The sequence below is a fragment of the Crinia signifera genome, chromosome 3, assembly GCF_055691185.1.
Source record: "Crinia signifera chromosome 3, ASM5569118v1, whole genome shotgun sequence".
Lineage (NCBI taxonomy): Eukaryota > Metazoa > Chordata > Amphibia > Anura > Myobatrachidae > Crinia > Crinia signifera.
The window spans coordinates 180,679,177-180,751,265 of record NC_139219.1 but is presented as its reverse complement, the minus strand read 5'-3'; the positions used below and the strand labels follow the sequence as shown (position 1 = coordinate 180,751,265).

The 72,089-nt window shown below is 42.8% G+C and overlaps 1 protein-coding gene across 3 annotated transcripts; it reads right to left on the bottom strand.

Moving 5' to 3' along the window:
- Positions 1-15,604: 15,604 nt before the first annotated feature.
- On the bottom strand, positions 15,605-59,126 carry GPR63 (G protein-coupled receptor 63). 3 transcript variants are annotated; one of them, XM_083177017.1, is made up of 3 exons: positions 58,758-59,126; positions 57,855-57,973; positions 15,605-21,801 (listed from the first exon to the last, which is right to left on the bottom strand). In XM_083177017.1, the coding sequence occupies exon 3, from the start codon at positions 21,667-21,669 to the stop codon at positions 20,410-20,412; it is 1,260 nt and encodes a 419-aa protein (XP_083033143.1). In that variant the 5' UTR covers positions 21,670-21,801; positions 57,855-57,973; positions 58,758-59,126; the 3' UTR covers positions 15,605-20,409. The 3 variants fall into 3 exon arrangements, with proteins under 3 accessions (XP_083033143.1, XP_083033142.1, XP_083033144.1); XM_083177016.1 differs by lacking the exon at positions 57,855-57,973; XM_083177018.1 differs by lacking the exons at positions 57,855-57,973; positions 58,758-59,126 and adding an exon at positions 49,206-49,571.
- Between the last annotated feature and the right edge of the window lie 12,963 nt (positions 59,127-72,089).

Here is a 72,089-nt window from a genome sequence, read left to right as displayed (position 1 = left end):
CAGCAGACGTGTGTTTGGTCTTGACAAAGGCCCCTGTTGAGGGCCGAAACGTCGACTTCCTTGATGTCCCGATGATTTGACGAATAAAAACTTATTTGCTTTTGCACAATCTCAGTGCTGGTGAGTGCCTACTTCTCTCTAAAATACTATTATTGGGATGGATAATCCTCTAAAGTGGAGCACCACCCTGTGTCTTCTCTAATGGACTGAGTGCGGCTCCAATGTATGTATATATATATATATAAAATGTTTAATTGTGTGTGAAGGTATATATGTATGTTTATATGTGTGTGTAGGTACAGTATATGGGACACATCTGAATGACTGGTGTTGGGATGTCAGCGGTCAGAATACTGACACCAGCATCCCAAAAGAGGGAATCCCTCCCTCTGCCTCCTTTATCCTCCCTTCCTGCAGCCTAACCCTAGACCCCTCCCCAGCAGCCTTACCCTCCCAAATAGGGCCTTACTCTTCCAGCTAGTGCCTAACCATCCTCACTAGGTAGAGGTGGGGGCCCCACAGATATATCAGTGTATGGGGCCCCAAGATTTCTAATGCTAGCCCTGGGTAGGGACCCACAGATATCAGTGTATGGGGCCCCAAGATGTCTAATGCCAGTCCGGACCGCCTGACATCACAATATCACATTGACCTGCCGACACGTAAAGTCTCTCATATTATTTGATAGGATAACAAATATTTGGACACACAAAATGGTTTCATCCACTGTATGAGGGCAGTCAGTTTACTTTAAATGTGACACAGGTATTTAGCTCACTCCCAAAAGACCTACTGTAGAACCTCATTCAGATTTGTTCACATTGCCAATGTTCATGTAGCTGAGCATTTATCAGTAGACTGCACACATGCCAAGGTACTCTATCAATGCAAGCAGCAGCAGCAGAAATACTGTATAGTGCTATGGATTGTTTGAGGAGGGTCCCAAACCAGTATCTTGCCTAGGGTCAAATAAATCAGCCTCTGGCACTTTGTGTTTGTATATTTTCCCTGTACTTGCTTGGATTTCCTCTGGGTACAACTGTTCCCTCCCACACTCCAAAAATATATTGGTAGACTAATTGGTTGCAAGCAAAAGTGATCCCTAGTGTGCATGTACAGTACATGGTCAGACTAGATGGGCTGTCTTATTTGCCATCATATTCTATGTTACTATGACCTTGCTGATCCATTTTGCTAGTATGAATGTACTGTATATTATACATTATTTAATGATAAAATATCGTGTTATAGTATCAGTAATAAATTCCATATGTATAGGCCAAACAAATAATTTTACTGAAGACAAAATGTAAAAATAAATAAATAAATGCCAGTTAAAAAAAAAAAAAAAAACCTGAGTTTAAGCTGAAATTTACACCAATTCTACAAGAATGACTTCAGTACTGTAATAACTGCATTTGATACAATGGAACTGTATGTGTGTGCTGCAAACTCTTGCATACAGTATCTGGAACCTGGAATATCATCTGTCAAAGATAACGAGGGTATTCAATCCCTGGCGCTATTTCCGAAAGGGAAAATAGCGCCTGCCGCCTATTCAATGCTGTTGTTTCCGACAGCAATGAAGGCGTATTTCAACAAAACAGCTCTGAATTTAAAACCAGTCGGATCTGTTTTGTCGGAAATGGCCGTGGACTGTAGTATTCATGACTGTTTTCACTGACACGCCCCTTTTTGACACTTGACAGGCAGAACAATGATTTTTGCCTGTTGAAAAAATTACGAGCAAAAATGGGCCAGGGTTCTGACAGTCAAAATCCAAGATTGAATACCCCCCAAACCCCGTTAGTATGGGGACCATGTGAGGACACAAGCTATCCCTGTCAGAGTGACAAAAAGAAGATACTGTACTTCACAACCCTTCCTACACTAAACAATACGTTACAGCATCCCCGCTACATTCTCTCTGTGACATTACTCAGCTAGTACCAGCCCTACAACACATTTTGAGGTTTTCTATCCAACATGCAGGCCGGATAAGAATGTTCATATTGGCAAAGTATAAAACATTGTGATTTATATACATGTTTACGACCGCAATAGAAGCATTGAAGTAAAATCTCAGCTTTAGGAAGGTGTTAAATCTAACACATCCTAAATAGGATTATCTTTACTTTCACACCAACACAAATTCAAACAAGGCTAAATATACATCCATATTACACTACCATACATCTTCAGAAAATAAGATCCATTTAGAATTCAATTTTGCCATTATATAAAACACATAACCATGGGAACATATTCTTTTCTAGATTTAGAAAACGGATAGCAATTAGAATTTTACCTTGTACAGGACTATTTTTCTTCCACTAAAAGAATACAAAAAAAGAAGCATACCAAGTGGGTGATTCTGGTTTGCTCACTAAGCGGCAAGATCCAACTGACCCCCCCGATTCCCCTCGGCACCATGTGAGGGGAAGTGTAACAAAGACACATCCGCTCACATGCCTCCTCTGCAGGAGAAGTCTTTCGATGGTTGCAGACCATCCAATGATTTTTCTTGCCTTCGCAAATAGCAGTCAGTGGAAACTGAATGTTATTGGCATGCGGCTGGCCTTGTGACATCAGCCGACCACTCCACCAGGCATCATCCCGCCCGCGTACCCATGGGAAAGACCAACTTTTCATGGGGACACCCATAAAATGCTGGGCATTCCTATGGGCAACCCCCATCCTCCCCACCACCGTCTGCCCTGATGTATGTGAATGACTCGCCGGCTACGCAACTCGCCAAAGCCATTTCGCAAAGGAGGCCTGCACATGCGCATACTTGACCATGCACACAGCCACGAACATTTGCCCCGTTACGAATGAGGACTTCAATGGAACACAAGGCAGTAACATAAAAATGTGCTAAACCTACAGAATTGCAAAATGTCAGGTAGATCCAGTGACGATTGGATGCTCCCGAATGTAGGTTAACTTTTGGAGACTTGATTTAAAAGAAAAGCACTAAATATGCACATATTGTACATCGCAAGACTATCAGTCTTTATCTTGTGCAAATGCAATTTCTCAGTTTTATTTTTTGACTTCAGATTATATGAAAATATGATTATATCAGAGGGTAAACAATAATGTTCTAGTCAGTGGATGGTTAAACAGCTTACACCTATAAGCCACCATACAGTATACACTGGGCAATATAGTAAAAATATCATTCAGAAGGGGCCTTCTGAGCAATATATTTTACTATATCGCCTAGGGTGTCCACTGCATATCGCTAACAATGTGCTTACCCACGCATTGTAAATGACCATGTTCAGACAAGGAATGCCCTCTTTAAAGATGGTTATGCTGCAGCATGGCGTCGTTCCCCACCGGCAACGCCAATCGTCAATACACTTGCTGATGCTGGCACCCCACCACCTACAATTTTGGTGTCGGCGAGGATGGGCTAATGTGTATTGGGTTTTAGGCTAGGTACACACAGAGAAAAGATCAGGCCAATATGTTGTTTGCAGTTAATCTGAACAGCATGTCCATTTTCAGCCGTATTGCACGTCAACCTGTTATAACTGGTTGATGCAAACTTGAGAGTAGTGACTGCCTCTGGACTTGCTTCAGTCTATCAATGACCCTTGTGCACCACACCAAACCTATAACAACCACGGTTTCCCTTAAGGCTAGATGCACTTACCAGTACTAGATGCCTCCAGGACATATGATGCTGATGGTAGTACAGTTCGGGTCTCCCTTATCACTGTATTCCGAAAACAGTGGGGGTTTTTTCCCCGCCCCTTTTTCATACTTCCCACAAAGTCCACGGCGGCCTCCGGGATACTCTTCAGCTGCATCTCCAGTCCAAGGGGTGCATTGCGTAAGTGTGCACTGCTGAGGTCACTGGCACACTCGTGCAATGCACCCCTGGGACCAGAGATGCCGCTGAAGAGGATCCCAGAGGCTGCCATGGAACACCATGGACATCGTGGCACCACCAGGGGACCAGGTAAGTATGATAATAAAAAAAAACCACAAAATCCGAAAAAGTCCCTTATCCAAATGTTAGTGGTCCCGAGCATTTCAGATAAGGGATACTCAACCTGTACAAGCTCAACCCCAAGTGACCGAAATCAATGCCGGCTGGAAGGAGGTACCTACCTACAAGGAGGCTGGAGGAGGACTATAAAAAAAGGGTGGAAACTAGAAAGGGTATTGTAAGATAACAACAGAGAGGAGGCAGTGGCTGAGAGGCTGGAGAGAGATAATGAACAGCAACAGACAATAAAAGGTAGACATGGACTGATGGAGATGGGTAGAGCAGAGAACACAGTAGGCAAAATAATGGAGAAACTAGAACTAGTACCAGAACTGGAAAGAGGAAAACAAAAAGGAAATAGACTTGTAATAACAGGAGAATACTGAATACGGTACTTATATGTTAGTTGGGCACCCACTAAGCTATTTGTTTAGTTTTACGCGTCCCCTCGCGGGACACGCCACGCTTTGGGCTCACCACACTATATAAATTCAACTCCATGCCGACATGGATAGTGGGGGTATGAGCGTACTAACTATAGTGGGCGCCCAACTAACATAGAAGTACCCTGAATACATTACAAGAGAACAGACAGGGTAACTGACAAACACAAAAGAAGGCAAATGGAAAACAGAGCTTGAGAAACACTGAGGACAGGCAAGAAACAGCTAAAACAAATACTGAGGCTGACTGGACACGGAGCTGGAATATATACAGAGGCAAACTAGGAACAAATAGACTAATACAAACAAGGGTTTTTGGATCCGCACAGACTCAACTCATTGATTATAATATTTTACAGCAATTCATCTATAAGACCAATATATCGGACTACTTCTCACGATTTTTGTAGTCTGGGATTGGTGGTGCGCCCAACACATTCAGTATTGTGACTGAATAAGAAGGGGTTTGTTTGCTAAGGGCAAACTAAAAGACAAATGTGCCTTTTTGGGCGCATTCTTTGTATATCAATTACTTAAAATGGTTATTCATTTAAGACATCACTTTTATTGGACTCTACACATAAAAAATTCAGAGGCAATTTGTAGCTATTTGGTTAAACGGTCAAATCCGTAGTACACCTCTACTGTCAGAAAATGAAAATACAATGTAATTATTCGAGTAGACTCGGATTTGGGTTAGACTTGGCACCTCTCTATGGAAATTTTCTTCTCATATTATCGTTTGCTAGCTGCCTTAGTCTGTCCCAAGTAGAACCGGTCTATAAATTGCACATACTCTTTTATTTTATTGTTGTTTATGCATCATATTACATCTTTCTAAAAAAAAAGTTTGTCACATGTTTTATGTATTTTTATAAAAAAATTCACACCTAGAAGTATCTAGATTCCCGGGTGAAAAAAGTGCTCCCACAGCCGGCGGCTCCTGTGTATCTGCTGTTTGTCACCTCGCCTATGTTACCCACCGGCTATTCACCAGAAGTCACCTATCTGGTTACTAGGCCGGCCCTTATTGGCACTGTTGGAATCCGGCCCTGGTGTAAGGGTATATGGGTAACCTCACGGCGATGGTGTCAAATGAGAGTACCAGGTTGGTTGTGTACGGGGGCTAGGGTACAAGTCACTTCTGCTTTCCAATCCAACTCAGTGTTCTCCCTGGTGCTTTCCAGTATTGCAGGGGTAACACCAAGGACTGGATGGATGAGAGAGTGATAGAAAGGGTGGATACCAGTTGCAGAGTGTCAGACCACCAGACATTCAGACTTCTGCTTTCAGGGATCTGTTTCTTATATTGATGTTATTTGATAAGTGTCTATGCTTCCCCGTGTGTTCATGTTTATTAATTACTGCCAGCCTTGAGCAGAGTTTCATTGTCAGAAGGGCATTTCTATGAACCAGCGTTCAGACGCCTATGTTTAAACAATGTATCAGAGAGATTTATTATACAATAGAGTGATGTTATGAATGGAGCATTAACGATGTCAGAGTGATATATAGAGGGAATTTGGCGATTTTGATCGCACATGGGAATTTATGAACAAACGTGGGTTGACTCACCTGTCTTTTTTTTTCATTCGAGTTCTAGTAATATATGGGACGTATTCCAACAGTGCCAATAAGGGCCGGCCTAGTAACCAGATAGGTGACTTCTGGTGAATAGCCGGTGGGTAACATAGGGGAGGTGACAAACAGCAGATACACAGGAGCCGCCGGCTGTGGGAGCACTTTTTTCACGCGGGAATCTAGATACTTCTAGGTGTGAATTTTTTAACAAAAATACATAAAACATGTGACAATTTTTTTTTTTATAAAGATGTAATATGATGCATATACAACAATAAAATAAAAGAGTATGTGCAATTTATAGACCGGTTCTACTTGGGACAGACTAAGGCAGCTAGCAAACGATAATATGAGAAGAAAATTTCCATAGAGAGGTGCCAAGTCTAACCCAAATCTGAGTCTACTCGAATAATTACATTGTATCTTCATTTTCATTTTCTGACAGTAGAGGTGTACTACGGATTTGACCGTATAACCAAATAGCTACAAATTGCCTCTGAATTTTTTATGTGTAGAGTCCAATAAAAGTGATGTCTTAAATGAATAACCATTTCAAGTAATTGATATATAAAAGAGTGCGCCCGAAAAGGCACATTTGTCTTTTAGTTTGCCCTTAGCAAACAAACCCCTTCTTATTCAGTAACAAATAGACTAAAGCAGAGAGCTGAGTGTCAAGGGCTCACGCCCCAACTAAGAGCTATGACCAGCACTGGGAGAGAGGCAGACCAGGAAGATATAGGGAGCATGGACCAATCAGATAGCTGGAAAAACACAAGTATCCTGTAACACAAATTAACTGCAGCTGAGTAACCAAATCCATGGTAATGGGCTAATGATATGACATGTTTGTGCAAACACACAGAAGCAAGGCTGCAGTTACATAGACCTGCCAGAGGTGTCTGTAACTGTTGCCTGGCAACAGCCAGGACAGAATCCTGACAGAAGATGTAACACAACCAAATTGGTGTATGCTAACGAAGGACAAAACAGTGATCTTTCCGTCCTTTATTAGATCATTAGGATGTGTACCCGGGATCCAATATGTCAGCCCCTGGGTACACATCGCACAGTATGTACCCAACTTTAGACAATTAGAGGTTAGATGCAATGCTGTGCACAAAGTATCTTCTGCTCATTCTCTAATAGTAAAATGATCTGTACATTACTTCATGGATAACAATCCTTATGTTATTTTTAATAAATATTGCATTCATGCCAATATTCTCTACTTATACAGACTGAATGCTTCTGTAGGTTACAGAAAAGTAACAGAATCTGTTGCTTAGTAATCAGTTTTGCTGAGATTAAACACAGCTTCAAAAAGCACAAACAGATCTCGTTTAATAGCTCCCTTCAAGATAATGAAGTCCTCTGAGAATGCTGATTAGGGAAGCGAAAAAAAAAAACAAAAAAACATAAGCATTTCCTTAACACTTTAGATAAAATTTAACTCTGTAATATTGCATTTGTACTTATACATACTAAATTTAGAGCTACCAAAGGGACTATTACTATTAATATGCGTGAAATTACAGTTTTAAGGCTTGTCCTAAATGATCCAATTAAAGTTCCTAATTGCACATGTTCTACCAACTGAAAAAGTTAGTACCCAATATGTAATTATTGGATCAATTAACAATATTAGGATGATCAGACTGTTTTTTGCTCTAGCATACTGTATAAGCATGAGCAGTCTTAGGCAAATGCCAGTAAAATGATCCCAGCAGCCAGAAATGCCCAGCTTTGATAACTGAAATCGATCAGGCTTGCCAGAATCAATTGGTAAAACATCTCTATATTGTGCAGTGTGGACATTCATGTTAATCAGTCCATATTTCCTATTTGCCTCATTCTACTTGTGGGTGGGCAAAATAAAAATTTGCCAGAGAATCAGCATGAATCAAACACAACAAGACTGTTTAAAAAACAATGGAAAGAAAATGATGATGTAGACGGTGAGGGGATATAATCGACATGTGCCCTGTACAGTACCTACCGGAAATGGATAGGTGGACATAAACAACTGGTAAATGCAGTTGTTCCCTGACGTATCTTTTGTACAAAGGATAGGAAACCTAGCTTACGGATAGAACCTGTTAACTGGCAAAGAGGTGTACAATTATGTAGATGGGCAAATATATGGCTTTAGATCAATTACGGCACACAACCAAATTTTTAAATCAATATCAGAACATAAGTCACACACTGGAGGAACTGTACTCTTCATTTAAGTCCTGCTGAATGAAGGTTCCATATATTCTACAGTTGTCCTGGTGGTAAGACTGCATGCTTAGCTTGGCCCTTGGTGGCAGGAGTTGTTCTCATTACTTACCATAGTTACCTTCATCCAATGGGAGATAAGCCAATAGAGAACGGTCTTTATTAGGATTTTGACATTTTTCATTGGTAAATAAAACCTTTAAAAAAAATACAGCATTATATTTAGCATTACTGATATATAGCATGTGTGGATCCTTTCTGAGGGATATGGAGTGAATTGACATCTTTTGAATTAAACACAGATAAGCCACATTACTACTAATATTTGGTAATTTGGTAAGAGGCCATAGACATATTTAATAGTTCACCCTTGGTGGTTTTTAATGGCTTTGTACAAAAGACACTCCTTTCTCCATGGAACTACAAGAATCACTGGCGCAAGTAGTGCATTTTAACAGCATGGTCTAAGAAACACATTGATTTGTCCTATGAATTGTGGGTGTAGGGACAGTTTAAAAACATTGAATAGAAAATCTAGCACACATACCTATATATTTATTTATTTTACACACTCACATATATACATACTGTATATACTAGATTTCTGCAGATATTTTTTTTGGCTATATTACATAGATAATTAGGCATATTTACCTTGAGCTGAACTGCCCAGGTTAAGAAAGTAGTTTCTTAACTTCAATGAAGTGTTTACCAGATGAAAAGGGTCATTCTGAAGATACCACTTTCAATGCTAACTCTTGATATAACCATAACTCAAGGTACTAAAGAGGCCTAGGTGGTGAGATACCTGAAATATAAAATATGCCTTGTTAAAAAAAGCCACTGAGGCTTTGAAACGTTGGCTACATATGCCTGAGTGTGGACTCATTGCCTTGTTGTGCCACCTCAGTTTTTAATATATATATATATATATATATATATATATATATATATATATATATATATATATAATCAAATGTATGTGCACTACTTAATGTGATTGACCACTTAAGCCACATCCACTGAATAGATGCAGAATTTAATGCCCACTTTCCAACTAGTCAGTAAGTTACTGTCCTGCTGGAGTTGCCACACAAATCTCAGATCACCGTGCACAATGTCAATGGTGTTCTTTACCCGTCCCTATATTAAAGCAGAATCTATGTGCACAAATCAATTTGGTCATCAAAATTGGATTGAAGAATTCAGTGTGGAAAAACTTGAATGGTCTGCAGTGTCATAACCTCACAGTTGAAACACCTTGAGGAATTGGAATACGGACTGCAAACGTCTACCTCACTGATACGCTTTGGCTAAATGGATATAGTTCAGCAACATACTGTATAAAAATCTAGTGGATAGTTGTTAAAGCAGAAAGGGAGAAATCTCCATATTAGTGCCTAAAGTTTTGGAATTACATATTGAGCAATCACATACATTAGTTAATGGTCATGATGTCCACATGCATTTGTGAAATGCACATCGGGAAATATATGTAATGCTCACATAACTAAAATACAGTAGCTTTAGAATGAATTAGGAGTGTTTGTGCTTCTTGTAAATAATGGCATATACACATTTAATACTTTATCTAAACTTTAGATTTTTTTTATTTAACAGCTTAAGCATGCATTGGGTTAGCATATACAATCTGCTACTACTTGGTTGGGAAACAATGGACTTTGATAATAGCTATTAAACACATTGAGAGCATGCTGCACGGTGTAAAAGCCAACACTTGGATCCTATGATCATGATGCCAAACTTAAATCAGCAGTCGATTAATTAGCTGTCGCTTATTTGTGCAGACTAATAGACTGTTTGCATCTTTCATCTCGCGCTGTGACTGTATGCAACTTACTGACTGTGCCAAATGATTACACTTGTTTGATCCCATGTGGCCTGAGCCAATAGGGGATTCCCATTATACCATCAGTAACTGCCTGTTGCCGACTCCACCCACTGTGCAGTCGACAGGTATTTTGTCCCCACCATCAGGCTCAATGAAACAGATCCTGCTGTGTATGCATAGACAAGCTGCAGCCACACCTCCTCGCAGTGGGTGGAGCTTGGAGACTGTGCTCAAACCGGGACAGCCAAAAAATTACATTTGGTTGAGCGCAATTCTTCTGGTGGCAAGTAGAGACAGCTGTCTTGAACGCAAGAGATTTATTGGTTACATAGGTTTTTGTTTTTTTTTAAACCATGTAACCAATTCTCTTATGTCAGACTTTATTTATTCAGAATGTATTTACTATGTTTTCACTACTTTTGGATGTGCACACCTTAGAAATACACAAAAATTCCTAATTCATTGCCCAACCTATCTAGATGTATATATCAACATATTAAAGAAAAAGGGGTTTAAAATATTCACATTTTTATACTTATGTTAAGATTAAAATTACACATGTAAATGCTTAAAAAAAAGGACAACGCAATTTTGTTTCGTAAATGTATATTTATACAGAAATATACAATGATCTAAAACATGCAATATTTACATGAATATCAACCCAAAAATTCATTAATGGCAGCAGCTTCATTTTGCTCATCGGATACATGAGCTCTTAAAGTTTAGTAGTGAAACAAAAAATACATTCATTCCCTAGCTCACACTCAAAATGTATAATAAATAAATACATAAGGTAACACGGTGATTTATTTTTTCAAATATATACCTTAGAATAAAATATAAGCTGTAAACAACATCATTACTAAAAAGTAAAGTTTTTTCCCCACACATTATAAAACACAATTTAGTTTCCCATTGTTCTTTGACATAATAAAGGGTAATTACTGCAAGATAAATGCATTTGCAAAAAAAAAAATATATTTTATAACTGAACACAAAAGTGGATGAACTGAATATACTGCAACCAAAAAATAAAAATAAAATTTAGCACTGGAAAGTAATTACAATGCACGACACCTATGAAGAGAGACTATTGGCTCCTGTTACTGTGCAGTTTTTACTTTTGTGCGGCTGTAGTTGAAGACAAATTGCTCAAAGACTCAGACATTTGGCCTAAGAACTATCTCTACATATAAGGACACAGTGTGCTCATTTGTACAACCTCTCCTGCTGGAAAGAAAAATATACATTTTATGGACATTTATTAATAACTGCAAAGGACAAAACATGATGTTGCCAAGAGCAACATCAAACAATAAGGGGGATATTCAATCTCCCGCAGCCATCTCCCGACGGGGGAGATGGCTGCAGGGCCCTATTCAATGCGGTCTTCCCCGACAGCAATGAACAGGGAATCTTGGCAGAAAGACTCCTTCACAAGCAGTCGAGCTCGTTCTGCCGAGAACGTCCGGGACGTGCTCCCGGCTGCAGCTCGCGGCTACGCCTCCTTATCCCGCGGCAGGCAGCACATTGAATCCCGCCTGCAAATTCTCGGTCGAGCAGAACAGCAGTGACCTAACATTGAATACCCCCCTAAACCTTTGCTTTATAAAGCATGGCAGAATTTGACTACATATTGCAGGCAACATCACCCTTTTCCTTTACATATGGTTTCATTCTATAATTGGGTCACATTATGGGGCAGTTTATTTTGAGCAATGCTGTGAATGGAACAGCGGCACATTGCAACATTATTTGTGTTACCTTTCAAACCGTATGCTGGACATACATGCTATGATTATCTGGACATTTTGCCCAAGATCAAAAAAAAAATAATGATAGTGTGCATGCGGCTGATCTGATCATATTGGTTGAACATGCCAGAACATCCAGCAGCGTAAGTTCTACCGAGGCCAACAAACAGGCATTTCCCATTCCTTACATGTAAATGAAGGTGGTAATGACTCCTCCTTGACACAAAGCGCCACGGTCAGGTGACATGCACTGTCAAATCTCACAGCGTATGTCCCAGTTATCTTCAGTGTCAAATAAAGAGTCTTTCGGTTTCATGGATAGAATGGAATTTTTTTTTCAAACTGAAGTGATTTAGAAAGTGGTTTTAAAAGTAAAAATATATATTTTTTGCATTAACTTTATTTACCTTCAAATATTATACATCAGTTGTTAACAGAACTGTATTTTAGAAAACTCCCCTTATAGGTAGAGACTAAGTGAAGCAATTGGCCAAAGGGATCATAAGAAATTAGTAGACTAATGTAGTTTACCCTCTGACACAGGTATCATGTCGATAGGTTGAATCAATAAGTCAACACCATATAAATCAACATTAACAAGGTCATCATGACAATGGTCAACATGAGGTTTTTTTTTTTACTATTTCATACTTTACCATCCATGTAGGCACCGATAGGATACAGCAAAGTTCCCAAAACATTGCAAGGGTTGAAATGATAAAAGAATTAAAAAAAAATGGGGCAAACTAGATAGGCTGTGATCCTTATTTGCCATCAAATTCTACGGTTCTTTGGAGAGCAAACGTGGAATACCGACTACATGGACCCCAAGTTAGTTTACAGCTTTCGTTTGCTATTCTTCGGGCACTTTACCTTTCCCAATCTGTGTCCACGTAGATGGGGATAAAAAATAAATAAAAAAAAACCCCACAAAAACCATGTCGACCATAACCCTCCATCAATGGAGAGGGTGAAAATCAGATGTTCAGAAGTGAGACCATAAAGAATGCAGTGGCAAAGGACCGTTAACCTTATTAATCTTTCAGTTATTTGAATTGCATATCTTGTTTTACTAGAACACTCCTGCACCTGCAGCTTTTTCTATTTGTGAAATGAATAGCTTTTCAAGAGCACCACATGAACAAGGTATGACCATATAAAAAGTGACAGTTCCTTAATACATACCTCCCAACTGTCCTGATTACAGAGGAACAGTCTCTCGATTTGGAAACTGTCCCTCCTGTGGGTGTCAATGTCCTGCAGATATGGGGGGCAGTTGGGTAGAGCCGGAGATCACAGCTGTGCTGCTCTGACAGACGGTGATCACTGAAAAGATGCAGCGCCAAGTGCATGGCATTTCTTCAGTGCAGGGAGGGGGCCAGGGGCTACTACTTAGTCCCTGCATGCCCCCGAAAATAATAAAAATGGGGGTTGCAAAGCTAGGCCATGCCCCCTCTACCCATCAGTGATGCTAGGCCACACCCACCGTTTAGGCTGCATCCCTTTTCTGGACGGCCGGGGCTACAGCATGACAGATCTCTCATTTAAATTAGAGGAGTTGGGAGGTATGCTTAATATACTGTAACCAACATATCCTAGGCAGTAATAGGACAATAACTTCACTCTACTACTAGTTGCTGGATCACATTGCAGAGTGCAGCATCACTTCAGCATATAGGCAATTACAGCAACCCATCTTTTAACACTTTCAACACATATTAGAGGATGTTGTGCAAACCAGTATAACCATAACTCACTAGGTGTGTGTGCTTCCCCTAAAAAAAAAAAAAGTAATGCATTACTATGTTGCCTATTAAATACATATACAGGGGCTTGCTAAAGTATTTGATATGTAAAGTCAATGGTAATGGGTCCTAAACACTGGGGAGATTCAATGCTAGATCACGCTGCAGAGATATGCCGCTGAGGGATCGGTAAGGGCCAGTGTTCTCCATGAGAGCACCGGCCCTGACACCTGCCATTATACATTTATCAAACCTACTGGATAATAATCGCATGGGCAATAGCTCTGCACTGGGTCGTGCATTGTTATTGCTATTCCCCTACACACAGAGCGATGTAGGGGCATTCCTAAGCAATCTAGTGAGATCGCTTAGAAAATGCCCGGAAAATGCTAATTGTGTAGGCCCCATACGAGTTAACAGAAATATGATATACATGCGTGACTCATTATATAGGTTATATTAATTTGCTTGTTTGGAGGCAGCGTGTGAAATATATATATATATATATATATATATATATATATATATATATATATATATATATATATACATACATATACACACACATACATACATATATACACACACACACACACACACACACACACATATATACTATATCTTCAGCACTTTTTTCTGTAAATGAACATTTCGGTTTCAAAAGTTCCGGGCGACATACTGTATACATTTTGCAAATCAAATGGCTTATGAGAGCAAATGTGATGAAAGTTGATGCTGGGGAACATTAATTGAAGCTACTGCTCCTAAAAGCCATACTGTAAATTGATTTAACAATTATTTTTCACTGTAAATTAATTCCTAGTTGAAAATTACATATCCTGAGATAACTGGCTTTAGTTCTTGCAAATCAAAAATATACACTGGACTGATAAAGTGAGCAGTGTAATCAAGTAAGCTAGCTTGTTTGCAAGGAGTCGGTCAACCACAGTTCATATAAAAAAGGTCTATAAAATACAAATTAATTTCCAGTGAAACAGAAAGTATATCTATGTATGCTGTAAAACACAGCACAGGGAGTACATTGCTGTAAAACACAGCACAGGGAGTACATTGCTGTATATGAACATTATAGAGTAGAATTGATAGAACTAGGTTTGATGTGTGTAGTTGAGCCGGTTTTGTGTTAGTGTCTTTCTTATTAAGGCATATCTCTCTTCTGACCGTGGCCTGCAGGTCAGAAGAGAGATATGCCTTAATAAGAAAGACACAATAACACAAAACCGGCTCAACTACACACATCAAACCTAGTTCTATCAATTCTACTCTATAATGTTCATATACAGCAATGTACTCCCTTAATGTACTATAGTCACGGTCTCATGCTCTTCTGACAGTTTTAAGTCCTAAGTAAATATGGCATTAATTCACTAGAATTCTAAATTATTTTTTTATTCAACATACAAACTATTGGTCAAAAAATAAAATTACAATCAGGGAACAAACTTAAAAATAGTTCTTTGGACAAATAGCTTTTATAATTCCCATATGTATTAGGCTACACACTAACTGGCATCAAATTGATGCAGTTCACATGCATTTTTAACTCAAGTTAACTTGTTAATGTTATGTACTGCAAGTCCAGTTTTTTTATTTTACGCATACATACGATCAACATATTTATGTGCCTCTAAATTGTTAATTCTATTTCACGGCATCTGGTGTGCGTCATTGCCTCTGTTAACATAGTGGAGTATAGTTTGTAACTATTTCCTTGAAAAAGAAAAAACTTCTTGGTTTCTTCACAGATGCATGTCTAAAAAGTAGATTGAAGCATATCAAGCGAACACATACCCAAAAAGGAATTTCTATGCATTTTACCTGCATTAAAAATAATATTGCACACAGCAGTGTGTACGTAACCTAAAGGGGTGGCAGTAAGTGCAGATGAATTGTTTTAATTGGCAAGAGCTACAGGTATTTTGTACTAATGATAAAAGATACCAGTGTTACACAACACAAATTATAAATGAGAAGATGGACAGTTTAAAGTTGCAAAACAAGTTTATTAGAACCCCAATATGTAACCAATTTTTAAAAAATATTTCTGTAAATGTGCCATAGGTTCACAGAGTAAATCACAACTAAACAGAGGTTGATAGGTGGCAGTAATAAATCCACAAGGTATCTAAAGCCCTGAACACACTATGGGGGTTATTCTAGTCCATTCTTTCTGACAAAATCCTTCTTAGATGGACAAAACCATGTGCACTGCGGGTGGGGCAGATGTAACTTGTGCAGAGAGAATTAGATTTGGGTGGGGTTTTTCTTCAAAGTGAGATCTATATTGAAGTGTAAAATCATGCAGTCAGTATTTACCCTGCACAGAAACAAAATAGCTCACCCAAATCTAACTCTCTCTGCACATGTTACATCTGCCCCCCTGCAGTGCACATGTTACATCTGCCCCCCTGCAGTGCACATGGTTTTGTCCATCTAAGAAGGATTTTGTCAGAAAGAATGAACTAGAATAAACCCCTATGTGACAAAGGCAGACAACAATATCGTTAAAAATGTCCCTGGCTACAGAATGAACGATATAGTGCATACACAAAATATTTCAAAAGATAAAAAATTTTGCTTTCCCATTGACATCTTGTTTTATAAAAAATGTATCTATTGTTAGTACACACTGAACAATACCCAACTAGTTATAAATGACGTAGGCAAACTTATTGCATGTGCAGACAAGAAAAGGAATTGATAACGACCTGCAGGAGCGCACATTATTGTTCTTATACACTGAACAGTATGCACAATAAGATCGGTAACAATATCGTCTATTTTTAATCTGCCATTTGATTGCTGAAGGACTCCCAGATTTTAAAGAAAATTTACAGTAAATACCATTGATAAACTAGCACAGAATTTAAAAGTACAGTTTATTTTCAACTGGGTTTGAACATAATATCATTTCTAGGCATCTAGCAGCCTTCAGTTCCCGAATTGTTCTTGGTTGATGTTTTTAGACCAAAGCTTTCAGATGGCCTTGTTTAGCTGTGTAGAGGTCTTTCATGAAGCTAAATGAGGATTGTTTTCAGCTCAGTAACAAATAGTCTGCTGGTTATCATAACCAGACAAATTAAAGTGAGCTTTGTCAAGAAACTGCTGTGATGACGGAAATAACACCAATTTCCAAGTGATGCAAAACTTCAGTAAATGATAACAAATATGTATCACAGAGGCCTCCATCTGGACAATATATTCAAAGCCAAATGAAAATAAATTCTGTATTCCATGCGCTTTTAGATTATAAACAAAAAAAATGTTTTTAGTGAACCTTTCAATTCTTGGGAGGGTTTTTTTTTACTCACCCTGTACCTTTTTTACTGCTAATTACTGACCTTTTATGGACATGCTGATGGAAAAAGCCCATATGTAGAATTTAGAACGGACATAGGAATTTAGGTTAGTCGCATGTAAATGTTAATTTTATTTATTCTACGAACCTGTGGCACATTACAGAAATTTTCATTGTGGTTCTAAAATATTTTTGGATTACTGCATTACACTGTCCATCACTGTCACTTTTGGGGATTGACAACCCCATACCAGAATGCTGGGGTATTTTCTTTAACCTTTGATTCATTTTGTATTAAAAGGTTTTTTTTTTTCATGGGCAATTATAACAGCTAAACGATAGTTTGCATGTGCCTCCAAATCTGAAAAGTAGGACCTGTTTATAGATGGGACAGTGTTGGCATTTGCATCGGACTCCCTGTTGGGTTGGGCAACACTAAACCTGATTTTATTTTGGTTTCCCTTTAAGATCTAAGTTATGCATGTATTTAGGCCTCAGAGATTAAAAAAATAAATACATTTCTGATATCTTGTCAACCTATACTTCTGTCTGCAGCATGATTTTAGCTTTTTAAATTCATAGTTCCCTAACATACAGGCTTAATAATTCCGCTGGAAAAAAAATGTGAAATAGCAAGTTTCAGACAAAACTATAGTTTATCTATGTCCTTGTACAAGTAATCTCCCGAAACAGCCAGAGTGTAATGTGATGATTGTCATGTGAAATAATGTATATCATAAAGAGGCCACAAACTGTATGCATTCATGATTAAGGAGTACCAAGGGGGGTATTTATCATTGTGAGCGATAAAGTCGTAACCAATGTAAAACATTGGGGCAAGTGTTCCTGGTCATGTCTCTTGCCCACTTTTGCACCAATGCACCGGACAGTACAGGAAAGAGCATGTATTTGCAGGTCTAGAGTAGGTGTATATGCAGTAGTCATTGCCAATGGCAAATGTAATAATTCAGGGTGTTGCCTACAGAGCACCTACTTTTCTCCAGACATACAAAACTGAAATATGATTACACAAATTAGATAAAGCAGTGAAATGGCATAAATACAAGAAGGGATATACCTGGCCTTGCAAGAGCGACGACACTCATGTCTATACTTCTCAAGGTGCCTCCACACGGTGCGATGGTCGGATGCGTTTCGATCTTTTCAGTTCAAAATGCATCGCATGCAGTTCACAGTTTCTTTTGGCTTGCGATGCGCCATCACATACTGCAAGTCAAAAAAGTATGTACATGCAGTACTTTTTGTACTAGATGGAATCTAGTTCAAATCGCATGCCGATTTCATGTATCGCATGCAATTTGAAGTAGATGCGATGTAGAACGAAATGCATTAAGCACAAAAAATGTACCGTGTGGGTTCCTTCATACGATATAGTACATTTTGCTCGTTATAGTTGAACTTTTGTGGGAAGGAACATCTAATTGAACGTCAAAGTGATACATAGAATAAAGACCGTGAAATTCCCCTTACTCTCATACTTGGTTCTGTATCAATTAAAGGTACTTGCGTAGTTTCACTGCGCCAGCATGGCGCCATGCGTCCGAGTCCCCTTGTGGGGCTCGCTTCACTCGCCAACGCTGCGGGCTCGGTGTCTCGATACGCTCGCTACGCTATCTAAAATCAACTGCATGCCAACATGAATATTGGGGGTATGAACTATCCATGTTGGCATGGAGTTAAGTTAATTTATTTTAGATAGTTTGCGGCTAGCGTAGAACCCGGAAGTAGCACGGCACCATGCTGGCACCGTGAAACTACAAAAGTACCCAATTAAATCCCAGCAATGCTGTGTAAACACATGCTCGTTAGTTCCTATCTAAATGGCTAGAATTGCAGTGGGGCCTACACACGTAGCGATTTAGGGGCATTTTCTAAGCGATCCCACTAGATCACTTAGAAAATGCCCCTACATCCCTCTGTGTGTGTGGGGGCAATAGTGATGCGTGGCCACACGCGATGCTATCGCAGGTGATTACTAAAATTGGTCAGGGCCAGTGTTCTCACCAGTGAACACTGGCCCTGGCACATCACTGTGTGCTGAGTGATCTTGCAGACCATTCTTAGCAATCTAGCAACACTCGGAATGGTCAGCACATCTTCACGTGTGTAGAACCCTTTTGAAAACACACACACACACGCCCCCTTTAGTGTTATGTTCAGTTTGTAAATGGCTATACATTATGTATATGGTTGAAAGTTTAGTTAAAAGGATAGCTTATTTGTATGATTTTGTTTTGCAAGAAGGAGTTTAACAATTAGACATGCAGTTTCACTGGGAAAGCTTTTCTGTTCTAAAGTTTGGATTGATCACAGACGCAATGCTTTTCTCAGAAATGTCAATCCTTTAGGTTTCTGCATTTCAAAAATAAATGTGCTATCTTTAGATGCTTTACTGCTATGTTACCATGCAACACACTTCAAAGAGATTCGGAATGCTGCACTTTCCATAACATTTCGGTGGTACACTTGCCAATGGTATTTATGGAAAAATCTGTCCTAGTTCTTTTACCATAGGAAAAAATGCTTTGTGCATATCACCTCCTTAGGCAGCAACACGCAATTATAAGGGATTGACCTTTAGAATCCAATATAATATCACATAGCGGCTGCAAAAGGATGGATTGCGGATCATGTAGGATACAGAACATTAATAAAGTATAAGATACATAGCAGACCATGAGCTTAAAGGAATTGGTGCAATTCTGGCAAGATAGCCATAAAATTTTAAGTGGAAAGTAGTTTACCATTTCACTGAAATGCAGCTATTAAGTTGGCACCAAAATGTATTTTTTCGTAATAAAGTCCTGATTATAATATTACGTTAAACCATAATAACAGGAGGTACCTACATATTTCAGGCACAGCACAATTGTTATGTAATTACAGTATCAAACTAAAAAAAAAATATATATATATATATATTTTATACACACACGCACACATTCTGTGTTAAAATTTCGACTCCAAAACACATGTTTGAGAAGAGTCCTGATAAAGTGCACCAACATCTTCATTAATCTGCAGGAGGAAAGTGGCTCTGTGGTGGACACAGAAAAGCCTTTCAAATAACTCTATCCATCCAGCAAATGACATTTAAAAGGGAATGGACATTGGGGGGTACTGAAACCTAAAAGTTATCCTGCAAAACTTCAGCTACAGTTTTTGGCTTAAATCTAATAGCAAAAGCAGCAACTTTTGTTTCAAGACAAAAATAAAATGAATGACACATCCACAGATTGTAGCAGCATACAAAGTGCCTGCAATAACACCAACTGCAGGTCTGGTAAGCATTAACCTGACAAAGTACTTCTCAGATATGGATTTACCATAAATGCTAGAGGTAACATGTTTATCGTTTACATTGCTTACTGGCAGAGAATGCATCGATTTTTGCAAAGAGGAAACAGTTTAAACACACAACAAAATATGTCATGGCAGTCATTATAAGAACAAATTTCTTAATATATTTTACACTACAGATCGGTGTTCCCCGCACACATATATGGCGCTAGGTCGGATCCGTCGTCTTGTGTGTCCAGGTAACTGGGGTAAAAATTTGAAGTACTTGGGCATTAAATCTAAACAAGCATCACGGAATTTCTTAATCCTCCAGTAGTAGATGATTGGGTTTAGTGCAGACTTGAGGTAGCAAAGCCAAAGGAGCCAAGTGCTTATCTCAAAAAAGTTGTTCTTGTTGTAAAAGTCTCTGTTAAATGTAGCAACAAGGCTATAAGCAGTGAATGGTGCCCAGCAAACTATAAAAACGATGAACAAAACTAAAATGGTAGTGAAGGCACGAGTTTTAAAGCTGATGTCTATATTCATTTGAAAAGGCCTTTGAAGACTCATTAGACCTAGTTTGCTTGCCTGGCTGAGGCATATGCTGTCTGGATGACTGTGTATACGAACTGCGTTGTGGCGCACAGTATTCAATATGCCCATAAAAGCGTAAAGCATCACCATAAATGGAATAAAAAAGAAAATTAAAACCACCAGTATTACATAAGCTTTGTAACCAGCATTAGTAGTGTAGCCAAACACACATTGTGGAGCCCTAGAAGGTACCTGCAATTGTGGATTACCAACAGCGAGAGGAAAAGCTACGCAAAAAGAGGTTGCCCATGAAATCACAATAAGAATCTTTGCACGGTAAGGGTTTAACTTGTCCTGTTTCTGAACAATGATCAGAAAACGGTCTATGCTTATTATAAGCAGGATTGCAACACCTTCTATTACAAACAACCAAAAGAACATGGCAGATACCCGACAAAAAACTTCCCCAAATATCCACTCTGTTATGATAATGGTTATAAGCGCAAATGGCATATTCAGGATGGAAAGCAGTAAGTCGGCAAATGCCAGGCTTGCTAGAAGAATGTTAATTGCAGATCGCATGGCAGCCTTTTGGTAGACCATAAGACAGACTACAAAGTTTCCAAGAAATGACAGCAAAAGAATAATAATCATCACAGAAGAGAGAATTATTTGAATGGGTAAATTCAAGGTCTGAAAAACATCTTTTGTTGCCGATGTAGTAGAAGCGGTTGTGTTCACTGGTAAGGTGCCAGTTGTGGTCATTGCAACTGGACTGTATTTTGGTGGGAGATCCAGGTTGCCACGAAATGAAGGAAAAGATGTTGTTACGTTTGTATAGCCATTTTCATAGAGAATGTATGTACTGTATGATGTCACAGGATGAGCAGGTGTAAGAATGGCAGAGAAAACCATAACTGTACAATCCAGCTGTTTCAATGCATGCTAAGAATTCTAGAAAGCCGTCATGCGCCATGATTCTTGTTCCACTGGCAAAAAAGGTATTATGATATTTCCACGGTCCATTACCAAATTTTCGTCTTTCAGCTGAAATTCAAAAAGAGAAAATTACAAGATTTTAATTGGAATACATATATACATATTTTGCACAATTAATTTAAGTCTGAAAAACAGTTAGTGTAACCTCAAATTGTAGGTAGTAGCTCAGCTTTAAAAAAAAAAAAAAAGAAGAAGGAGATAGCCTTCATTCTAAACAGTTGGGTGCCGGTCGGTTTCCAGACAGTCGGGATCCAGACAGCCTTCATTCTAAACAGTCAGGTGCCAGACAGTTTCCCGACAGTCTGGATCAAGCCTTCATTCTAAACAGTTGGGTGCCGGACAGTTTCCAGACAGTCGGGATCCAGACAGCCTTCATTCTAAACAGTCAGGTGCCGGACAGTTTCCCGACAGTCGGGATCCAGACAGTCATTATCCAGACAGTCATTACCCCGACAGTCAATACCCCGACAGTCAATACCCCGACAGTCAATACCCCGACACTCGGGGTCCCGACGGCAACCAGCTATTCTCCCTCGTGGGGGTCCACGACCCCTATAGAGGGAGAATACAATAGGTGGCGAGACACCATGCCCTAAGAGGGGCTTTGTTGTGCTTGCCCCGCTGTCTGAGTACGGCCAGTCGGGATCCCGACGTCCGGCTAATGACTGTTGGAATCCCAACTGTTGGGACCATATAACACACCCAAACAAACAGTCTAGTATGTATATATGAAGATATGGTACTTGTGTCGTTTCATGGCGCCAGTATGGCGCCGTGCATCTGAGTCCCCTTGCGGGGCTCGCTTTGCTCGCCCACACTGCGGGCTCGATGGCTCGCTACGCTCGCCACGCTATTTAAAATCAACTCCATGCCAACGTGGATAGTGGAGGTATGAACTATCCATGTTGGCATGGAGTTAAGTTACTTTTTTAAACATAGTTTGTGGCGAGCGTAGAACCCGGAAGTAGCACGGCGCCATGCTGGCGCCGTGAAACTACACAAGTACCGAAGATTCTTCAACATCATCATAAAAGCACTGCATAATCTTATAGAACCTTTAAGCTTAAAGCACATGTACAACCCGCACGAAAAATGTTGCAAGAAATAAGTGTACCCTACATTTTAAAAGTATACATAAAACAGCTTTAGTTAGTTATTTTGAGACTTGACTAACCATCTATTCATTGTTTAGTAATGCCCCAGAAAATGTAATAAAGTTATATACATTAAAATGTAGGTTATTGACATAGTGTCTATTAATAGCAAAGCCGGTAATAAACTTATAATACTAGAAATGCCTCAAAAAATCTGACTTCCTAACCAGAAATATGCCAATATTAACAATGCTTTTCATTAACAAACAGCATTAGTACATTATTAGCGACACCTAGAAAAAAGCAGCAGTAGTAGTAGTCTACCAGAGCTGACCCAGGGATGTAAAGGGGGGTATTCAATGTCAGGGTCACGGCAGTTGAGCTTGCTCGACCGCCGTGACCCAGTCCCGTTCTCGGTCAGCTCGACCGAGAACACGCAGGCGGGATTCAATGTCCCGCCTGCCGGGGAGCGAAAAGGGGGCGTGGCCGCGAGTTGCGGCCGGTAAGAGGCGAGCTGCAGCCAGCAGCTCGTCACTTCCCGGCTGTTCTTGGCAGAACGAGCCCGACAGCTAGTGATGTCGGGCTCGTTCTGCCGAGATACCCTGCTCAATGCTGTCGGGGAAGACAGCATTGAATAGGGCCCGGCGGGCATCTCCCCGATGGGAGGTGCTCGCCGGAGATTGAATATCCCCCTCAGTCTTTGGCCTAAAATTTAAATTTTTAAACATTAACAGACCTACACACAATAAATTTATTGGTGGTTTATGCATTTCATGCATAATGTATTATGCATTATAACCTAATGCAATATAAAAAAAAAAAAAATGGGATTGGGAAATAGCGGCAGCCGCCTATTCAATGTGGTCTTTCCTGACAGCATTGAACAGGCATCTTGGCAAAAAGTCCTGACTTTAAAAGCGGTTGGGCTCATTTTGCCGAGAATAGATGATCCACAGCCGTTTGTCGCGGCCACGACCCCTTTTCGGCACTCGACGTGCGGGTCAGTGAATCCTGCCTGTCAAGATGCAGTCGAGCAGACCGAGAACAGGACTGGGGCACGACTGTCATGACCCGGGATTGAATACCTCCCTATGTTTTCAGGGCTTATAAGAATACACACAAAATTTTTGGGGAAATGTGCTCTAAATGTTAACTATTCAAATGATCCATGAAAGTATAGTCTTACACAAAACTTGTGTATTCTATAAAATGAAAGACGTAACACATACTTGCAACACAAAACAATTCCCTATCATTGTAGAACAGTATTTGTAAATTTTTTTTAATTTGTCTTCAAAAAGGTATAATGAGGAAAGGAAAAAAAAATGTCTGGTATGGCTCTAATTTGTTCTGCTTGTCGTACCCCCATCCTCCACATAAAAAAAACCCAGTCAGTATTGCACAATGTCCATTGAAGTGGATGTTAGAACTGTGAAAGAAAAGGAACTCATCTACCATATCATGCCCTAAAAATAATTTTCCTTGAATTTGATTATATTACTACTGCTATCTTTTCCATTTCATTTTGAATCTTTGAATTGTTTTAGTAGCAATTAAAAAGCTAACACTAACTCATGGGTCTTCAAACTGTGGCTCTCCAGATGTTGTGAAACTACATGTCCCAGCATGCATAGCCACATCTTTTCCTATGAGAGCATGCCAAAACTGTCAGGGCATGCTGGGACATGTAGTTCCACAACATCTGGAGGGCCACAGTTTGAAGACTCATGCACTAACTACTATTTTTGTAGGTGTCATACTAAGGCCAGGTACTCACCAGAACGATCCTGATTGTTAGTAGATCGTTAGCAGAGCCCTAATCGTTCTGGTGTGTACCCACCCTAAGACAACGACTAGTGAGGTCAAGAAAGATTCTATAGAAGATAATGACTTAAAATCAGCTCTCCATTGCAGGGACCTCTACACATGAAAGGGATAAATTCAAAAGTTGACGCTTAGTAAATCTAGCACTGAATGGGCATACACACAAGGCAATTTGAAGATGTTTTCTAAGCAATCTACCTAGATTGCTGGGAAATTAAGCATGGATTGCTGTATACTCCCAAGCAATGGTGATTTGCCTGACTAGATCTTGTTTACATGTAGTCAAAATCTAGTCAGATTGGTTAGCAAGCAACTTCACAATGTTGCTTGCGTACAGAATGAGTGATTTGATCTTTATAACCACTCCATGGCCTCGCCCTGTGAGGCCCTCCTCTTGTGTTACTTAGTTGAATTGTTCTGCAAAATAGCTTAGCACAGATATGTAGCTGCATGTGGTAAGGCCCATACACACTGGGCAACTGAGCTGAAAGTCACTCAAAACAGCAGGTTTGAGTGTCTTTCAGCTCAAAGTCGCCCATTGTGTATTGTTTGGCGATGAATGCTGCTGCACGCTCCCGCAACATCACGGGGAAAGCCGTTCATCTGCTGGTTATACCAGCAGATGAGCGGCTTTCAGGACAGCTTTGCATAGCACTCTGCTATGCAACGCCATCCTCCCCCCTCCGTCAGCGCTGGGCAGGGGGAAAGCAGCTCATTGTGTGTGCACTGAGCGGCTTTCCCCGCAGCGATGACTGCGGTCATCGCTGTCCATACACACTGGGCATAGTCGCCCAGTGTGTATGGACCTTTAAGGCCCATACACACTAGAAGATATGAATGACAAAAGATATTTGTGAACAATTTCCCTTGAGCTGCTCATGAAAGATCATGTGTATACACACTGAAAGATTTTATGAAAGACATGAAAAACAAAAAGATATTGGCACCAATCTTCTGAGACACTTCAGTGACTGCACATGTAAACAATGGTCTGGTATGAAACCCTGAAATTTAAATAAAATTGGTGGCAAGTGAGCCATTGGTGGCTAGTGCCCTTTTAAGTAAACATTGGTGGCCAGTGCACCAATATTGGTGGCCAGTGCCCTTTTAATTAAACATTGGTGGCCAGTGGCATTCCTATACTTACCAGAAGGGAAGCCCATTCTCCTGCAGCAGCTCCTCTGCCCAGCTCCAGCCTGTTTCACTTTAGTTTCCGGGCTGAGCAGAGGGGAGGAACCTTCGAAAGGCCAGTGGCGGCAGCAGGGAGGGACCTCCGGAGGTGAGTGGCAGGCGATGCTACAGGGGGATATATCCTCCATGGCGTTTGTCGCACATCCACACTGAGCAATGTGCACAAACGGCATGAACAATATTGGGGGATTGAGCTGCATATTCAGCCGAACTCAATATCATTAATGCTGCATGCATCGTTAAGGATAATAGGCATACACACTAGAAGACATTGGCATCAATATCGTTCAGAAGCCCAATACCAATAATTTGTATAATAAACATTTGAACCACTATTCATATTCCAAGCAGATTATATAAATCCAGCCCTACAACAGGATAGGTTGGGCACACGTGGCAGGAATACAATAACCAAGTGTACAGATATGTCTTATTTTTAACCAGGGAGATATATAGGGGTTATTGAATCTGGAATTCCGACTGTCTGAACGTCCCAACAGTCGGAATCCCGGCCATTCATAGACTGATCCGACAATCAGTATTCAATGTACTGACTCTGGAGTGTCGGAAAGTCCGTAAATTGACGGAAAACGGACAAAACTGCGACAATCTGCGTCCGTTTCCGAGAAAACAGATCCGATCCGACACCCTTCAATGCACTCATTTACTGTAGCATTGAATGCTGTCGTTAATGTTAGCATTGAATACCCCCCTAAGGATTGCATCATCGCATATGATATTTGCATTTTGCTGTAATCTATAAACTGCTGTATGTTTTTCCCTCTATTTGTGTGATTGTGAAATTCTAGTGATAGATATATATATATATATATATATATTTTTTTTTTTTTTAAGTAGTAATGTACCGATAGGACATTGTAATCTACATGCACAGAGATAAAAAGTTAAAATAAAAGGTTAGCCATTAGCTGCAATCACCAAAGGCTTTTAGGTCAATGAACAATAATGGTCTATTTAAAAAAAAAAAGGAAGAAGAGGCGATAGGAAGAATTATTTAAAACAGAAACATGGGGACAAGACAGATGGAAACATAACCTGCTGGAGGGAGAAGGGTAATGACTCATTTGCATTTTGCTGGGCTACAAGTGTTCACTGGGCTGTATAAATATGAAATCTGCATCAGTATCCAAGCTGTCAGAGACCATAATATCCATAAATGGTGCATGTAAAACGCATTGATTATCTTCATTTGCTCACAGGAGAGACAAGTGATATTCACATTGGTTTGCTGAAGAGATAATAAGGTAACTTACTGCATACATGCAAGTCACCAGTTAAATTAAAAAAGGGTTTGATGAGGGTCGTGTAAGGTTTTGAAGAAGTGGACATGCTCTTATCCCATTAATAAAAATGTAAATCAACATTTTAGCTTGTCTAGAAACACACACGTTTCCCCTGTATTAAGCGGGAGCACACATATCATGGCTACACTTTAGTCAATGTGCCAGATATTTTGCTCTGTTTGCATCTCCATAAATCAAGACCACTTAGTTTATGAAAGATATGTATACTCCTTTCACATTGCCAAAAGAACTCATGTTATGGCAGAGTTGATGCTGCATAACCCAGGTTGAGGTGGACTCTAAATGCACCACTATTAAACATTCCCAGTTGAGCAACCTGGCATTTCAACCCAGGATATAAGCAGTGTTATATACGGGTTGGATCCAGGTAAAATGGCCCTTAAATGGTGAAACCCGGGTTATTCAACCCGTGGTTCACTGTAAACTGCTTATTGGCTGCTCATCCTGTGTCTGATGACATCAGCAGCTGCTGTCCAGACACAAGATTGCAGAGGAGAGTACAGAGAGGATTTTGCTTACTTCCTGCACACAAAGCCATGGCACATTGGAGTCCTGGAGAGGTGAAGGAGTTGCTGAGAATAAGGTGTGAGGCAGAGATTGGCAGGCAGCGGTCACTGATGAGGTTATAAGAGAACGCCTCCTGTGCAGATACTGTTGTCGGGTAAAAGCCCTATCTGCCCAATAATGTAACCCCCTCCTAAAATAGCTCTCACTGGCTGAAGTAGAAGCAAGCATGAAGTCAGGGCTTCAGCATTGTGCTCTGTCGGCCATGATCGGTGAAATGTGGCGAGCTTGCCCTACCCTGTCTACTATTGTAAAGCGCAACGGAATCTGCTGCGCTATATAAGAAACTGTAAATAAATAAATAATAATAGTAATAATACCCTCTTTTTTTGTCCTTCTGGCTTGTCATCTTTCTGAGCCCCAAAATAGTCCATTTAAAATGACATACATGGTGATTTAATGGCTGACCTGGGATGACTGAAAAGCTGCAAACCCGGCAATAACCCAGGTCAAAAGTGCAATTAAAAGGGTCCAACCTGGGTGGCTTGGATCCGGGTTTTCAATGTGTTTCTTATGGAGCAAGTTTATACCACTTTCACAATTCAAGTATTAAAATCCCTCAAATATCTTCTCTATTCGAACAATAAACAGTAATTGACGATGGCTGTCTAGATACATGCATAATCAGATGACTGATCTGTTTGCAATATTGCAAACACAACATCTGATTCTAAAAAAGTGGGAGAAAAAAAATAAATAAATAAATAAATAAATAAAAGTAATGCTCACAGCAACCAGACTATAGCTATAATTTATCTTTTACTTTCTGGAATAGATATTTAGGATTTACAGTAACTGGTTGCTATGAGGAACACCTCCCCTTTTTTGGAAAACTGATGCATGTCACCCCTCTTTCCCCCTAAATTAAGCAAGTTCCCCAACAAAATGTAGCTGCAGAGTTATATCCCCCACACCTTATTTGAAATTCTATTTAAAAATGTCAACCCTGACGTACAGTACTAGCTAAAGCAAATGCATTTAGTCAGAAAACAAGGGAGAGCTAGTTATAGAAACGAGAACTGTGTTTCTGGACAGAGGGGAAAAAAAACATATCTAAAAGTTATATAGGTCAGGCATTGAATATGATATTTTTTGCATTATCCTAGTATACTAGTTGTACAATGTTATTAGTGATTGAGATCAGCCAACATCCTTAGAAACGGTAGCCAACATAGTAGGAATAAATGAAAATCATTATTTTATGTACATCTGGCTTATACAGAAGGGGTTAAGCATCAAAGAGCTCTTTGAAATGATAGAGACACCTCAGCTGGGGCCTCATTTATGGTGCAACTGTCTCCATAGCAACCATATAATCCATCTGGCAGGACCATCCTAAATTCCAGCCATTTCTATCTGTAATAGATATCCAACAGAAAACATTCAAAGATTAAGAAAAAGCATTTGTAATTTTTTTTTTAAGGCTACAAGCTGTAGAAACCATTCTGCCAACGAATGCAATACCCACAGATAATTGAACACTAAGGGCAGAGAGATAAACAGAGTTGAAAGCCAACGGTGAACATTGCAATATGGCCAATTAATCAAGATAACTTTGGTCAGAGTAATTGTACACTTATAAAGTGCAGCAGAACGTGTGGTGTGGAGATGTAAAGATAAACTAATCTAAAACAGCAAAGATGACATTCAGTGTTTCAAGGTGTTAGAAAAGCTTATGGCTTAGAATTTTTACTGAAGTCAGTTGATAAATACCCATGTATTCACAAATGCAGGAATGTCATTTTTCAAATAAAAATAAAAGCATAACGGATCCCACTGAAGCTGACCATACACTACTCCGAGGTATCGCATGCAGCCCGTCGGGTTCCCAGGCAGCTGGACCACATGCTACATTGAATGCGGTACTTTAGCATACAATGGGGCAGATGTAGAAAGCCTTACCAATAGATAAATGCAAGGGTGATAATGCGAGATAAACAGCCAGCCAATCACCTCCTAACTGCCATGATATAGGCCGTGTTTGAAAAAAGTCAGTAAGGAGATGATTGGCTGGACGTTCATCTCTCTTTAATCACCCTTGCATTTATCTTTTGTCAAGGCTTAATACCTGTGCCCCAATGTATCGTACGCAACCACAAGCAAGTGCTGCCAGATCCAATAAATCTTGCATACAACACTTGCGATCTCTGCATCTGATGCGCACGGGATAGGGCATCGGATCAGAATCAGAAGTTAGACACATTGGGCACTTTTTACCAGTTTTCTAGGTCCCTTCCATCAGAATCTTGCCACTTTTTACCAGTTTTCTTGGTCCCTTCTATCGGAATCAGCTGAAGAGGGCCCAAAATGTATAAGTATATTGGCACCTAAAGGGGGTTATTCTGGTTCACTCGGAAAGGCACAAGCACTCTCTAATGGACAAAACCATGCACACTGCAGGTGGGGCAGATGTAACATGTGCAGAGAGTGTTACATTTGGGTGTTTTATTGTTTCTGTGATACTGGCTGCTTTATTTTTACACTGCAATATAGATATCACAAGTTCACCCGCCACCCAAATCTAACTCTCTCTGCACGTTACATCAGCCCCACCTGCAGTGCACATGGTTTTGTCCATTAGAGAGTGATTGTGCCTTTCTGAGTGAATCAGAATAACCCCCTTAGTCAGAAGCCCCAGTTCAGACTATATTCCAGATTTCCTGTAGCAGACTATTACCAGTCACAAGCTTAGCTTTTATAGGTACAATGGTCCCGATTCTGGTTGACTGCTTATGCTGCGTAACCTAGTCCCAGAGTGCCCGTGGAATCACTGCAAGCAAACGAGGAGATGTGTAACACTTAAGGTCTTTTTGTGAAATAGGTATAATCTGTGGCTCGTACCAATAATATATGTCAACCAGGATAGCAGACAGATGCGTTTAATTGAGGGACATAACCCGTCACCAATGGGTTGGTTCCTCCTTCTTCCTTAGAAATATGGTTACTCAAAAGTTTTCCTATAAGGGAGTGTTAAAACTGTGGCAAGGCATGCTGGGAATTGTAGTTTCACAACATCTGGAGGGCCGCAGTTTGAGGACCCATGCTCAAAAGGATAGGAAATATACCATAGTGCAATAACCTCTTTAATAGAAAATGTATAAAATAAAGAGCAGGATTTAAATCAAAGGACTCTCACCATATAATCTTGCCTACAAATAAATGCAGACAAAATGAGCAGATGTATAACCAAAACAGGTGTCCCTGGATGCTGGTACACAGTGAGGGTCCTCAGAATCGTCATCTGCCTCTCCAAGCTGACCGGTTTCGATACCTGCAGCATCTTTCTCAAGGATGTCTTGAGAAAGATAATCAAAACCGGTCAGCTTGGAGAAGCATCAACGGATGTCAGCTGCCTGCCCATTTCCTTCCCAGCGTGCACCTTCCACATTTTTCGATGGTCACCAATGTGGGAGGTTCCCTGTGCCCTGCGAATGGATGTTACTGTGTACACCCACTGGCAAACCCCTGCGAGCAAGTCGCCCTTGCGAATGGGTGGTTCCAGCCAACCATTTGCAAGGCTGGGTTTGGTGGACTCGCAAGGCTGGGGGCAGGCATCAGCAAGTGCATACACACCAGCTCCGAGGTGAGCAACTGCAGGAGTGTGTGTGTGTGTGTGTGTGTGTGTGTGTGAGAGAGTAGGGTGGGGGTGGGGGGGGGGCATGGCAGTTGTTAATGACGACCTTCCTTATTAAAAAAAAAAAAAAATCAAGAAGAAAAATAGATAATTTGAACTAGAAAATCTTCGGAAATGCATTACTATACCATCCTGTTTTAATCCAGAGCATGATTTGCTAAAGCCCCATAAACACTTGCCGACGGGGGAGCATGGTCATTGTTAACAAGTACCTTCCTCATCCGGACACTCTGGATGAGGGAGGTGGTCATTAATGACAGGGAGTGTACATGCAGGGCTATATTGACAATAATATTGTGAACAATATCACCTAGTGTATGAGGCTTAAGAATGAAAGAAAAAATTATCGAAAAGACACAAAGGTCAAGAGCTCCAGGAAAATGTCTATCCATCTGTGCAATCAAGCAGCAGCTAAAATATACACATTTACACATGGAAACAAAAAACATATTCCATGACCAATATCAGGGCATTGTATTAGTGTTCCTTCTAGTTCCCATGCACCGAATCAGTAAGGGCATCGTTTAATTTCTAAGAGCAACATTTTATACGTGATGTATCTACAGTTACAGTAGCTGCAGCGATACCTCACTTCTAAAATTCTGCCCTTAGAAATTAAAGATTCCCATACCACCAATTAGGTGCAGGGTGCTAGAATCCTACAGCCTCTGTAACAGTCCTTCCTTGCATTCACCTAATGGTTTACTACATTCCCAGACTACAGCTCCAAGGAGACAATTTTTCATGGACTCCATTACATTGTTCATGAATTTCACAAGACATGACGACAAGGGATATAAAAAAAAAAAAAAAAAAAAAAAAAAAAAAAAGAAGATGCACAGAGAGCAGATATTGGTCATTATTTGCAAAAAGGTATTGCACATCAATTTCTAGATTTTTCATTTTACAGGTGTGCATCGTTCATTCTGTGCTTAGTAAAGAGCTCAATGACTATTAAGGATGTATTCAAATTCATTGTCAGCAGTCGGAAACACCAGCTGGCAGTCTGTAGTAAACGTTCCGACAGTCGGAACAGATGTGGATTGTTGAAAATAAGAGCTTACAATGCAGATTATTTTTAAATAAGGGCATTGAATTGGTGTGTGCCAATATTTCTGACAGTTGACATATATAGGCTGTTGACAAAGCAAATATGCTAAAATGTCAAAATTAGACCTTGAGGGATCCATTTAGCTAGTTATTGTTTGCTGGCAGTATATTTTATTTACATCAAGCAACTTGAGTCCTGATGGAGAAAGTGTGCTACATAAATAAGACTTAAGGTGGGCATACATCAAGCCGATTTGGACCGATTTCGTTCCGATTGCGATCAATCTGCCCGATAAATCGGATCAAATCGGTTCTTCGTGACATGGGGTCCAGGGGTCGGACCGGCGGGACATACGATGTCAGCAGTGAGGAGCAGTGGGGGCGGAAGCAGTGGGGCAGCAGCGCGTTACCAGATCAGTGCTGGGGCGGGCGGCGGTGAGCATCAGTCTCAGCGGAGGGAGGCCACTGATTGGCTAAGAGTGCTCTATCTCAGCCAATCATTAGCGGGGCAGTCATTTGACATGTTATTTTAAAGATGTAATAGCCGCGGCTGCCCGCCCGCTACAGCACTGGACATGGACAGTGGAGAGTGAGAGTGATGGTCACCGCCGCCCGCCCCAGCACTGATCTGGTAACGAGCTGCTGCCCCACTGCTTCCTCCCCAGCCACCCGCCCCCACTGCTCCTCACCGCCCTGCAGCTCCCTGTTATTTTTTTTTAGTCCTCATCGTATGTGAGCCTCCCGGGAAGCTGCCGGGCGGCTCGGAGGAGAATTGGGTCCGACTTGTCCTTAGGACAAGTCAGCTCTATGTATGGGGGCCTTTACATCACAGGTACACTGATGAATACGCTGCCTTCATTTAACTTTACTTACCTGCCCAACAATATCTGCCCACCCCACTGTGCATGCGCAATGCCTGTCTGAGGCAGGAATTCTATCAAATCTGGGAAATTTTACAGACGTTTGAAAAACTTTGCTGGGTCCCTATTGCTGGCAATGGGCACCTTACAGCTAATCATATTGATATATGGGCGTAAAACAGACAGTGGCAAATAAAGCTGATCACTGTATGCAAAATACTGAATGGAGTTCTTGACTGCTTTATGGAGTGGTTAAAAGGGTTATAGCTAATTCTTTAATAGAGCTCCAATGGGTCGGAGAGCTGTATTTTGAGAAAAAGAGATTGGGGTATATTTACTAAGGTTCATGTTTTTAGTACTGGAACTGTAGGCTTAAGCAGTGGTCCCACACTTTTTGAATCACGGCGCCCTAAAGCATCAAATCATTTTCACGGCACCCCTAGGTTAAATTTTTTTTCCTACTCAGAAACAAAATATTAAATTAAGTAAACCCCGGCTTCACAAATACCGGGCACCAGATCACCATGGCGACGAGATACTGCTTCCTGGCAACCAGATTGTTTTGGAGGGAGGAAGAATCTGGTTGTGGGCAGGTCAGCGGCAGCGTTTCCCGACCCCAGAGCATGTTAACCCCTTGCATTTAGCATAAAACCAATAGCAACAAGCATGTAGATAAGCAGAACTTATGTGGCATAATATGTAATTACAGAATGTGGTATTATATGTAATACGGATGACAGTGTGTGGCGTAATGGGCATTATTGCATGTGGTATGTGCAGTCTAAGGCACATCCCCTATGTACTATATAATGTGTATTGTATACACACTGGAAGGAATAGACATGCCTTCCACCTTGATAAGCACCCCTCCCACCTGTCCCAGATTGTTTTTAACTAGCTTGGAGTACTGTTTGGGGCGTGGGGCTCTCTGGGCTGCTGCGGTTGGGCTGTTCCATGGCATCATATCGTACACCTTCCATCACCCCTTTAGTTTGTTTTGTATATATGCAACACCCTTCACATTTGATTACCTCTTCCTTAGTCCATCACATATAATTTTCCTTATATCCCTTTACTATCACTTTAACACCCTGGACCGGTCCCATTGTAGTGTTAGGAACTTGTCTGATAGAAGTTATCTGGACGCGGTGGACAAGCCTGTAATAATGGCCATCATTATGCTAAAAACCTCTGAAATGCAATACAGCAATGTTATTAATAGATTTAGCATTTATATTAAGTGTGCACCTGCAATCTCTTCCTTCCGCTTGCTGCACCACAAGGTAGCACTTCACATGTCTAGGGTCTGCAGTCCAGGGCCCCTCCCCCTAGGTTCTACATTTTCATCCTGGCTCCTAGATTGTAAAGAAATTTGTCAAACCCTGAAGTAAATTGTGTTTATAGGACATCCTTAGGGTCATTTATATGCAATGGTTTTGCTTGTTAAAATGATCATAAATAATTTGAATTGGTCATGGGACTCCAATGTAGTGCACCCCAGGGTGCCATGGCACAGAGGTTTGGAACCACTGGCCCATAGCAACCAATCAGATACCACTTCTTTATCAAACGCCTTCTGGAAGAGAATAGCTAGAATCTTGTTACTATGGGCAACATCTCCAATTCTAAAAACATATTCCATATACCGCTTTTACATTGCAAAGCCGGGTCGGGCCCAGGATAGTGATCCCGGCTACGACCCAGGTCCGGCACTTTCTCACTAAACTTGAGTCAACCATTATACAGAATGCAACATGAGTTTAACCCTTCTTATAACCAGGGTCGTATTGGCGGGTTGGCCGACCCATGTTATTTGGCGTGAAGCATTTAAACCAGCAGCAACCCGGAAATTACCTGGTTTTTACACCAACATACTCACCAATCCAGGATCCAGCGCTGTCCACCCTCCTGCATAGCCGGTTCAGCCCACACGGACAGCGGGGTTTTCTCCGCCGCAGCTAACAGCCTCTGTTGCGCTGTCTCTGCGCTACAGAGGCTGAGAGCGTGATTTGCCGATGCGTCTACATGGAGACATATAAGCCCAAGACGCTCTCAGCCTCTGTAGCGCAGGGACAGCGCGACAGAGGCTGCGGCGGAGAAAGCCGGGTCACCCCGCTGTCAGTGCGGGCTGAACCGGCAATGCAGGAGGGTGGACAGCGCTGGATCCTGGATTGGTGAGTATGTTGGTGTAAAAGTGAGGTGTATGTATGTGTATATAATAGTTATACTTCTCTGTGTGTGTTTTCTTTTAACATACTTTTTACAGGTGGACTACAAGTTCCAGCGGGCCCATTAATGCCCCGCATGCTGGGACTTGTGGTTCTCCAAGTCCCAACCTGCGGGGGAGGTCTGCTGGCACTTGTAGTTCTCCTGTATAAAGCAATGTTAGGTATGTCAGATTTAACCCTATCAGGCCGGCGTCAACGGGCCACGGACGCCGGTGACAGCCCCGGGCTTCAGCACTGGACGGGTGAAGCCTGGGGGGGGGGGGGGGGGCGGCTTTATTGGGGGGGGTCCCCACTCCTCCAGGTACCCTGTCCACGGCTGACTAGCCACGGTGCTCATGTTTCGGCCGGGGGACCTTATATAAAAAGTGTCCCCCGGCTTTGGCATGACACCGCGGGCTGTTGGAGCCCGGTGCTGGTTTCAAAATACGGGGCACCTCCAGATTTTTTGTCCCCCGTATTTTTGGAACCAGGACCAGCTCAATGAGCCTGGGGCTGGTTATGCACAGGAGAGGGGACCCCAACGCCATTTTTTTTTTTTATGAACACAAAATCGCACATTTACTCAAATTCGCACATTTTCATGCCTAAAATTCGCACATAAATCGCACTTTTCATTCATTCCAGAATACGCACCTCATTAAATATGCGAATTCGCTGCAAAAATGCAATATTAAAAAAGTGCGATAATGGGCGATTTGGAAAGTGCGATAAAATCGCATCCTATTAAATGTCACCCAAGGGGTCAGAAGGAGGGTTCGGGGAAGGCACTTAGCAGGAGGCTCCCTGTGCTCACCACCTTTTTTATTCTCCCTCTATGGGGGTCGTGGACCCCCACGAGGGAGCAGTCGGATTCCGACGTCGAGGTAATGACTGTCGGAATCCCGACTGTCTGAGTCGTCCGGCACCCGTTTAATGATAGTCACCTTGTATATTAAGAAGGTTTGAAAGTCTTGGTTCTGCACACATTTTTATCCCATCTGTATCATTCACATCCAAGCAGTAACTAGTACACAAAGGGCCTTATTCTGGTTCACAAAAGCAAAATTCCTTCTCAAATGGACAAAACCATGTGCACTGGAGATGCAACATGTGCAGAGAGAGTTAGATTTGGGTGAGTTATTTTGATTCTGTGCGGGGAAAATACGGACTGCGTTATTTCTACACTGCAATATAGATCTCACTTTGCAGAAAAATCCCACCCAAATCTTGTTCTATCTGCACAGGTTATATCTGCCCCACCTGCAGTGCACATGGTTTTGTCCATTTGAGAAGGAATTTGCCTCACAGTGAACCAGAATAAGGCCCAAAGTCACCACTTTTTCCTGTCATCTTAGGTTGTGTAAACTTGGATGACAGATCATGTCAACACAAATTACATAGCTCAATATCTTTACTTTTATTATAAAGCAAAAGCAGCAAACATTCTAACAGGCAATTTAGATTATGGTATAATTTTACAGAACACTAACTGAGAAAACTGGATCTCTATTCCTTATGTGTAAAGCTAACAAAATCACAATTCTCACACACATTCCAATCATTCCATTTGTAAGTCATGGTAATTCTACAGCTGTCCAGTTTTAGAAACACCAGCAAAATAATACACTCATACTCACCATGGAGCTGATGCAGAACTGAACGAAAATCCGTTTTACAGACAGATCTGCATGGTTTTCCCACTGTGCATGAAAGAACTGGGTGGTAAGAGGTAACGCACACCCAGGAGAAGTTTAATTAGGACAAGTCGATGGAATTTCAGGCTATGCCAGGGTCAGGAGTCGGCATCTTCTGACAGATTTCCTAGCAGAGGCACACTGGCCATCCCGCAAAATTATACTCAAGTGACCAAATGTTTTCACAGATGATCTGATGCTGTATCCATGGACACAGCAGCCTATCACAGAAGCGGGCGCCTATTTAGAACAAGATGCCTCCAGGAGCAATTGCATAATTACAGCCAGCAGCTTCTTCATAAAATGCAGCTGCTGTGTAGACTGTGCCCAGCATACAGGTACATCTATACACTTTTCGCTGTATACACAATGAGGCATTTAGTCACTGCCTGCAGAGGTTTAACTGCATCATCCTCTATATCTGTTATATGATCTATTATTGGCTGCTCAGTTTTCCCTACTGCAAACAACCAGATTGCCTCAAAATAATGACATTACATATATTATATCCTATAGATTGTAAGCTTGCAGCAGGGCCCTCCTACCTCCAAGTCTGTCTGTTGTTACCCAGTTTGTTTTATCACTGTCTACTATTGTAAAGCGCAACAAAATCTGCTGCGCTATATAAGAAACTGTAAATAAATAAATATTACCATATTATGCACTCATATACCCATTGTAATAGCCCAGTGGTTCCCAAACTGTGCGCCGTGGCTCCCTGGGGTGCCTCGGGACACATGCAGGGGTGCCCTGGGTTGGTAGTCCAGGACCAACTAAAATTATTAATGGTTAATTATTTATAAGCAAAACCAGTGCTGGTGGCTGCCAATCATAAAATGTGTACAAAGTACAAACAGAAGCAATTCCTGCCCTTTTCCACATAACTGACCCTAAGAATAGCATATAAATCCAATCTAATTAAAATAAATTTGGCCTAGGGGTGCCGCGAAAAAAAATTCTTATACTCTAGGGTGCCGTGATTAACCCCTGCAATAGCCAACGCGCGCGTATATATTTAAAAAAATAACCAGCAGAGTGATCTCTTGCTTAGAGCTTATAAAACTATTTCTGTATTTCATCCCTAGGGCATCCTATATGCATGTGACAGCAGATTATGGTAGCACCCTGCTGAGAAGTTTGGGTACTTGTTTAGTTTCACGGCAGCAATTTTTTACCTGTTCATAACCCCACTATCCACTAGGCATGGAGTTGATTTTATATAGTGTGGTGAGTGCAGCGAGCCACCGAGCCTGAATCGTGGCGAGCCCCGCGTGGGGACGCGGATTACTGCGCTCGCCACACTATATAAAATCAACTCCATGCGTAGTGGATAGTGGGGTTATGAACAGGTAAAAAAAATCTAGTCTGCCCCTTTTTTAAACATGTTACCGCAAACCATATTTGATCCTTATTTTTTTTGTAAGGATATCAATATGCTTATCCCAAGCATGTTTAAATTGTACTACTGTATTTGCGTCTACCACCTCTGATGGTAGGCTATTCCACTTATCTACTATTCTTTCTGTGAAGTAATTGTTCCTCACATTTCCCCTGAATCTTCCTCCCTCTAGTTTCAGTGCATGTCCTCGTGTTCTGTTGCTCCTCTTCCTGTGAAGAATGTCTCCCACCTGTACCTTGTTAAAACCCTTGATATATTTGAAAGTGATATCTTTGAAAGGTTGTATAGGTAGTGTAAATAAATGTACACTGCACATGCACAGATCAGGTGATGCAATGTCACTCTCCAAAGCCACAGCACGATTGACAAGATCCTGGTAATAGGGGGGGAGGGGGGCCGTAATTGGGTGTTTAGACGCTGTTTATTTGAGATACAGTTGCTGCATCCTTGGACATATTTTGACTGTCCTCAGCAGCATGATTTCGCCGGATAGGGGGAGAGATGCATAAAGCCTTGAAAAGTGATAAAATGGAGAGTGATAAAGCACTAATCAAATTGGCCGCTACCTGTTATTTTTCAAGCACAGTCTGTGACATGGCACGTAGGAGCCGATTGGCTGGTGGTTTATCACTCTCCATTTTATCACTTTTCTAGCTTAGTACATCTGGCCCATACTGAGCAACCTTAGAATTACTCAGATGTCTGATGTTCACAACACATATCTGCACTAACAGTACATTGGTTCACTTTTTACCCCACCCATTACAAAGGAAGAAAAGCATAAAAACGCACAGTAATATCCATTTATACACACAGCTATGAGCTTTATTCACTTTCATATACCTAAAACTGGCCATACACTTTCAGGCAAAATTTGGCAAATCGAATGCATTTTAGATCTGATCCGATGTGCGGGTATTCATCATTGGGTAGACAGCAAGATGGTCGACTAGCATTAGATCGACATGCGGGAAGGTTGACAGGGTAATTAGGTTGACAGTCAAAAGGTAGACATGAGGGTTGTCACATTTTTTCTGTCCCGAATTTATACACATTCGACATGGCACTGAAACTTAGCGCTGCGCTCGCCATGCTTTGGGCATGGTGCTTCATTACGCTCGGCACACTATTTTATTCTCTCACCACGCCCTAGTGGATGGTAGGGCATTATATACCGTCTGTCTTCACATGTCGGTTCAAAATAAATGTGAAAAACCCCATGTTGACCTGCTTGTGTCAATCTAATGACCCTTGACCTAGTCATGTCAACCTAAATGCATGTCAACCATCATGCTGTAGACCTAGTGACCGTATCCCCAATGCGCAGTCCCTAGATCGCAAGGTGCCGCATGTAGGATCGGTTGGATATATTGCATACGATCCTGTCCCCCGGGAAGCTACCAGGTGGTTCAAGGGAAATCGTGTGTGTGTGTGGCCAGCTTTAGTGAAGTACAGTTTTAATTGATAACAAAATAAAAATTCTTCAGATTCACTCACTCGTGTTTTCAGAACTGGATAACATAATTCCAGGGGTATATTCTTGTGCAATAATTTATAAGCCAAACTTGTTAAGCTATAACAAGCGATAAAGTGGAGTGGAAAAGATAGATAAAGGACCAGCAAATCGCCCCCTAACTATCATTTCTCAATCACCTCATGTGACATGAGAGTTAGGAGCTGATTGGTTGGTTCTTTATCTCTCTTTGGGGTAGATGTATCAAGCAGTGATAAGGAAGGAGAATTGAGGCAGGGGAGAAGTGGTCCATGGCAACCAATCAGCTGCTCTGTATAATTTTATATTGTGCAAGTGATAGATGTTAATTCAGTACTGATTGGTTGCCATGGGCCACTTCTCCTCACTTACCACTGCTTCATACATCTACCCCACTATCACTTGTTAAAGCTTAATACAATTGGCCCTATCTTACTAAATGTTTACATGCATGTGGTATATGGAAAACAATGTAATTGGAAATACTGTAATAGGTTTCCTGAAGCGGCCAGTTACAAGCATACATACATTTTTTTTTTATTTTTTTTTAAATAGTACAAGGTATAAAACATTTTTAATGTCAAATGAAGCAGCAGATAGCTGTAAGTTGTAACAATAAACCAGGTATTTGCCCCATATTCTACAAATATTCAACGCAGACAGGCAGGACTTGATGCAAATGCACTGAATACCGCTAAAATATTAAATAAAAGGAATTGCAAGATTGCCAAGGCAAGGAATACAACATTAACATTCTCTTTTAATATTGCACTAGCTCAGGGCTGGGCAACACCGGCCCTCCAGATGTTAATGAACTAGACATCCCAGGATACTTTTCATTAATTTTGCCATGTGGTCATGCTGAAACTGATGCAAGGCATGCTGGGATGTGTAGTTCATCAACATCTGGAGGGCCGGTGTTGCCCAGCCCTGCACTAGCTGGTCATAGTTCACCACTTGCAGAATGTGGGAGCAGAAAAGGAAGGCTGTTCCAGCAGGGGCCACAAGGAGGGCAGCCTAGCATGAACACCAACAATGTAATAAATTGACAACAGGCAGTTAAAAACATACAAGGTATACGGTCGTTAGGTCAACACACCCAAGGTCGACATGCACTGGGTCAACACCTCAAAAGTTTGACAGGGGCTTAGATAGAACAGATCATTAGGTCGACACAAGTATTAGGTCGACATGGTTTTTTTTTTTTTTTAGCCGACATGTGGTATTCCATGCCCTACCATCCACTATGGCGTGGAGGGAGAATAGAATAGTGTGCTGAGCGCAGCGAGCTATGCGAAAGGACGTGATGCACTGATATGGTGTCCGTGTCGACATTTGTGGTAAACATGAAAACCCATGTTGACCTTTTGACTGTCAACCTTCCCTATGTCGACCTAAGGCCATGTCAACCTTCAGTGGTCAACAAAATGCATGTCGACCCTATGACCCATGCAATAACAATACATCTCACTATTGTACACCAGACAGTGCAGTGTGTACAGCGCACAATATATCATAAAGCGCACAACCTCATTGGCTGGGACACAGGCTGTGTACCCAGATTGAAACATACTTTGCAGTAATTCATGGCCCTAAATAGTAGAGCATACAGTGTTAAGACTTGCACATCAGGAATACTGCAGAATGTTTCAAATAGATTGCATGTGTCTGACCATGTTAATTGGTTTTGCAATATGTTGTGAAAACTCATCATCTAAATGCATAATTGGGCATATCGGTCACAGTAGTCTTGGCAGGCACAGTTTAATATTAATTTTTTTAACATCTGTAAAAGGTCAGCCTCATTTAATCACAGTGACAAGTATGCTATCCAAAGGTGAGGCAAAGCAACATTAAGAAGTTACACTTACTAAAGGATCTGACAAGGTTTTAATAATAGAAAATGGCAGACAGGAGATCTCTATCTTGCATTAATGTATACTGTAATGTGCGTGTCATACTTTATAGAAAATGCAATAATGTATTTAAATAGCAATTCTAGGATACAACTAAATAACTTACAATTTAATGCATGGTTAAACTTAATATATAATGGTTTAAATTTAACAGGTGAGGTCCACAAAGTGGCATCAGTTCAGTCTTATGTAGCAAACAGGGAATTGGCCAATGTTGGGGTTTCCACAATCAACACAACACTATACAAGCATCAGAACACTATTTAAAGAGTCCATAATGAATTCTAAGCATAACCTACTAGTTCCCTTCCTAGCTCAGGAGCCTGCACCATCACTGCCCTCCAAATGAATCTCACCTTAACACTATAGCAACCCTGATAATCGTATTCACATCTTTCACTAACTCTGCCACTCTGCTGTGCCCTTTGAAAACGTCATATCTGTGATAAACTGGTTCCCACCCAGGATCTTTTCATTTCCAATTCCATGAATCTCCAAGCCAATGCAGAAACCTGGATTTCTTCCTCTAACACCACTTCTCCCATAGGTCTTACCTCTGGGAGCCTCATTCTCTCACATCGCCGGGTCAGGGGGCCGCCACAATGGTGATGTTGGGGTCTCACTATCCTATGGTTAATACAACAACTTCATACCCCTAGTCTCTCTCATGTCTCTTTGTTGCTCTGACAATCATTCACCCTCAAAAGATCCACACAATAACCCTGACATTCCAAATCCCCCAGATACCTGTGTTCTAAGCCAACTGTCCTCCATTTCAAATTTATATTCTCATCCTATGTTATGCCCTATCCCTCTGTAAACCTCATCTCCTCTCGACTCCCTCGTCTGCCCACCCCCTTCACGTTACTTACCACATACTATATCAGGATATCACATCCCACCAGACTCTAGTGATGGCCATTTGGAATCGATAGTCTATGACCCATGGTGACTACTTTTACCACTAAGCTATCAAGTGTTTTTTCGCTCTCTAAGATGTCAAGACATGGAGACTAGCCCACAGCTTATTGAACAGTAAAGAAGGGGTGACCATCGCTGGGTGAAAAGTTTCCTTGCAGATGGTTTCATACCACCTAGGTTATCCATAAAAACCGTAGATGGTTAAACTACCATTCCTATCAGACTCCCAGCATCCCTTTGTTTCCCAGCCATGTTACCAACTTTTACTTTTTCCACTGTATCTGGGGATGAAGTCCTTTACACTCCCATTCTCTCTGCTCCACAAATGAAAACCACTTCTCCAGCCAGCAAATAGAGACCCAGTCAACATTTTTAATGTCAAACTTATACCACACTACAATTAAAATGCCATCAAATTAGTAATGTAACATGCTGTGTATATTCTCCAATATTCTAAATTGTTTTACTGCCCCGAAGAACAAGGAAGAACAATGTGGTATAAACACTTTTAAGCAATGTGGCTGTGGATACTGACCAACGGAAGTAAGGACATTGTAGAAGGATGCTGGGTGTCAGGGATTCTGCTGATCGATTGGGCACCATCCGGTCCGCTGGGTATGAGATGTACCATGATGCCAGCCGACAGGTTTATATGCATCATTTCTTTTAATCTGAGTTTTTAGTAAAATGTCTACAAACTAATATAGCACTATTGGCGTTGTTGTTTTTTTCATGTGCATTTATGCAAAACGGGCATAGGTCATTGGGTCGGTAGCATTAGGTCGACATGGGTTAGGTTGACAGGGTCATTCGGTCGAAACAAGCATTAGGTCGACAGTCAAAACGGTCAACATGTTTTTTTTTTTGGTCCCGAATTTCTACACAGTCGACATGAACACTGAAATGTAGCACCACATCCTCTCAAATGGCTTGCTGCACTCGGCACACTATTTTGTTCTCCCAGCCAACCCTAGTGGATGGTAGGGCATGAAATACCGCCTGTCGGCTCATAAAAATGTGAAAACCCCCATTTCGACCTTTTGAGTGTCAACCTTCCCCATGTCGACCTAATGACCCTGTCGACCTAACCCATGTCGACCTAAATGCTGTAGATCTAGGGACCGTATCCCATGCAAAACTAAATATGACGCTAGCTATAGAGGGGCAAAATGAAAACATCTAACCATTATTTCATGGATATTAGAAGACAATATATTTATTGTTAGAAGGAACCACAGATAAAATCAAGGACGCAATACACTGAAGGGTGATTATATTATAATCTCCCTTTGATGTTTTTTTAAAATGTGGGGGGGGGGGGGAAACAAGATTTTCCACATTAATATCAGTCAATTTTGCCTGTTCATTACATTCTAAAACCAAGGTGAGGTTTTTCTAAGTGTGAATTACTGCATTCTTCCTGTAATATTACAGAAGATACAAATCTAGTTATTTATTTGGCTTGCTTTACCACCCAAAGTACTGACATGCTGATGTACTGTAGTGTGCAGAGCTTCACCTGGCAGCATGCATTCATGTTACATAGCAGCATTGGAGAACAAGCATGCAATGTACAAAGACTATCAAATGAAAAGCATACAAGATACATAGTACTGACATAGGCACACTATCCTCCAGCTCGGCAACAACAAAACCATTCCCAGAGCTCCTTCTGTTATAACCATACATCTCTCTACCAACTAGAGGACACAGACATCAAACACAGCACTAAACACCAGTGAACAGATAAGAAAACCGACTGCCACCAAACAGGGAAAAAAATGCAGGATTAAGAGTACAAACAAAGCATAGGACAGCAAATGCTTATTTATTAGACTAATATTAGTGAGATATCTTCAAAAACACCCATATTTGTGAAGTGCTCTGTGTTCGCAGAGAGCTGCTCCCTGCCCAATTTTTAAAGAGAAAAATGTGCCCTGCACCTTGCTGGTGCCACATGAATAGATGCCGTCCATATGGCATGGATTTACATTAAATTGGAAATGTTGGGGATGCTGGGGCACAGCCCGTTAGTGAAGTAGAGGGTACCAGACCACCCAAATAGCAACCCCGAGAGCCCCTCACCGGCATACAATGCTCCCTTTTTGTGAGCAAAATGCACAGACCCCTCCCACATCCGAGCTGGGAGTGCCTACAAATATTAAGTATCCCCACTATTTAAGGTCAGGGAACTGCCGCAGAACTAGAAATGTGCAGATCCGGATCTACCCGGATCTCAAAACAGGATCTTATTGGATATATGCTGTCACATGTTTTTGATAGCTAATAAGATCCCGTTTTGAGATCTGGATAAATCCAGAAGTGGTGAATGGAATGCATTAGGCATGCTGCGTGTTCACAGATACTTTTCTGCATCCACTGTTGTAATGCATGGTTACTGTAATAACAAATCACTGAATATTTTCTATTTAGCGCAAAATTCTCTGTAAAATTTTAGAGTTGTTCGTGATACTCCCAGGAATTTCTGAAATACGCAAACCAACCTATCTGCCACCAACAGATATTCCACTTAGTCACTTTGATTCCATTTCTTAGACATTCTGTCCTTCTGAACAAGGGTTGAACCACTTGTTCATTTCTACATCCTTATATGAAATGTGCCACATGAATGGCTGATTAGATATTTGTATTAATAAACAGCTAATAAAAGTGGCCACTGATGCCCCTTTCAGACCGCACAAAAAAAACGGTATTTTGCCAATTTTTAACCGTTTAGAAACGGTAATCTGTGCGGTCTGAAAGGTGCAAAGTGATTAGTGTTTTTGGAAACGGTAAAAAAGCAGGGTCCTACCCGTTTCAGACCTGTTTTTTTTTTGGTGACAAAACTGATCTGAAACGGGATTCCTACCCCTCCCCCCTGGGCAGCGCAGGGAGGCGAATAATCGCGCTGGGGCAGGGGGTCCCTACAGTGTATGTTATACCAGTGGCGGGGTACCTGCAGCTACTAGTTCCCATACGCTGCAGGGACCCCGCCCCCCGCCACTGATATAACATACACTGTAGGGACGCGCCACCCCCCCTGATACATCACCCTGCTGTCAGAGATGTGGATGCTTACAGCGCAGCCCATGCCGTGATGCCTCCCGAGCCGAGTCCCCGCTGCTGCAGCCACCGGGCGCACTCTTCAGTCCTCAGTGCCAGTGGCGACGCGTCGTGTCCTGCTGTGATGCCTCCCGAGCCGAGTCCCCACTGCTGCCTCCGCCGGGTGCCCTCCTCAGTCCTCGCTGCCAGTGGTCAGTACCAGCGGCGACGCGTCGTGTCCTGCAGCCGGCGATGCGCTGCGGCCGCCCTCCCACATGTCCCTGTGCACAGCCCGCAGGGCTATTACAGCAGGCAGCGCACCAGGGCTGCTCCCGGGGCTCATGGGTGACTGGCTACTGCTGGGATGATGGTAATAGAGGTGCACAGGGTGGCACAGGTCTGCCCCCTCCGCGGCTACAAAGTCTTGGTGGGGACCCTGGGGCTCCTCTGTAAAAATTGATTCATTGGGCCGCCTCCTCCTCCTCCTCCTCCCCCCCCCCCCCCCAAAAATTGATTCATTGGGCCGCCTCCTCCTCCTCCTCCTCCTCCCCCCCCCCCCCCCCCCCCGCTTTAGACCAGGTATTTAGATGCGGTGTGAAAGGGGGTAAACTTCCTCTGACCCGTTTTAAAAAAACTTTTTAAATACAGTATGTTACTATGTACATCCTTGCTGGCGGGTCGCCAGAACGTACGTGCTAGCGACCCGCCAGCGAGGAGACTGAGACGCACGTGCGTCTCACGCGCGACGGAAACCCTGTCTGTCTCCGCCTCAGGGAGACGGACAGGGTTAGGGGGGGTTAGGGGGGGGGCGGGCAGGCGGCGGGGACCCGGGGAACTGATGGAAGCGCCGTCGGAAGGGGACGCGCGCGCCCTCTCGTGCGCGTGCGTCCCCTTCTCACCATCGCCATGGCGCTGGCGGGGGATTGCGGCTGGCGACGCCAGCGCCATCCCCTGCAAAGATGGGACCTGACCCATCTGTACCTGGTCTAAAGCAGGTTTTGCAGTGTGAAAGCAGCATGAATGTGCTTAACTTGGATAACCGCATATATGGTTATTTCCAAAGGAATATTAGCCAAACATTAAAAGTGCTTTGAAATCAAAAGACACTATGAAGAGCTTATTGCCTTTCTATAATAAGAGGGCAATTCTGAAAAAGTGATATTATATTACCTTCATCACAACATAAACCCTTATTTATTCATCAAACGAATTTGTTGAAAGTAATTTTGACCAATGTAACTTAAGCTATACAGGGCCAGATGTATCAAGCTTCAAAAAGTGATACAAAGGAGAGTGATCAACAACCAGCTCCTACCTGCCATTTTTTCAAACCCAGCTTGTAATGACAGTTATGAGTTGATTGTTTATCACTCTCTATTTTATCACTTTTTGAAGCTTGATAAATCTATCCCACAATGACAAAATCAGGGGCAGATTTACCAAATTTGAGACGCAGAATTATACCCCCTTTCACATCGCCACTAAAAACCGGGTACAAACTGGTTTGTGATGTGAAAGGGGTTACTGGGTCCCGTAAACGGGTAGCAACACAGCAATCAGAATCGGTAAATAAAACAGGAGTTCTTACTGGTTCGTTGCCGTGCAGTGTGACCGTTTCTCTGTTCACACTATGGAGGAGGCAGAGCCAGCTCTAAGCACTGCCTCCTCCCCTACCTCGGATGACGTCAGTGAATCGGCAATAATGCCAATTCGCTGAGGGGATGTGAACATCCCAAAATGCAGGGTCGCACCGGGACTTTTAAAGTCCCGGTGCGACCCTGCCTTTTGTGATGAGAAAGCAGTATTAGCTTCTGTCAAGTGACAGGCTGTGTAAGAACAACAACAACAACAAATGATCTCTCTCCAAGTCTCCCCCTAATTTTTTATTTTCATAAGTATCAATAATAGATTATATTCAGGACAATAGGTGAACCAATTTTTCATAGACCTATGGCTTGCATGCCAAAACTTCTGGATCTTAACAAATGCAGACATTTCTTGATAATGTTTATACTGTAGACCAGGATTAGGCAACCTACTGCACTCCATCTACTGTGGAACCACACCTGCTAATATGCCCTGCCACAGTTTTAGTATAATATTGACAGGGAATGATGGGATATGTAGTTCCACAGGTTACCCATCGCTGCTGGGGACCAATGACTAGAATCAACAAGAAGTCTCGCTTATGGCATTTATTTAAATGCAATCTTTATTTAAAACCACCAGTCTATTTTATACTATATACCTGAAAATTGTTAATCAGTCTTGGCTAGTATGTGCATTTATAGCATTATACAATGTTAATTAATTGGTTTAAATCCACATAACTTTACTTTAGATTAGAAATGGATGCTTACCCCAAATGAACATTTTCCTCTCATCCCCTATCGACTGCAAAATACTCTGTCACAGATTTGTCCACCTGCTGTAGGTGTGGATGTTTATACCGCCATTTATAGGTGATTGTATCATTGATGGTGGGGATCCAATGGTTGTCCATCACCACTGTCATAGAGCCCTGCAATGTTTTTCCCTTTCTCACTGGGCAATGACACAGAGCCTAGTTCCAACCCCAATACCCCATTCCATCCTCTGAGCGGCCCACTGTCCAGTCAGAAATAGAGCAGGGATGACTGTTGGTTGAAAAATCAATGGTTTCATTCTATCAAGGGTAATCACCAATTATTTTTTTTTATGGTAATTTTATTTATGGTGATAATCAATGGATAACTTGACAATATCCGTTACTAGTTTGATTTGATGTGCTACCTTAAAATCTGCAGCATACAGTATATTGTATGGTGTCTTGGTATAAGTATTTGACAACATATTACACAGTGCTGTGTGTTAAGGACACACAGCAAAATCACATGAAACATAGGAAAAATATGGCCCAGCCCAAATGATCTACCAATTAGATATAGTCTTACAATTGTACATCAAGTAGCAAAATAACCAATGTTGCGGCTTGGGGATACAGTGTCTGGCTATAGTGACGTTAGGCCATGCCCATGCATTAACAAACACTGTATTTAGAAGCATTGAAGATCGAACCCCATTTTAAAGCACTGCAGTACCTAGCTAGTTGTTACTCCTAGGACAGACATGAATGCACATACGAGCAGCAGGGAGCGGAAGAGGTGTGCGGAAGCTGCGGCTGCCTGCTGCTGGCAGAGATAGCACGATGAGACCACCTAGCTGGCATAGTACATCCCATAACTGGAGCTGGCACTGACCTGGAAGAGCAGCAACAATGTACAGCGGCGTCTCCGGCTTCCTTCCTACACCACGCACTCTCCCGGGCAGGCGACGCCGCCTGCTACACTCCCCGTGCCGCATCCCATTCATCACACCAGCATGGTGACCGTGATACAGGTAGGGGTGGCGGCATCACGCAGCAGCTGTATCAGTGCCGGACAGAAATCCATGCTTAGTGCATATTAGTACAAGAGGCGATAGGACTCGGAGCTCCAGTCCCCGGCAGCAGCTGCACCAGAGACGCCCGGCCTCAACCACCTGTCGCCTCGCCCACAGGCACCGCATTGGCTCGCTGAGTAACATAAACTTTCTGCACATGCACAGCCTCACACAGCCGGCTAGCGCTGACCTGACCATCGACGGTGTAGACATCGATGGCCAATACTTAAATGAGACTTTTGAAACATACTGGGGGTGGAGTTGAGCTTTTGTCTTCGGTGGGTGAGCCAGCAAAGAAAGCAGCATCTGCATCGATGGTCACCAGAGCGTGGAGTCTGGTCAGACCACTCTCTGCCGCTGCATGGAAGTTCAGCTGTACTTTTTGTAAGTACAATACTATAACATCATGTAAAACAGCTAGTATCCACTTATAATGTAATTAATATCCTGTGAAATAAACCTATAATTACTATGCTTTACGCTGTACTCGAACATATAGTTGTCAAATCAGCCATTTAAATGAGCACGTTAGGATACATGCCTTCAGAACATATTGCTTTGTTCAAATGCAGTATGCATCCTGGGAGTCCCAGGCTGGGAATAGTGTTTCCACTTTTAAATTACACGTTTTCTGGTTTTCTCTATCAAAATGCCATATTTCCCTGGCACCATACATCACAACTGTCCAAATTTCAGTAGGAAAAATAAACACTTTGAGCATTGTTCCAATGTCCCAACCGTGGGCCTCAATGTCCCATAGATGGATCAGAGTTTTGGTAGCACCCTGTCTACTCCTCTCTGAGTTCCAATCCAGATCTCTGGGCAAACCTCCGTGATTAAAAACATCACCTTACAAGCATGAGGACATGCCCTCTTTCATGTGCACAAAGAGTCCTGGGCAAAATGTAAAAAATTTGGAGCATACTTGCCTACTTTTGAAAACTAGTTTCAGGGAGATTATAGATGGTAATAGAATTAAGCAATGCGCCCCATTGAGGGGACATGTCATGCTCCACCCAAAGGATGTGGCTAGTTCCATATATGGAGAGATTGTGTACGCTGCACCTAGAAGCGTGGCTGTGTACTGCTACATCTGAGAGGAATCCTTTCAAATATGGGGGGGGTGTAGTAGGGTAGGGTAGGCTAGGCTATGCGGCCTGTTCCAGCCAGCTCCTGGTCCGGCCCGGGGGCGGGCGCCGCTCGCCTGACCCACGAGGGGGTGGTTGCAGCCACCACTGACCTGCACCGGCACCAGCTCCACTGGTTGCCGGGAACCGCTGCTTGCTTATATTGAGGGAGTGAAATCGCTGCTTACTGATCTTGCTGCTGCTGGCGGCTCCATAGCACAGGCTGTCGCTGGTGATGCTAGTAAAAAGTAGCGGTGGCTCAAGGGACTTGCTGCCACAAAGAGATAAAATTTATTTAAATGTTGGGCTGAAATGGTGCGCCCTCCAGTGGCTGGCACCCTAGGCAGCTGCCTAAAGCTGCCTAGTGGTAGCACCGGCCCTGCTTATATCCAAATGTAGATGAGCCCAAAGCAGTTAGTAAGCGCTATTATACTTGCTAAAGTGCTAGGAAATGGCGCTGATGATTCAATGTAAATGTATCTATCTCTCATTCCTTTTCCCCCAAAAATGTAACAGTGTAATGTGGGCTAGGTGAAATGAGGGAGATTGCTAGACTAATGAGGGAGAGAGGGAGATTGCTGCTATTTCAGGGAGTGAGTAGGCAACCAGTGGCGTAAGTTCATATGAGTCGCCCGGAGGCGGTAAAGATAGCGGTGCCCCCCAACCCCCACCGCAGTTGTAGATATCATACTGTGTATACCAACCTAAAAATATAAACTATTATATTTGATATATACTGTGTGTGTGTGTGTGTGTGTGTATATATATATATATATACACACACACACATATATATGTATATATAATTTATATATATATATATATATACACACACACACACACACACACATACTGTATATACTATACACGTACTGTATATATATATATATATATACACACACACACACACACACGTGTGTGTGTGTGTGTGTGTGTATATATATATATATATATACAGTATATATATATATATGATACATACACACACTTATATGTAATGCTTAATGTAAAAGTCAATCTTACTTGTGCTGCTGAATACTGAGAGCGGGTCCCCTGCTGCTTTAGAGATCCCGCCTCCTTCCTCCAGGCAGCCTGCACACCACCCAATCAGGGTCCGGCAGGCTGCAGATTCACATAGCATTGGACAGCTGAGCCGTCGCTCAGCTGTCCTGGATAACTCGGCAGCAGGCACCTGACGTGTGAGCTGTCAGTGTGCACTGCAATAGAGGGTAGCTGCGCTGCGGATCGGATCCGTTGTAGAGATCCGATCTGCGGCAAGCTGCAGCTGTAGTGGACCATATTAGAGCAGCGGCGCGGGGGGGGGGCTGTGTCAGCGGCGGGTTTCTTGCTGCAGCGGGGGCTGTGTAGTGTTGCTTGCGCCTGCTCTCTGTGCCCCCCCCTGATGGCTAACGCCCGGCGGCAAAAGTCTCCATTGCCTCCGGGAGTTACGCCACTGTAGGCAACTATGATTTAGAGGCATGCTGATACAATTCGAACTTAAGTGTGGTGTAACAAAGGCCCCCATACCTTATGACGACTTCTCCCCTCACAGAAGTCACACGCAATCTCCCCTCGAGTCACCCAGGACCTTTCCAGGCAGCAGGATCGCATGCGATATATCATATTCAGTCTTTTCTTATTTACCCTGCACAGAAACTAAATAACTCATCCAAATCTAACTCTTTCAACACATGTTACATCTGCCTCACCTACAGTGAACATGGGTTTGTCCATTTTGGCCCAAAACAGAGGTGACATGTCTGCATTTTTGGAAATGGAACCTGCCACCGCCTCATCCCTGCAAAAAAAAAAATTGAACAAAAGCAGACTGCCAATCCCTTTACGTCTGCAGCCGTAGTGTGCCCACTTTCTTAGATTGACTGCAAAACATATGGATATCAGCATTGATCCAATGGCTAAGCAAGCCCCAAAGATTTTGATTGGGCTGCAATATATGTCCATATGCAGCAATCTCCAGAAGATGTAACTTTAGTGCTTCTTTCTGCAAGGGGATATGGTCTAGGTCGACAGGTCATTAGGTCAACACAAGCATTAGGTTGACAGTGTCTAGGTCGACATGGGGTTTTTCACTGATTTTTGAGCCGACATGTGCCGACAGGCGGTATTTCATGCCCTACCATCCACTAGGGCATGGTAGGAGTACAAAATAGTGTGCCGAGCAATGCGAGGGGATGCGGTGCATTGGAAACTGTGTCCATGTCGACTGTCGACAATCGGGTCAAAAAACAGTGAAAAACCCCATGTTGACCTTTTGACTGTCGACCTAGAACCATGTCGACCTAGCGGTGTCAACCTAATGCTTGTCGACCGACTTGCTATAGACCAAACGATCCCAACCCTCTGCAAGAAGTCCGTGTAAAGAAACCTGAAGACTCCCTTCTCTTCGCCTGTGACTTTAGGTGGCTGGTAGCCATGCATGTACATTAGGACCATCACAAACCCAGGAAGATCTCTGTATTGGACGAACCGCCTCAGTGGGTAAGTATTCCTTCATACTTGTGTTAAAAATTCTGGTGGTATGCATGCACATATGGGCGGGATATCACAGTCAAATTGCAATACATTGTACATTCCACCATCAGTGTTTTTACTACCTAAGCATTTTTGCCCAGTGTGTATGCTGACCGATGATGGGGAAAATGGCTGGGCTGAAAATTGCTCTGACCAAATTTTTCCTGTTTTAGCGATTTTTTTTTTTTTTATTTTTTTTTTTCCTGGGTGGTGGATGACTTTCCATAGCAGGATGCTATGGAAATACCAGCAGATGAGCGGTAGGGCCAGTGATGATGTGGGAGCGTGCATCAGTGCTCATAACTGCCCCGTACACACTGGGTGGCTTGACAAAACTGAGCTGCTTTCGCTCAGTCGCCCAGTTTGAAAACACCTCCCCCAAATCTAAATCTCTCTGTTTATGTTACATTTGCCCCATATGCAGTGCAGCATGGTTTTGTACATCTTGAATGCATGCACAGAGGTGTGTGTGTGTGTTACCCTGACTGTATGCAAAGAGGTGGATGTGTTATCCTGAGGGGTAAAACACACACGCTATGGGCAGCATTACCTCTTACCAATTTATCTGCAATAGAACTCTCATCTTGGTAAATAAACCCCATAATGTCACTTGCCATTATCACTCTCCCAGACTCATAGGAGAAGAGATTTTGCTGCTACCCCTTTCCATTTGCTATAGTAAAAACCAGCAGATCTGCCCCTTCTATTTTGTACATTTATGTGAACTATTCTCTTGCATGGTGCACCTTCTAAACGAAAATTCCTTTTTGAAATTTAGGCAGTTTTAAAACTTTTGCTCATGATACAGTAGCTTCCCCAATATTTCTGCCGCTTGGAAAATACGGTGCATTATGCTTAGACACCTAATCAGCCACAAAATGTCTGTAGGAGTGTACAATATTTGTAAATATTGCCATTGAAGATAACACTGTGAAGCCAGGAACTAGTAAGCACTCAAGTAAAGGTCCATACACACTGGGCGACTATGCCCAGCATGTATGGACAGCGATGATTGCGTTAATCGCTGGGGGGGGGGGGGAAGCTGCTCTGTGCATACACACTGAGCGGCTTTCCCCCTGCCCGGCGCCGACGGCGGGGGGAGGACGGCTTTGCATAGTGCAGAGCTATGCAAAATCGTCCTCAAAGCCGCTCATCTGCTGATAATACCAGCAGATGAACGGCTTTCCCGGCGATGATGCAGCAGCGCTCATCGTCAGGGCATACACACTGGGCTGCTTTGAGCTGAAAGCCGCTCAAACCTGCTATTTTGAGTGACTTTCAGCTCAAAGTCACCCAGTGTGTATGGGCCTTAAGGAACTACCAACGGCAATTTTGCATTCTTCGTTTTAGCAATAGAATGATCTGATTACATTTATAGGAGTAATAAGCATATGGGTCTGATTCAAAACTGATCGCTGCTGTGCAAATTTGCGCAGCGGCTGATTACCATGTGTCTGGGCCGCAATGCACGTGTGCGACTCCGTACTGTAATTAAATCCTGATACTTTTTTTCTTCACTTTTGCAAAGGTGATTAACAGGAAGCCAGCAATTTAGGGGTGGTAAAGAAAGAAAACAGGCGTGCCGAAATAATCGCAGGTGTTCCTAGAGAATATGCAGGCAGGCCCAAGCATTTTAGGGGAGGGTGTATGACATTAGCTCTGGCCTCGATCAGGCTGATTTCATCGCAGCCGCCAAGTCCAGGGCTACCCAGAGCCTGCGATCAGTGGTGACTGACCAGTGGGGAAATCTTGCGATTGTGAGCGGTTAGATTTGCGAGCACATTAATCTACAAGGCGGGATTTCACTCTAGCGGGGCGGTACTTACCTGATCACTGGCAGCTGCAAATTAGCAGCCGTGCAATCAGGTCTGAATACAGTGGGAAAAGAGTGCCCCGTCTGCATGTTGCAGGTACTCCCATAAATCTGCTAGAAGAGAGTAGTTAAGGGAAGGGAAGCAAAATAAAAAAATATATTGAAGATGGAAATAGCCTGTAAATGTGAAATACACATTTCTGCACAGTATATAATACTCACTTGTTAATGCATTACATTGATTTTTCATAACATGAAGTGTCTTTTTATCGCCTGCAATTAGTACTGATCCTACTCTTAAGACCTGTACTGTGAAGGACTAGATTCTGCACAGACAGACGTAGCATCAGTTGTTCACGCAAGGTACTGACATTGTATAGGTGCAACTGATGCTACTTCATACCAGGTCGGTATGCAGAACAATGGGATTATTTAGAAACTTTTACGGAATACATACTTTATGCTTCTGTTTGCGTTCAGTGCTTTCCAGGTCTAGATTTACTGAAGGAGTCTATACTTGAGATACTGGTATATGAATTAAACACTGCTTTTCTCTGCACAGTTATATATTTATTAATGGTTTGTCAGAAGAGTGTGTGACCCAGAGAGAACATACATACAAATAGGACTTTTGTCAGGAATTTAAATTACGGCCCCAGTGATGTGAAGAAGCATTTTAATTGAAGCTGTGGTCTTCAGTGTAAATAAATTGGATTGATAATTATGGCCCTGATTCTAATTCCATCAGTCCCCCACATGTTCACACGGGGGACCAATGGTGAAGTACTGCAGGGCTTCTGTACGGGCACCTTCGCCAACCTGCACAGTCAGTGTGGTGCTCACACATGGGAGGCAGGACAGGGGTTGGTGGCGGTTGTGGCACATGAGAACAGCCAGCGTTTCATGGGCATCCCCTTGCAAACGCTGGGCATTCCCATGCAAATGCAGACGTGACGCAGTGTGCCTGGGATGGGAGGCCGATGTCACATGGCGTCAGCTGCCCACCCGGTCTACGTCCCGGAGCCCGCAAAATATAAGTCAGTCTCAACTGACTTATATTTGCAAGCCCTGGAGAAATCATCGGATGGTCAGCAACCATTGAAGGATTTCTCCCCTAGTATGGTTGTGAGGGGATATAGCGGGGGTGGGGGGGGGGGGGGGTGGTGGCAGGATGGGCACATTGGGACAGAGTCAACCAGAATCATGCCCTATGCCGAAGAAAGTATACTGTAGTCCAGACCTATTTACGCTGGTGCATTTGCCCTTTGATATCCTCATTTTATTTGAATTCCTAATATTTTTGTGTTTTGGTCCACAAAACATCTAAATACATATATTAGCACAGTAATTGGTGATCTCCATGTTTGTAACAAATTTTAATAATGAATCCTTTTTTTGCATACTTTATCAAATCCACCGGACAGGATGAGCCTATAATCAATCATACACATTGCTGTGAACAGGCCCATGGTCTTCCAGTAGCATGTGCATATGCGTAGGCTTAAAGTCCCGAATATTTAGCATTACTATTCTTTATGCACACAGGGCCCAATTCAGACCTGACTGCTGCTGGCACGGCGGCCGATTATTGATATATTGGACATGCGTAAGCGCCTGCTAGTGAAGAAATCCTGCTACTTTTTTCCTTTGCTAGCCAAGGTGATTGACAGGAAACCGGCATCTGGGGGTGGGAACAGTCTGTAAAGTGGGAGTGCTAATAAAATAGCAGGCATGTCCAAAAACACACTAGGCATGCCTAGGAAAAGGCCAGGCATGCACAACCATTTTAGGGGAGGCTGTGTGACATCATCTCTGGCCCGGATAAGCCTGTATTCATCGCATCCGCCGAGTAAGTCACCGGCTACTCTGAGCTTGCAATGAGTGGTGAGCGTCTAAAGAATGGATTTTGACATATTCGCTTGGATGTGAAGTTTTCCCTAGGCATGCACATCCATTAACACATTTCATTATAGTGGGAGCCTTCTACCTGTTTGCTGGCGCGCTGCTAATTCGCACAGCAGCAATCAGGTCTGAATCGGGCTCCTAGACTTACAGAACACATATCACACATATAACACAAATCATTTTAAAAAGAGATCATAAATGCAAACGTGGACATGCAGGGCGGTGGTCCAGCAGACCTGTAGCTGTATCATGCTTCAAAAAGTGATAAAATGGAGAGTGATAAATGGCCAGCTGCAAACTGTCATGTTACAGGCTGGGTTTGAAAAATGTCAGGCAGGAGCTGATTGGCTGGTTGTTTATCACTCTCCATTTTATCACTTTTTGAAGCTTGATACTTCTGGCCCATAGTATATAGAAAGTCATTGCTTAAATCTGTGTAAGTAACCAGGCAAGCATTCACTCTATCTTGCCCTGTGAATGGCCTTTGTCACCATCATGATTCAATTGTGCTGCATATTGCCAGTTAAAAGAAGCACCCTATGTGCCTGATTCAGACCCATTCGGAAGGGGACAAATTCAGCCCTGTTCTGATGGTGGGTGGTCTGCGCATGCACATATTTGCGCATGTGCAGACCACCTGTGTGAACGCACTGAGGCGCACGGGTAGGGGAGGGAAAGGGAATGGGGTTGGCATCAGGGGAATGCCCAGCATTTTATGGGCATCCCAATGAAAGTGCTGGGCGTTCCCCTGAGAACGCAGGCGTGTCGATGCCTGCTGGGGGGGGGGGGGGGGGGTGGCTGACTTTTCGGCAATCTGCGGATGAAATAAAGGTCAGTTCATACTGACTTTTATTTCCGAAGGGGAGAGAAATCATTCGATGGTCAATGACCGTTGAATGATTTCTCTCCACTTTGGGCGCATGCAAGGGGATGTGTTTTATGGAACGTAACATGGTGTGTTACTGAGGGGGTGCGTCAGGGTGGCGCTTACTGGCTCACTAGGTACGCTGCCTAGTGAGCCAGTCTGAATCAGGCCCTAAGCCTGGTGTTTCACATGCTACCTGGTGTAGTGCCCCTGTGAGAACTCCTACCTGTGCGTGGCATGTGCACATTCTGTGCCTATGGCCGGGAAGCACTTCAGCTGCTAAAGCCCACTGTCACATGGAAGCCGCATTTCCCATTCACTGCTTGAAGTCACTATGGGAGCATCCTAGCAGGGAAATGCACAGCATTATAATAAGGTTGGGTCACATCAACTGAGTGTCTTCATCATAACCTTAACGAATATTGCAATTTCTAACTAGAAGTGTCCGGCCTTAGATCCCACGAACAACGTAAGTATGGTAGTTGCTATCATTTCAGGCTTAATAATGTACATTTTTGTAGTATTATTTCTTGGGCAGTACATAGTTAGCTGGAGGAATGTAAGTGGTAGTCTGACAATGATGTCTTTATATGTGTATATATTGTTCTACCTGACTGTGTATTGTTCTACTGTACGTTTTATTGTCTTCTATAATAATCATGCGAACCCTATTCTGATCCCCCACATTACCAATGCGAGTGTTGGCAACACCTTCTTCGCACTTGGAATAGTGAGCACAGCATATAGAAGGTGCTGTGATCTGCAGACTTCATTACAGGCAGGTTGCACAAGGCAATTGCTGGAACAACACAGCCACTGGCTGACACGTATGTGCTTCTACAAACATACCATGATAGGAGTGCAAAACACAGGTTTATACATTATCTCACTGAATACAGAGGTAGTGCCAGCCGCTCTATCCCAGCAATAATATTACAATAGAAAATGTCAAAGTGTAAGTATAACAGATTATTGAATAATACATTTTATCAATGTATCAGGGTAAAGCGTTCTGCCATGATGCTTTGTGTATAGCATTAAATATATAGGGTGTGTGTGTGGGAAAGCTCAGTGAGATGTGGCTCACCCAGCACAAGAAATAGGAATGCAGCGATTGTGTAGCACTAACCTGGGATTCCTCTGCTTCTCCGCCAGCATTTACAGGAAGATTAGGATTACACAGAATCTTTGGCTTCCTCTTCCAGACAGCACTCTCCTGGGCAACAGCTTCATGCTGCTCAACAAGATGCACATTCTCCATTCAGCATCTCAAGAAACAGGACAGCACTGGCACATCCTAATCCATTCATTATATTAAGGTGGTGCTTGGCTCACACTGTGTCACAAGCATTAGTGACAATATCCCACAGCCACTGTTTAATTGCAAGAAATAAATCCATTCTTAGTGAATAAGCACAAGAGAGACAGAGAGGTAAAGGGAGAGACCTCCCTGGAAGCAGCTGCATTGACAGACACAAAACCCGGCCTCTACTGTACATCCGCCCACCAGAACCTCATTGGCTAGCTCGGTAACATAAAGTAAAATCTCACAGCACAGCTGGCTGGGTCAGGAGAAACAGATTTCCTATGGTTTGTGTTGCTGAGCTCTTGCAGGGGTAAAGGAACAGCTGTACCTGTGCATGCTGCTAAACAGTAACTACCCGCTCTGGCATTTACATTCTGAGGTCTGTAAGAGATTTGATATATAGTGGAAACAAATTAGAAAAAAATGGTTACATCAGGATCCTGCAGCGTAATATAAAAAATATATTGGTTTTTGACTATTGCATTTAGAAAGTTGCTTGTGATAAAATGAGTGATATTTCATTTTAAGAATAGCTTACATTAAAATGAATTTAAAAAAAATGAAGTTTCCAAACTCCAGCATTACAATTCAAGGGGGTTATTCAAGTCCATTCGGTCCTCTGTGCATTCACTGGGCGTTCTCATGGTAATGAGGCAGTGATGCGGGGGCAGGGGGCTGGCAGCTGCACGCCCTGCACGTGGGCCAAGCAGGAGCCTGACCAACCCCCCCTTCCCCATTTTCCATGGCATTTACAGCCAATCCCCCACCAGTAGATATATATATATATATATATATATATATATGTGTGTACAGAGGTGAGATGTGGTGTATTATACATGTAATGGCCATTACGGTGTGTGACATAATGTGTAATGGACAGTATGTTGTGTGACATAATGTGGCCACACCCCTATTGTCATGTAGCCACTCCTCTCTTTGTGTGACCACACCCCCTAACGACATGTGACCACGGGCATTTTTGGCTATCCTTACCATTAATAAAAATATTGTACTTGCACTGTATGGCCTGGGTCTGTCCTTCCTTTCTGGAACTCCGAATTTACTTGTTTGGCCCTGCTATCACAGTCGCCGTGGCGTTCACACAGAGTGGGGGGGCTGGCGCGTGGGGATGCCCAGAATTTCCTAGGCATGCCAACCAAAATGGTGGGTGTGCCCAGAATGGCCGCATCCAAATGGAAGTGTCAACAAACACATCCATTCACATGCATATGCGGCCATTCACTCAGCGATGGGGAGGCGGGCGTTCTCTCACCCAGTGGTGTTTCCCTGCTCGGTAAGTAGCAAATTCATGCTGCTTGCCAAGCTGAATCACCCCCCTTAGTGCTCATAAAAGTGCACACACAGAGAGATTGTGAATAAAGTGCTTAGAGGGTCGGCAGCATGGGTCATGCCTATGGGAAAGCCAAGCGCAGCCCATGCTAATGGCGGAGTGATGCGGGTGCCGGGGGTGGGCAGCTGACGTCAGCGGATGTCAGCTGCCCGCACTTCACGTAGCAATGGGCACTTCACTGGGTGTGTCCCGGGGGACACAGGCATTCCCCTGCCTGCTTGGGGCTGGTGGATGACATCAACGTGCAGCAGAAATGTAAGTCCTTGGCTACTCTTCTGCTGCGAACAGAGGAAAAGTCATTTGATGGTCAGCAAGATCCAGTACACTTCAGTTAATTACAGTTATTTATTTAGGACAGTGATGGCTCGCGTTGACATGTCAGCTGTTGTTAAACTACACATCTCAGCATGCTCTGCTACAGTTTTGCTATTTGGCCATGCTAAAAAATATTCAGGGCATCCTGGGATGTGTAGTTCAACAACAGTTGGAGTGTCATGGTTAGCCATCACTGATTTAGGACAAGACTCTTTCTCTATTGCACCTAGAAAGTGATCTCTTTTATATGTTTGCTTTTATGTACATTTTCATAATTCATATTTTATATATATTTATAATAAATGTATATACATTCCTATTATATTTCTATTACAATTATGTAAATCCATAGTGAATATAGACATGTGAATTGAGTCATACAGACTATAGCGATATAGCCCACACTAGACCAGGGATCCTTAAACTTTTTGCTCTGGGACCCCATCAGACCATAAATATAATTATAGGACCCCAGCTAATTACTGCAGAAGGTCATCACATCACATGTGTAGTCATAAAACAGCACATACATGGCAGCCAAATGAATGGCACACAATGATGGCAGGAGTCTAAAACAAAAGACAATTCAACAGATGCTTGAGAGTCCCTGAATCACTGACTGAGATTAAAGAAGTCATCAGCCTAATGGTGAGCAACACGGAGTCACGACCCCATGCTGAGAAGGTTGGGACCCACTTTGGTTGCAGGACCCACAGTTTCAGAACAGCTGCACTAGACAATTAAAAAAAAAAAAATTATATATATATATATATATATATATATATATATATATATATATATATATATATATATAGCTCATTGTGGCTCTCCTAAGCAATATGTCTTAAAATAATCACTGTGTGTAAGCTCAATATCATAAATGACCTATTCCATCATCTGTGCTGCATGCTTAATACTGACTATATAGTCAACCAGGCATGAAGCAGCTTGGGCCTGGATATTCTATTAACACTTTTCCTTCACTAACACTCTCTCTTTTATTTTAATTACATTTCATTTATCTCTCCCTTTATGTATAGCTTCGGCTTCCTATCACTAATTATTAACACTTAGTATCTCACTGGCATGCCGCACTGGGCCTCCTAGCTTATGATAGTTTTTGGGGTGCCGCACCCTGCACCTAGATATAGCGCTAGGGACCCCCAATATACAGAGAAGCCTTGACGCGGCTTGGGGGCATATCATACACCTGCGCAGGTATATGTAACCAATATCTCTGAATTCTATTATCATGTAGTGTTCAAGATTGGTTGCTAAAACTATTCAGTGTGCCAGGGGAACCAATGTCTTGTTACTTACTAAGTATTAACCCCTCCCTTGCATGCACCTGAAAAGTTTTACTGAACTAATTTGAGCATCTACCACTATCTGTATGGGCCTGGATATTGTTTATCAATATTGTTCAGGTCTCACAATTTAATTTGCCCATGCTTACCGCATATATCATTAATAATACCACTAGCCCGCAGCATGGCGAGTGTGTAAGTTTTGTTGCCCTTCTGTGGGAGTCCCAGCAGTCTGGATTCTGACATCAGTGTAATGACTTATACCCCGTTTTCACTGCAGGCGAATTCCCGGGTCTAGCATGTCAACCCGGAAATTTGCCTTTTCACACAGGTTTTTTTGCAGTGTGAAGGGGTCGCATACCCAGATCTCATACACAGGTAAAACCCTTCTTTTTACCCATGTTTGAGATGCGGGTATGCAGACACAGGTTGACCCGTTCTCACTGCATAAAACCTGTGTTAGAACTTGTTCACCCGGGAATTTGCCTAGCAGTGAGAACACGGTGGGCCTTATTCTGATCGGTGCGGCCCGATCAGAAATATGCGGTCATGTCCGTGCAGGCGAATCCCCGCCTTCCATACGGATCGCCACCTCCGTCCGTACGCGGATATGTGGCGATCCGCATGAAATTGGACGGGGATACGCCTCCTCCGTCTTGGGAGCAGCCCCTGCATTCGATGGTCGCCGAACATCGAATGCAGGGCCGCACGCTCCACCAGGTCCCGCCACACAAGACCACACGGACACTTGTCCGTGTGAAATCATGTATGGGGGCGGGCAGCTGACATCCGGCGATGTCAGATGCCCGCCCCCTACACACGCGTCACGGCCTCATTACCATGCATACGCCCCGCGTTTGCATGGGAACGCCCATGAAACGCGGGGCGTATGCATAGGGTAATGAGGCTAAGTAGCCCCTCACGCCCCTCTACGCCCCCTGTGCGGCGTATAAAGAATACGTGCTGCGAAATCGCCTGCACATGCGCAGAGTGACCTCTGCACATGCGCAGACGATCAACATCGGCGGGACGTCCGCATGCGGTAAAATCCGCACCGATCAGAATAAGGGCCGGTATTACTGACTTTTACTATACTATAGCACTGGTTCATCGATACAACCCTTGGTATCCACAGCAGGACATGTTTTGGGATTTCAATCTGTGTAAGCAGGTGTCACAATTAGTAACCCAGCAAAATAGTTTACCTCACCTGTACATGAGGAACAGTTGAGGACAACTGGACCATAAGAACCCTGAAATACAACACTTACTGGTTATGAACAAAGTGCTCAAATATCTAACCAATAATATGTTACCATAAAATAAAAATAAGAGGTTGTGGCAACATATCTAACATCGCACACATACATACTGTATATTTGTAGCCTCTCTGTTTTTGTAACAAGTGCTCCTGATATTTGTAAACAAAACATTACAGTTGCTGTGCACAAAAATGGCAGGTGATGAAATAATTCATCAGGGATTCTTGTTACCAAGATAATAGCAGTCCACACGGAGCCACCTGGCATGTGATCTTTTACTATTAAAATGTGATTGCTCATTAGAGGTCAGTAAAGGACGAATACAGTACATAATTGGGGTTTAAATTATATAGCCATTTTTTTCACCTTGCTGGTAGGATTATTTCCACTGATGTTTAACATCAACCAAAGGCTCATTTTTTAGTTGTACTATAAGGAAAAAAACTGCTGAGATAAAAATCACTCAAAATTGGACAATTTCTTTTGGCCAATTAGCAAAAATAAATTGTCCAAGGTTGGCTGATTTATATCTCAGTTGTTTTTTATAACACTGTTTCCTAATAGTACAATTTTTTAGGTTGGGAAAATTAGGGAAATCCTTAACTACACCTGAATCAGTGTATTTTTCACTGTAGTTCCCAGCAGTTTCATTCCTTATATTACGCTTACCATAGTATCGCTGACTAGGGTGGCCAATACCAGGATGGGCAGGATCCCCAAAATGTCTGGCATTTCAATCCCGGGAAAGGAGTATCCAATCCCAGGATTTCGGGATTAAACTGCGCATGCACAGTCTAATGCTGGGCAGCATCTGAGCACCCACATCGCATAGCTGCTCCCAACTGCACAGAACACTGTTGCTGTCTCCTCCGCTCCCGGCCACCTTCCCATGTGTGGAAATGTGCATGGTGGCCGGTGTGGTGGAATGGGCATTTTTTTTTTTTTTTTTTTTTAGGGATTGAAAAAAATGCCCTGGGATTGGCATCCCTAAGCATGACAAATTACACAGGTTCTGTGGCTTGCTGACTTCAGCACTGAGCAACATCTGCTGGACTGGGGAGAGGCTGTGGCAGTGGCAGAACACTGATGGAGCTGGGTATCAATGGTAAGTATCGATGGCGGAATACCAATGGAGCTGGATACCGATGGTGGGTATCGATGGTGAAACACAGATGGAGCCAGGCAAGCTGCATGCTTGAATACTCAGGCCCTGGCGTAGGATGGTAATCTCCGGATAACGGCACCTGGAAGCAGTTTAGAGACACAGAGAGAGAACACCATATAGGTAACACAATCTGATCAGTAGCACTGGCAACTGGCATCACTTACCCAGCACCTATACAAGGGCAGCCGAGAGGAATGCCGGGCCCCGGTAAAAAATGTGGGCGTGGCATAAGTGTGGGAGGTGTGGACACCTTCCGCACTTAGGCTATGCCCCCAAAATGTTTAGAGGAGGGTGAAAGAAAACTCTAAAAACTGTAATCTCAGCAGCAGCACACAACTACACACCTGCAGGGCCCCTCCAGCAAGCCTGGACCCAGGTAATTAGTACCCGCTCCCCCCCCCCCCCCCCTCTCGGCTGCCCTGCACCTATATAACAGCAGAGGAGTGATGATTGGTTGGGCAATTAGCACTGCTGAGAGCTCACAGAATAGCTTGAGGAATCACATGTGACCAGGAAGAATATGGCTGCTCCCATGTTCAGGAAAGGCAGTAAACACTTTGTACAGCACATGGAGTGTGGCCTATGGTAATGGCAGCAGTGTGGGAGCTGCGGGATACAGGCAGGGAGTGATGATCAGCTGTAGAGTCTGCTGGGAGGGTGACACAAAAATGAAAGCAGTGGCAGACGGTCTGTGTAGGACAATGTCACAGTACACCACATGGCACTCAATGACTTCCGTTAAGACCACAATCCGTTATTGGGGACTCCAATTCTTCTATGGGAATACCTAGAGACTGAGCAAAGGGCCAAAGACTCTTCACTTGCTTTGTGGTTTCCCTACTGCCATCTGCATGCTGGGTCACCCAAGGTATCCTATTATCCGGGGTAGGTCAATCACTTTTTGTTTAATTTTAAGCAACTCACTGCTTTTATTGGCCCTCTGCTCAAATTTTAATTGCATTAAATCCAAGTCCCTTCTAGTCTGTTCTCATCACTTGTAATCGTTCTAACCCGTAACATCTGGGAGTAAGAACATGTCGCAGAGATATGGGATGACAACTTTCATATCTTAATAGCGTGTTGCAATCGGTCTCCTTTACAAAAATGGACGTGTTAATCTTATTATCCTGTATGCAAATATTTACATCTAAATAATTGATTACCTCATTACTTATATTATACGTGAGTGTAGCTGGACACTCACTAGTATTATGGCCCATCAATCATCTCTTCCTAACTGCCCATCCAGTAATGAGGTAATCAATTATTTAGATGTAAAAATTAGTATCCAGGATAATAAGATTAACACGTCTATTTTTGTGAAGGAGACCGATCGCAACACGCTATTGACATATGAAAGTTGTCATCCCATATTTCTGCGACATGGTCTACAGCTCCAACACACATTCTCAGTGTGGGGAGGTGCGGTATTATTTGAAATATGGAGATTTGTGGTTCGTCACTGCAGCTTCAAGATTGGGGGGACACTAGAATGCTAAGCATACTGAAACCAATGGCTTCCACCCAGGTGTAGTGATATATTAATCCCGCTTAATTTGTGTTGGGTCCAGCTACATTTGATTTGGTGCCACCAGTGTAAGGCCACACCTAGGAATTTTTCCAGGGCAACTTTCAGTTCCCAATCCGCCCCTGCACAGGAGTACATAAGGGGTTAGCAAGACAAGCACTTGGCAAGGGTTCAGGCAAGGCAAGAAGAACTGGCTTCTGACATGCAGAGAATCCAACAAATGGGCAGAGTATCTACAGGACAGGCACTTGTTACAGGAGCCTTGGACCAGCAGCTTACACCACCGTATAAACTACAACTGGCAGGGCATTGCAGGACTGACTGCCTTTTCAGAGATGCAAGTACCAACCATCAGAGTTGGAGAGGGAAGGCCCTTTTGATTAATATCTTCATGCAGCTGCAGCTCTGTACGTATAGTGCCAAGGGGGTTATTCTGGTTGATTCGCAGCCTTGCAAGTCCACCAAACCCCGCCAGGCGAATGAATGCCCATGCACCCCCACCCCCGAAGTGAGGGTTCGCCCGCACAGGCTGCGAATGGATCTATTGCATAAACATCCATTCGTATTCCTCGGGTAACTGCCCACATCTTTCGATGTGCGGGCAGCACACCAAAAGATCGCCATGGGTGCACGTACCCTACATCTGCACATGCGCAGAAACGTGCAATCACAGACGCGCAACATCAGCCCTCTTCGTGCGAAAGCATGGAGGACCAAACAAGTGTGAATAACCCCCCAAAAACAGCAATCCCAGGATTCTTATAGGGATATTCAGGTAGTGCTGGAAGTCCTGTCCTTGTCACTCAGCAATGGCCGTGACCTTCAAAGAAGACCAGCCATAGCAGCGGTTCATAACACACAGTGAGGGAAATTTACTAAGAATATGACTCAGTAGGGCAGATTTACTAATCTGCCGTATTTATGGATTCATATTTTGCCGATGGCATAGCCAGTCGTAATTTGTTTGACTCGTATTCATATTTAGCGGCTTTATATATGGCCACTAAATACAAATACAAGTCAGCAGCCTGCACGGATCGGTCAGATCCGTGCAGGCTGCAGTGTAAAAAAATAAATAAAAATAATAAAAAAAAAACATCGTAGGGTCCCCCCCACGGTCATAACCAGCCCCAAGCTCAAAGAGCTGGTCCTGGTTTAAAAAAATACAGGGAACAAAACAAGTTGGGGTTCCCTGTATTTTTTAAAACCAGGCCCAAGGGCCGGTCCTAGTTCCCAAAATACGGGAGACAAAATGAGTGGGGGTCCCTGGTATTTTGTGAACCAGCACCAGAACCAACCAGCAGGGTGATGCCACAGCCAGGGTAAGACTTTTTATATAAGCAGGGATCCTGGGGAAGTGTGGACCCCCACAATGAAGGGAACCCCCCTCCAGAATTTATCTTTCCAGACTGAAGCCTGGGGCTGTCCCCGGTACACCTGGGCACCAAGCTGATTTGTGTTTGTAAAAATAAAATTAACTGTTGTGTTTTTCTGTGTAGCTATGAGTCCCAGAAAGCCTGCATTTCCTGCAGAGACTTGGAGAACCACAAGTCCCATCATGTGGGGCATTAAAGGGCCCACTGGGACTTGTAGTTCCACAACAGTACACACAATAGTTAAATAACACACCCACACCATTAAAGTACAACTTTATTACACATTGAGCCCATCCATACAGATTATTACCTACAGTACCTAGACGCATAGGTAGGTATCCTCCATCCACTGGTCCTGAAGAAATTAGTGTTTTTTAAATTGTTTTTTCACTTTTCTTTACACTGAAGCCTGTATGGATCTGACTGATCCGTGCAGACTTCTGCCAAATATGCCTGGAAAATAAGATGTGTTTTACTAGCAATTAGTGTCCGTATCCCAGTAATTGACAGCCATACATTACACATAAACTAGGAATCACCATTTGAATGAATGGTGATTCCTACTCGTATTCATTCAATGGCGTATACATTCGTGAAAACGAATGTGCCAGGAATACAAATACAAATTCATGCAGTGGTGTAGCTAGGTGTCACGGTGCCCGGAGCAAGGGTATGCTTCGCCCCCCTCGATTTGTAGTAGGCGGGGCTCTTGTGCGGTGAAAAGGGGGGTGCAGCCTAACATTATACCACACAACCTAATGCCCATTGCACATTTTAACGAACTTTTTAATACCCATTACACATAAAGCCACATGCCATAATGCCAATTACTGATAAGGCCACACATGATGCCCATTACATACTATATAACATATCCGTAATGCCCATTACATACTGTACTATATAACTAACCGTAATGCAAATTACACATCTGACACATTAGTGCCACTTATCTACATGCTCATTGCTAGGAACTTCATGCTTGATGCCAAGGGGGACTAAAATTGCTCGTTGGCAACGGGGACTAAAATAGCTTGTTGCCAAGGGGGACTGAAATTGCTTTTTGCCAACGGGGACTAAAATAGCTTGTTGCCATGGGGGACTGCAGCCCGCTCCCCACCCGCTCCCTGCTCTGCCCGGCTGAGCTGCCCTGTCTGCCACTCTTTTCAATTAAGTCTCCCACTGGACCACTAGCCAATAGATGCTTGTGGTCCAGCAGCCATCAATGTTGCTTTTGATTGGCTGCTGGACCGCAAGCGCCTATTGGCCAGTGATCCAGTGGGAGAATTAATAGTGGCAGACAGGACAGCTGAGCTCAGCTGAGGGGAGTGGGCTGCATGGCTCCTGCGCCCTTTGATCTCTCGGTGCCCGAAGCTCGTGCTCCGCCAGCTCCCTCCTCCCCACGCCCCTGAAGTCATGTATTTTCAGCATATTAAAAGCAGAAAATATGAATAAAATACATATTTTCTTATAAGAATACGTCTCTTTTATGCGTATATTCATTAGTAAATTTCCCCCAGTTACATTTATCATATAGCTGGTACTTACCTTCCCCTAGGTACACTTACCATAGAGCTAGTGCTCCCTCCCCACAGGCATGGTTATAGGAGTGTCAGAGGATACACCTATGCTGGGCCCTGAGGATGAGGGTCCCCAAACATACAGCCACTTAGTGGACAGCAGGGATGTGAGCCACCTTAACCAATGAGAGAGTGAGAAGGCGGTGCAGGAAAGAGGGACATGTGGTGCAGCCAGTATTTTAGTGAGCTGAAGGCGGTGTTGGTGGTGTCGGGGTTACATGAGCCTCTCACACACGGTGGCTGTTCATCTGCTCTTCCAGGACTAGCTCTGTTGCAGGCAGTTACAGAACATGCACACGCTCCGCTGGCTGGGATTGCCATGCCCTGGGCCAGCCTCTACTTTTTTGATGTGAGGCCCACGTTCTTCCACATTAAACTCATGAAACTATGCAAATAAAAACTCAAATACCATTGGATTGACGTTACACATACAGTATATTAAAGTGGGTACAAATTGATATTAATAATACATTTATTACACCATTTGGGAAGTAACAAAACAGAAATTTGAATAAAATTCAGTAGATTAAAATTAAAATCAAGCAATTGCTTGGGCTAATACTGTGATAATCGCTTTAACTCTGTCCTAACTGTGCATTCCTATTTACACCAGGAAACACGTGGGCCATCTCAAGGATCAGGGATCTTTGGTAAATGGAAGCAGGAAAGCAATGTCCCTGGAAAAAGCCACTACTTATATGCTTGGAAAGAGATTTTTTTGCTCCGTACAGGCTGGTTCGTGCAGTGAGCAGGATGTCAGAGAATTGCTGAGACTTGTCCAACTGGCGCGTTTCGCTGAAAAGATTTATCAAAGCTTTATGAAACCATGTCTTCATAGTTCTTGCTTTGTGCACTGTCATGTTGGAATAGAATAGTAAAGAGCCTTCCCCACAGTTGGAACTTGGAAGCATAGCATTGTTCAAAATATATTGGTATGCTGAAGCATTGATTGCCCTTTATTAGAGATAATCGGCCATACCATTATCCCTCCACCCCCAAACTTCACATAATGAAGTCAGGCAGGCAATGTTCTCCCAGTATCCGCCAAACCCAGACTCACCCATCTGACAAACAGAAAAGCGTGATTCGTCACTCCATGGAACATGTTTCCACTGCTCCACAGTCCACTGTCAGAGAGCTTTAAACCACTTCATCTGATGCTTGGCATTGAACTTGGTGAATTTAGGCTTGCATGCAGCTGCATGGCCATGGAAACCCATTCAGTTAAGCTCTGACCACACAGTTTTTGTGCTTACATTAATGCCAGCGAAATTTCAGAACTCTTCAGCTATGGAATCTGCAGAGCATTGGCAACTTTTATGCACCGTGCACATTAGCAGTCATTAACCCCTCCGTGAATTTACTTACTTCTGCTTTGTAGTTGTTCCTGAATAAGACACTTTCTAATAATATCACTTACAGTTGATGGTGGAATATCGGCCAGAGATTACATATCAGAAACCACCTTATTGCAAAGGTGACAGTCCATTCATGAGGCGGTATTCAATGCTCTTTTAGCGAGCTGTGACGACGGGCTATCGACACTGCTGTATTCAACTGACCGCCACTGGCACTCGCCGCTTCTGGGTTTTCCCAGCAAGGTGCAAACGGTGAGGTTAGCTGCATTAGTGGCTAAGCCCACCATTCGGGGGGAATCCTCGCCGCCCTCTGGTGGCGGAGTCCCCTGGAACATTAAATAGGGCAAGCGGCCGACAAAGGGGTTAAATGGTGAGAGTGGCTTGTTTTCGACAATCCACTATACACATTTGTGCCCCTGTGTTCGGTGGGCGATGCTGATTGGTTCGGTGGGATGCGAGTATACACTGCCTAGCGCATAATATGGCCCTGCTGACTAGGAACTCTTTGACCACAATGTCTGGTTATCCGTGATCTCATAATGGTAACTCTTTTTAAAGCAACTGGTAATCCTATCAAATTGTTAGCAAATATGTGAAAACGTCACTTGTATTTGCAAAACAACCTGGTTAATCTCTGATTTTTATGGAGTACAGTGACCTTTCTATATTAAACTTGCTATTGTTGATGGACCTTATTCTGCACATCTCTAATTGCTTACACTAAAAATGCTTTTAAAAAAAGAACACAATGTTCTTGTGGAAAAAGGAATTTTGTAAAAACAAGTGTATTATTACAGTACCATTCAGTATTCAAGGGTATAGGAACCTTAAAATATGCATGTTAACACATTTTCTCATAAGTAGAACATACTTCATTGTTTTGTCTCAACATTTACAGTATTTTGTTCTTTTAAAAAAAATATTGAACTTAATATACTGTAAGTAATATTTGTACATGAACATTCTTTAGAAAATTCTTAAACATATTGTACATTTAAAAAGATCTTAAGGGGCACATTTATCATTAAGACATGATGGCAGTGTGGTGACATCGCTGCCGATCGTATTGCGGTATTCTGCAGTGCCGCTGGGATGTATTAAAGCAGGGGTGCCAGGACAGCGAGTGCAAAAAAAGGCTGTCCTGGCGATCAGCGGCTACAGTGGGAGAAGTGTCTACTGACATGGAAGACACTCCCCTATAGTCTTCCGGCCAATCAGTGTTTTAAAGGTGGGCAAGTGTTTTGATTGAAAAAAAAAATCGATGTTTGAAAACATAAACATATAAATATGTGTATGGAAGTCCAGCCATACACATTAATAAATCCCAATAATTAACCAGTGATTTACTGATTGTTGAGGAGCCAGGGCAGTCCGTGGAGCCAGGGCAGTCTGTGTAGTCCATGGAGCCAGGGCAGTCAGTGCAGTCCGTGGAGCCAGAGCAGTCAGGGCTGGCATTAGAAATCTTGGGGCCCCATACACTGATATCTCTGTGGGGCCCCTACCCATGGCTGTCATTAGAAATCTTGGGGCCCCATACACTGATATCTCTGTGGGGCCCCTACCTAGTGAGTATGGTTAGGCACTAGCGGGAAGAGTAAGGCCCTATTTGGGAGGGTTAGGCTGCTAGGGGAGGGGGGGTTAGGCTGCATAATGATTAAAAAAAGGTCATGTTTAGCTGTTAACAAGCTATAGTCTGTGACATACAAAGGGCCCTCAGCCTTGGCAGAAACTTTGTAAGTGTGGAGGCCACCTCGGTCTACACATGATTCCCATTACTGCCAGGAGAAGATTGGGGAGGGGACATCCCTCGTATCCTCTGACAGCTGCCCCCTCCAACCACATCACAGGGCTGCGTATTAGGGCGGAGTGAAAAAACTGAAATTGAGAAATTCAAAATCGGCTAGTGTGGAAAA

What these genes read in the sequence shown, in the direction of transcription:
- GPR63 (XM_083177017.1), bottom strand. Translation starts at nt 21,669, where the DNA reads ATGGTTTTCTCTGCCATTCTTACACCTGCTCATCCTGTGACATCATAC.